General features: G+C 43.4%; 1 protein-coding gene across 1 annotated transcript; it reads left to right on the top strand.

Annotated features, from left to right (window-relative positions):
• Positions 1 to 20,559: 20,559 nt before the first annotated feature.
• Positions 20,560 to 47,842, top strand: TNFSF8 (TNF superfamily member 8). Its single transcript, XM_027614391.2, has 4 exons — positions 20,560 to 21,048; positions 30,619 to 30,661; positions 42,912 to 42,983; positions 44,459 to 47,842. Exons 1-4 carry the CDS (start codon positions 20,854 to 20,856, stop codon positions 44,851 to 44,853), a joined length of 705 nt encoding a protein of 234 aa, XP_027470192.1. The 5' UTR covers positions 20,560 to 20,853; the 3' UTR covers positions 44,854 to 47,842.
• The last annotated feature ends 24,247 nt before the right edge of the window (positions 47,843 to 72,089 follow it).

The following is a 72,089-nucleotide window of genomic DNA, read 5'->3' on the forward strand; positions in this document are numbered from 1 at the left end:
CTGAGTAATTGCAACAGACTGTCTAGACTGAAAAATATAAAATTTTTACTGTGTGATCCTTTGCAGAAAGATTTTTGTCAGCCCCTGTTTAAAAGGGGGAAAAAATTACTGATCTGATAGAATGGATAAAAAAAAAGATAAGACTAGGTATAGAAAGAAAAAAAAAACCCACAAAAATTGGGAGTAAAGAGGCCATTGCAAACTCAGAAAATACAAAGTTGTACAAGAAAAGAAATGATCCCAGGATGCTACCTGGATTCTGCAGTGAATAATATTTGCATGATCGTAAAAACATACACACAGATTCTGATTCATCTAAAAATTATGATACAAGTATTAAGGGAAAAGGAGAAGAGAAATGAGATGTACAAAAGACCTAAATTGTCATCTACTATAGCAGGAAGTCAACAGAAGTCTGATATTCATAAATCAAGAGATTAACAATATAAGCATATTTGCTGAAAATACAGAGGCATATGCCATAAGAAATAATGAAAGAATAAAAGTAGTTTGTCTGATGAACAGGACCAAATGTGGTAGGGATTGGTAAGCAGGGCACTGCTGTTTTCACCATAAATGTCCCAAAACCTTTTTTTAAAACTGTGTATGCATATTATTTGAAGAAGTAACAATTTTTCAAAAATACACTATCTCAAAAATTACAAAAGACAGTATAGGTTGAAAGTGAGCCAGCTAGCCAGCTAGCCAATTTAGGTGAAAGGACTTCCCAGACAGAAGGACTAGCATGTGCAAAGGGCCAGGGGTAATATCAAGTATGATGATTTAAAGGACTGGAACTGGATGGGACTGGCTGAAGGGGAGAGTGTGGATATGGAAGGGTTAAGAACCAAACTAGCAAAGACAGCAAGAAAGAGACCACTATGTCACCATGAAGCATCTCAAAGGCATTGCTCAATCACTGGCTGATAATATCATCAATGAATTCACAAGACTGTGACCAATATTTGGAGCACATTTCTTCCTTTCAAAAGGAAGATTTTTGCATAAGAAACAGACTCAAATCCATGACCTAACAAAAGAAGTTACTGTACAATCAGAAAGTTGAGCCAGATGGTATCTGTTTCCTTCAAGACACCATGTCAAATTCTTCTAAAAGCATTGAGGGGACCTCCCCATGTCCCTGCCGGCTTTGGAAATGACCTGCCTTTCTCAAGTACACTCTTGCTCCCACACCTGCCTACTCCATCCCCTTAATCATTGTTAGAATTCTGGATGCAGAATTCCCTTCAATATCTTCTTGAGCTCCCACTTGCCATTCTTGCACCAAATCCAAAATCTTGATCTTTGCTATCACTTGACTGACTACCTAAGTGCCCTGTTCACCACTGCCTTATCAGTCTGTCCCAGATGTCTCAAAACAGACTTGGATCTTTCAAGGAAGGACCCAAGAGATGCTCTCTCCCTACCTTCCTGAGGAAAATGGACCCCAGGGAAAGAAATGATTTTCCCCAACATCAGGCAGCAAATTGAAGGCAGAATCAGGATCACAATGAGGATTGCATCACTTTTGGTTTGTGAGGGCCTCCCTTTAAGACTTCGGGAAGACAGTATGGAGGTTCCTCAAAAAGTTAAAAATAAAGCTACCCTACGACCCAGCAATTGCACTACTGGGTATTTACCCAAAGGATACAAACATAGTGATTCGAAGGGGCACATGCACCCCAATGTTTATAGCAACAATGACCACAATAGCCAAACTATAGAAAGAGCCCAGATGTCCATTGACAGATGAATGGGTAAAGAAGATGTGGTATATATATATATATACACACACACAATGGAATACTACTCGGCCATCAAAATGAATGAAATCTTGCCATGTGCAATGACGTGGATGGAACTAGAGGGTATTATGCTAAGCAAAATAAGTCAGTCAGAGAAAGACAGATATCATAGGATTTCACTCATATGCGGAATTTAAGAAACAAAACCAATGAACATGGGGGAAGGGAGGGAAAAGTAAAATAAGTTCAGAACAGAAAGGGAGATAAACCATAAGAGACCCTTAATTCTAGGGAACAAACTGAGGGCTACTGGAGGGGAGGGGGGTAGGGGGATGGGCTAACTGGGTGATGGGCATTAAGGAGGGCACTTAATGGAATGAGCACTGGGTATTATATGCAACTGATGAATCACTAAATTCCACCACTGAAACTAATAACACACTACATGTTAATTAAATTGAATATAAGTTTTGGGGCGCCTGGGTGGCTCAGTTGGTTAAGCGACTGCCTTCGGCTCAGGTCATGATCCCGGAGTCCTGAGATCGAATCCCACATCAGGCTCCCGGCTCAGCGGGGAGTCTGCTTCTCCCTCTGACCCTCTCCCCTCTCACGCTGTTTCTCTCTCTCTTTCTCAAATAAATAAATAAAATCTTTAAAAAAAATAAAAATAAACTGAATATAAGTTTTAAATAAAAAACTTCGGGGAAAAAGAGTTCCTACACACCAGTAGGCAAGAGCCTGAGATTGGGAAATTCTCAAAGATGAATTTCCTCTTTGTCCCCCTCTATAACAGAGAATTTTTCCTCTATTACATAAATAGCAATTAATATTTGGGGAAATACGTTCTAGTTATATTTTACAATTCATGCACTTCAGTTAAGGTGTACCCAGATGTAATTATTTTTGTGAAATAGCAGTTAAGACTCTGCATATTAACTCCTTCTTCCTTTAGAAGTAGCAGGAAGCCTCCATGTTATTGTTGCTAACATTTTCTTGTAGGAATTCTTAAGAATTAATTACAAATTATCTTTATTGTGCTGGGATGAGGCAGCACTGAATTAATAATGCGTCTTAAACATTAATTTAGTCAGTGACTCTCAGTCATTTTGGTTTCAAAGCTCCTTAGCCTTTTAGAAATTGAGGACCCCAAAATTTGTGTTTGTATGTGTTTATCAATAAATATTATTCGAAATAAAAACTGAGAAACTTGACTTATTCATTCATTTAAAAATATCAATAATAAATTACATGTTGACATAAATGATATTTTTGTTTTTAAAAAACACTATACTTTTTTTTTAAGATTTTTATTTATTTCATAGAGAGAGACCACAAGAGAGGGAACACAAGCAGGGGGAGCGGGAGAGGGAGAAGCAGGCTTCCCGCAGAGCAGGGAGCCCGATGCAGGGCTCAATCCCAGGACCCTGGGATCATGACCTGAGCTGAAGGCAGATGCTTAATGACTGAGCCACCCAGGCATCCCAAAAAACACTATGCTTTCAAAAAATAGAAGCGTGGCATTGGTTTTACGTTTTTGCAAATCTCTTTCATGCCTGGCTTAGTAAGAAACAGCTAGAAAATTACATCTGCTTCTTCATTCGGTCTTTTGCAGGTATCCCACATCATGTAGCCCCTGGAAAACGCCACTTATACTCATAAGTGAATGAACTTGAAAAAGGCCAAAAACATCTTGGTATTGTTGCGAAAATAGCTTTGACCTCATTTCATGGACACCCTAAAAAGGTACCAGGGATCCTCAGGGGTCCCTGGACCACATTTTTAGAACTGCTGGTTTAGGGGTGCCTGGGTGGCTTAGTCGGTTAAGCATCTGCCTTCGGCTCAGATCATGATCCCAGGGTCCTGGGATTGAACCCCAAGTCAGGCTCCCTGCTCGGCTGGGAGCCTGCTTCTCCCTCTCCCTCTGCCTGCCGCTCTGCCTACTTGTGCTTTCTCTCTGTGTCAAATAAATAAATAAAATCTTAAAAAAAAAAACTGCTGGTTTAATTAAAATAAAAAAACAAAATGTATTTATTCAAACATTTGTGTTTTCACCCACATGACAGGTTTCACTAAATCTTCCCAACCAAATAGGGAGGAGATATGTTTCTATCCTACTACACATAAGAAGGTGTTTGTTAGTAAAGATGTTGGTGAATTTATTTTTAAACATTTGGATGCACAAGCCATGATTCAGGGTCTGTGGGACTCTGGGTGGACACCCAATGACCAAAGTGATGTCACTCAAAGGTGATGGACTTGTGGGCAATTCATTTGGATCCATTTCATTCATTCATTCAATAGCTCATCCCAATTCTGTGTCATCTGCGTGAAGTGTAGATTCCTATTTCAGAAAGCAGGGTTTCTTATTTTGGTGCCTCCTGTTCTCTTGTTTGTGCCAATTTTGAGGGGAAGGCAATGCCCTATACCTGGCATCTGCTGAGCAAAATAATAATCCTAACAACAGTCGCTGAACAAATATCAATGTGCACTTCGCTGAGTGCCAGAGTCGAGGGCGAAGAGCACTACGGCAAGAAGGGATATGTATGGTATCGGGACTGAGGTTGTGCACTGAAACGGAACTGGTTGCCAATCCCTTTCTGTCACTCACCGTGACTTGGGCAAGTCAGAGGACTCTGTGAGCCTCAGTATCTCTGTCGGTAAAATGGGGATGACAGTTCCCACGGTGACTGGGAAGTTCCTATGGGGTGACACATGGAGAGTACCTACTGCTGAGCCTGATGCCCAGCGAGGGCTCCATAAATGAGAGCTGAGGTGATGTGGATGGTGGGAAGGAGGATGCAGCAACAGCCCGATGTTGGCACAGCCGGTTGACTCAAGGACCCCCAGAGGGGCTTCAATGCAGAAGCCCCAGCCTCCCTTCCCTTCCATTTTCTAGCTGCAAGAGCCATCTTACAGATCCTCAATTATGCCAGGCTCCTACTGCCTCAAGCATTTTCCTGAACGCTATTGCCTCTGCCTGGGAGCACCCGAGGCCCTCCACCCTCAGTTCCACAGTCTGCCACGTGTGTTCCACAGCAAAGCTCTCCAGGTTTTCCAGAGAATCCGTAAGCACCCAGAAAGCTTTTTCTTGACACTCCTACCCAGTCTCCTCAAGGACACAGTCCACCCTGAATGATCTGCTTGATATCAGCTAACCCGTTTACCCAGAAAATGTGCACGAGAGCCCCTCTTCCCAGACAGCCCCCCAATGGTTCGGGTCTGGTTTCCCTACCCCCCCCCCGCCGTTTTTCTTCTGTAAATCTTGTTTGGGACCTCTGTTAATTAAAATGACTGATCTCTTGTGCCTACAAATAAAGACCGTGCTGATATTTCGCCAAGTTTCTCCTCCACATAATTCCTGGACATTACTCTGAAGGTGATGAGCCATAGTGAGTCTCCGTGATTGGGCCCAGTTCCCATGGGTCACAGAGCAAATGGTAAGCCCTCCTCCTCTCTCCCACCCAACAGCAAGCTAACAATTAGCACCCTGCAATCCACTTTTGTTCTCAAGACTTCTGTTTTAGTTCATGGAAGACTCCTGGCTTTATTCCAGCATGTTGAGAATTAGCATGGAAAGGGAACAGGTGAACAGTAGCACATTTAGACCACAGCCATCCTTTCAAAAATAAAACAGCTCCTGTTAAATTGATGAAACCACAAGAGAGAGAACTGAATCTCCACAGTGGCTCCCACAGTGACTTTCTCATCGCTGCCTCACACTTTCCCCCTCAGATTGTCCAGCCCTGTCCTGCTAGATTGCGTTTTTAAACACAGCGCTAGGGGCGCCTGGGTGGCTCAGTCAGTTAAACATCCAGCTCTTGGTTTCGGCTCAGGTCGTGATCTCAGCCTCGAGAGATTGAGCCCCGCATCAGGTTCTGCACTTGGTGGCAGTCTGCTTGAGATTCTCTCCCTCTCCCTCTGGCCCTCCCCCTGCTTGCTCATGCTCTCTCTCTCTCTAAAATAAATAAATAAATCATTAAAAAACCTGCAGCTCTAATCTTACCCTTCTTCTCAAAAATGTCTGATGTCCCATCACTGCCCAGAGCCTAAAATCTCAACTCCTTACCCTGATAATCTGCATCCTTCTTCTGGCTGCATTCCACTTCACCAAGTTTCTCTTTCTCTATGACTCCACCTCCTACCTACGAATGCCAGGTGGCCCAATGCAAGACTGTCTTGATGAAGGGAGCAATGCACTGATATACATTCAAGCACAAGTTTCTTATTTCGTTGGTACACAGCCCAGCTAGTTTGAATAACATTGCCTAGTACGGTTGTCTTTCCCTGGAATGCCTTCCACCATCAAAGGTAAGATCTATCTCTCCTTTAAAGCCCTACTCACATGCTGCCACCTCCAGGAAGTCTTCCCTATTCATCTCCACTGAAAACAGTCCGTCATTGGCACTCGCTCTTGCACTACTTACTATCATGTCTTATATTAACATTCTATATACCCATACCCTACCTCCTCCAGTAGGCTACCTGGTGGCAGGGCCATGTCTTATATGCCTCTATTTCTGTCTCCCTCTCCTCCATAATCTGTACAGGTCCTGGCGTATAGTAAGTGTCAATTAATGGCCTTAGGCAAATTAAAAAATAAAGAGATTGGATCTGATCACGACACTCTCCTGCCTACCCTCCATCAATGGCTTCCACTCAGATTAAATCCAGACTCCCTGGAAGCTGCTATAAAGCCAGGTACAATTGCCTCTGTTCACTCTTTCAGCCTCATCTGGTACCACCTCTGCTCTGCGCCTACATATATCTCTCTCCCCCATATGTCTCTTGAACACATAAAATTCTTGCTGGCCTTGGGGCCTTCACACATGCTCTTCCTTCTTTCTAAACCCTGCTTCCTCCCATTAATTTTCTAGTCCCATAATTTCTGACATTTCAGGTTTCAACCTAAAAGCCACATCCTCAAAAAGACCCTCTTGAGTGTATTTTAGTCGGGGGCATGGCAGGAAAAATATGTCACCTACCAAGGGGGCTACTATTTTAATAGAGAGCCTATCTACGAAGGTACGGCCAGGATTGAGGGGCACCAGTGAGAGATAGCCCAGTCTGTCATGGCCAGCACCAGCAGATGCCTGAAGCACGAGGGGAGGGAACATGTATTGGAACCTGGAGACAGTAGGTGCAAGAAGAAGGCCACCTGACTTCACTAGAGGGTAACAACTGAACAGTAAGATCTGTAGAAGGAAACACCCCAGCCTCCTGTTTCTCCCACTGCCCCAACGGCCAACCCCCGACTGGGAGCAGAGGAGCCCCTGAAGGCAGCGCAGCCAGGCCAGCCTCCCAGGAGGGTGGAGACGGATGACGAGAAGGATGACAGAAGCTACCCAGCACACCCTCCATTCTCAGGTAGACCCTCCTGTTATCCCACCTCCTAGCAACCTGCTCTTTTTCTTCTTAGTATTCAATAAAATGTTCACTCTTGTATCTTTTTGCTCACTGTCAATAAGCACCTTCAAATTGTAAGTACCATGGCTGTGAAGGCATGAGTCTTGTTTGATGTGCTCAGTGCAGCATCCCCAGAACCTATCCTATCGTCGATGCTGGATAAATACTTGCTAATGAACACACGAACATGTAGATCAGTCAGACACAGTAACACATGTAATTATACACGTACACATCTCGGTTTCAAAGGGAGAAACCTCCTCTACAGAATTAAGAAATGCCAGGAAATTTCACATCAAAGTCAATTCAATGAAAACAAAATGCTGCCTAGCATAGAAAATCAAACTCTAACTTCAAAAAAAGCTGACCATTTTCTAAGAAGAGAAGAAAAAAGTCTTTCCTATTAACCTGCTGTGAAAACACTCTGAACCAGACTAGATAAGCTATTGCTGTAGTATACAAAATTGTCTTCTTCTCCAATCCACACTGCAGATTTAAATTCAAGTGCAAGTGGTATTCTTCCTTGAACTCTATTCCAACAATACCTTGGCAGCTCCCACACCAGATTTACAGTTGCAAGAGAAGGAAAGTGTTAGCAAACCCTCCATCCCCTCCTCCTGGTCTTGGGTTTTAATGTGTCTCGGCAAAGCCTTGATTTCTCTGAGCTCTTGTGGTAACATTATGAGGAATACAGATACAAAACTTTTAAATCAAATTCAACATAAGTTTGTTTACATGGTAAGTGTATTTTATAGACAGTTGAATTTGATACCCAACCACAAATGTCCACATTTGCTTTTCTCCTCTGTCGCCCAACACATTCACACTTTGATGAGGAGGGTTTCTTTACAGCATGTTGCACAGTATGATTTCAAATACTTCATCTTTCTCTCACTTCCTCAAATGTGTCTTAGGCATGTTCTCCCAAACCACAGGACTTTCCTGTTTGCCGCTCCCTTTCACTGGAAGATGCATCCCTCTTTTCTCCAACTAATTCTGCAAAAATGGGCTAACATTGGGACCTAGATCACAGCGTGGTTGTGAGGAATCATTTAGATAATAATATAATTAAGGTAGTACACTTAAGACACGTAAAACAGCTCCTGGCACATAGTACCATCTTGTTTGTTTGTTTGTTTGTTTGTTTGAGTAATCTCTACACTCAACGTGGGGCTCAAACTCAGAACTCCAAGGTCAAGAGCCACGCGTTCCTCTGAATGAGCCAGCCAGGCACCCCATGATCTTAATAAATGTAATCATCATCATCATTAATGATTATTTCCAAATTAATCTTCAGATCTGCTATCAAACATTACTTGCTCAGGAAGATTTTATGTCCCCCAGCTTAGATTGGTTATCCCAATCATGCCCATTCATGTGACTGGGTACCTTTCCTTCATAGCACTAATTATAATCCATAATTAGGTGTGATTCAAATTATCATAAGAATAATATATATGTCCCTGACTAGGCCAAAACAAACAAACAAACAAACAACTGTGAGAATTTGTACAGCAAGTGAATTTATTGGTCACCACTATGTCTCTAGTTTGTAGGAAAATGTTTCATACTTAGTGGTCAAAATGCGTGAAATGAGATGAACAGACATCATCTCCTTCTCTGACTGTAACACAATAATCACCACCTCTTTCCATACATTTCCTTCATATTCATTATTTTAAGAGCTAGAAAGGTAAATATTAGAGGAAACAGATGCATCAAGAAACCACATGACCAGAGATTCTAGTTCCCAGAGTCACAGGTAGACCAGAAGCCAAGTATCCATATTTCTAGTCATATAGCATCCTGAGTACAAGTGGAAGATGGCAGAAGATTTCTGTTATGGACTGAATGTTTGTCTCCTCCCCAAATTCATATGTTGATGTCCTTAATCCCTAATGTGAAGGTATTTGGAAATAAGGCTTTGAAGGTAATTAGGTTTACATGAGGTCATGGGCTGGGCGGGGGCTGGGGGGGCATCCTCATAATGGGATTAAGGCTCTTATAAGAAGAGACCCCAGACAACTTGCTCTCCTTCTCTTGGGCCATGTGAGGTACAGCAAGGAGGCAGCCATCTGCAACACAGGAAGGGAACTCTCACCAGAACCCAACTATGGTGGCACCATGATCTTGAATTTCCTAGCCTCCAGAGCTATAAGAAATAAATGCCTGCTGTTTAAGCCCCCTTGTCTATGGCATTTTGTTATAGCAGCCTAAGCAGACTAATACAGTCTTCTATGGAGGACAGGAGTCAGGGGGATAATCTGCTGTACCCAAGAAGCCCTCAGTCTTCTTTATACAGTTTCCTATATTGTTAGAGCCAACTGTTAAGGCATAGTTCTGAAAGAGTGTGTGGAGAAAATGCTTACGTTCACTACACTATTCCTTCTTCCTGGACACATAGAAAAGCTGCATTTCCCAGCCTCCCCTGTTCTTGGATTGGGGTCATATGACTGTTCTGGCCAATAGAATTTAGGCAGCAATGGTATAAGCCACTCCCAGGCCTGATCCATTAAATATTCCATGTTCCATCTTTCACACTGTCTTCCTTCTCCATAGCCAACTTGGATGTCATAAAGGCTACCTATCACCTGCTAGACTTCATGTGAGAAAAACATTTTTATTTTATTAAGTCCCTGATATTTTAAGACTAACTTGTTACTGCTACATATCCTAGTAGTATCCTGACTAATACAAAGAGGCAGAGTGGAAAACTAAAAAGAGAAATGAAGAAACCAAGAGTTTGAGGCCCAACTCTGGCATCAGCTTAGAATATGACATTGGAAAATTGTCTTTCTGGATCTGAATTTTCATCTATGATACTCAGACATGAATAGATCACCATGGGTGGTCCTTGATTTTGCATATTACCTGGAAACCGGACTCAGTACTTCATATACCCCTCTCTCCCACACATATATACAACTCTGAAAGTGATGGCAAAACACATTGTTTTACTAAAGAATTTGTTGGGTGATAAAATGGATTCTACCCAGAGTGACCATACATGCTATGCTAAGACAGTGCCCATTTAGACCCGTTGTCCCAGTGTAATTCCGTGTAATTATTAATATAAGAGAATTCTTGCCCTCTAGGGCATCCTGGCTTAAACAATAAAATTATAAGTTAAGCTAGTTATATTACCCACAACATATAGCAACTCTTACCCAACATCTCTCTGTTGTTTCCCATCCATCCTGAGACTCCACCATCCCCCACACATCATCCCTGGAGTCCTTTACTGGATCCTCTGCACCTAGCTCATTAGCTGAGAAGGAGCTCAGAGAAATATACCAACTCATAACTCCTCATCATACCTCATTGCTTCAAGCTAGTCACATGGCTCCACCCTAACTACAAGGGAGACAGATTATTGTAGATTTCATGGTGATCTTATGTGCTCAGAAACAAAACAAATAGGTAAGTATGAGTAAAGGTTGAACAAAATGCCTTCACCTTCTCTGTGGGAAAATGACTATGGCTTAACCTCAAAGCACTATTCCCTGATAAAGGCTAATGGGGAAAATGACTCCTGATTGATAAACAGCCTCTAGACGGGGCAAACTGTACATGAACTATGAATACCAGTGGAAAGCCATAGATATGGGACTTGGAAGCTGTGAAAATAGATATTGGTTCCAATGGCACTTCGGGCTTTTAAACCAGAGTGGCCCCTATACCCAACTGTGTAGTGTCAATACGAGGACAACACCTGTGTTATGGGAGGGAAAAGGCATATAGACCTTAGACTGCCACAAAGATGCCCACTAAGGAGACTCATTTGGCACTGTGATCTTGGCCTGTTGTGTTTCCTCTGCTGTGTCTTTCCAAGTGGAGTGACCACTGCAGTCATGTGGGTTTGATTATCTCCTCTCTCTATGCAAAGTATGGCCCTTGGAGAGACAACATCAGCATTACTTGGAACTTTTTAGAAATGCAATCAGTCCCACCTCAGACCTACTGAATCAGAATCCACATTTTCACAAGACCCGCAGGCAATTCTTCTGCATGAAGTTTGAGAGGCGGTGGTATAGATGAACCCAGGACCAGAACCGCTGGTCACTCAGAATGGGCGTAACAGCAGATCACAAGCCAATCTCTGCCATTCTTACTCATTCCCAGGTCAAATCGATATTCATGTATATTTTCCTCTTGTTGTTTCTAGTCTTCACTTATAATCACAAAATTACTGATGTTCTCCAGAGGGCTCAGTAAGAGCAATTAGGTCTTTTTATTTTAATTTACAATTAATTAATTAGCCTTCAGTCCCAATGCAGCAGAGAAGCACCAGATTCCACAATGTTCTAAATGCATTAAGTTTGAAGGATTACTTCCTCTCTCCAAAAATGTTTGAGTCTCCATCACATCAAAGCAAGAGAAAGAGGAAAGAAAGGCAAAACCATGTGGTCTCCACGGGTAGAACCCATGGAGGCCAGCAGGGCTGGACAGTTTTGTTCAGCCCACTCCTTCAAGGGGCATTCACGGGGAAACCAGAGGCAGGACCTCAGAAGAGAAGCTCAGCGCCAAGAGCACTTTGCCAAGCCACACCTGAGTACCAGTCTCCTAAGGGCAGGGGACTCCTCTCCTAAGGTTTTACCAAATGGGCAGATGAGCCCCTTGGACTGATACCGTATGCTCTCTCAGTTCCCATAGAGGGTTTCCAGCTTGTCCAGCTTTTCGTCAGCTACATTCACACATTTTCTGATGTGAAGTACAGAATGGGATACCCCAGAAAGCAACTTCACAGAGGAAGGAGAAAAGGGCACACAGGTCTGTGCCAACCATTCTGTGGGCTGGTTTCAGAGGGAGAAATTTAAATTCTTATATATTCCACATTCCCTGGAAAGAGGTAGTGAAAGGTAGTACATGGTATTCAGACAAGGAAATAATAAATGTTCCTATGACCTATAGGAAACTACATATATTTAAAAAAAGAAAACAACATTAGATGTCCAGTATGATCCCAAGATACTACTTGTGGTTTCTCCTCTGGGTACAGATTCTGGGTTGTTTCTAGTACATTCTGTATAAAAAGCGATACGTATTCATTGTAAACAATTTGGGACAAATTGGACAGACAGCGTACAAACAAAAACACATATAACATGAAAAGAGAAGAGCTAAATATACTTAGTAAAATTGCAACTGGGAAGTCAGCAGGAGGGAACAGCAGAACAGAAGTGGGATAAGGCCAAATGAGCAAAGATGGCGGGAAAGACTTGGGAGGAGAGACAGAGGGAGAACGGAAAGGGGAATGATGTCTGCGGTGGTTTGATCAGGGATGATGGAGGAGGAATTTGGTTGCCTAGATCGGTGCTCAACGGTTTCTGTAGCTAGACTAGTGTCTTAACACTTCGAGTCAACAAAAGGAAGGATCCGATCCCTTTGACAAATGTAAACCAAGTGTTCACCATGCACCAGGAGGTGTTCTAAGGCATTTTAAACACAGTATCAATCTTATAACCACCCTAAAAGTGAAAATAAATGATTGCTGTCCCATTGCCAACGGCAAGTGAGACCGGTGGCCAAGCAGACCCCCTCCCAAAGGTTTCGAGCATTTACCTCACAGCGAGGGCTCAGCAGATGTTTGTTTGAGTAGAAGGAAGGGGGAGGGATGTGAAGTCAGGCCTGTGTTTCCAGAACACTGCTCTGAACCCCTCTCCACCTGTGCACACTTTTCTATGGCTTCGCTTCCCGGCCAGGTGCTCCAATACACATTCTTCCATTCGTTAACATCTTTTGTGTTCCCTCTCATGGATGTACTCTCTACAGACGCTCACATTTCGGTCTCTCCGTCTGCCAATAACCCCCTTTCTTCACACGGCTGAAAGTTTGAAAAGTTTGCCTTTCAGAGGCAAGGTTAAGTTGGGACTTTTTTGTTCTTCTTCCCAGTAAAAATAACAACCACAAAAAGTGAATTGGTGCATTCTCTTGTGGTTGACATGTTTTCTTCTTGGCTTGTTGCCTCACAACTGAAAATATGTAACATGGCACAGCTAAAGCACCCATTCAATTTGAGATCATTTACTCCGGGGATAAATTGATCTTTACTTCAAAAGTAGGACCCACTGAGCTTCAAATTTCGTAGAAAAAAAAAAAAAGCTAACCCGCTTTAAAGAGAAAAGAAAAGGTCATTTCCTGATTTTGCTAACATCAGGAAAAAACACTTGAGGATATCTTTCAATGACAACTTCCACCCCCAGCGAAGTCCATAAATCTATCACGCCCAGAGGATGGAGGCTGTACCCCACTCGAAAGAAGTCTGAGTAACTGAGAAATGAGCCATTCTTCTCCTCAAATAAAACAGACCCTAAACTTCTGAAAAGTTTCCAAATTTCTCTTTTTCCCTCCCGCCCCCCTCTTTTTCTATTTCTCCTTTTCTCCAAATAACATTTGTTCATCGAATTCTTTGCCCACCAATTATGTTCCAAGAAGACACAGATTTCCTCAACATGTCACCGTTTCTGTCTGCTTCTATTTGGAGACGTGCGTGCGCGCGCATATACTTAGGGGCAGGGACTGGAGTCGGGAGAGAGATGGGAATTTGGAGAATGGAAGGCAGCAAGAGGGGAGACCGGACAGAGGATCAGGTCTTGGATCTCTTCTCTGCAACAGGCTCATATTTAGATCTCATTTATGAAAATGGCATGGTGTCTTAAAACAAATGGTGTTGGGGCGCCTGGGTGGCTCAGTCGTTAAGCGTCTGCCTCCGGCTCGGGTCATGATCCCAGGGTCCTGGGATCGAGCCCCACATCGGGCTCCCTGCTCCGCGGGGAGCCTGCTTCTCCCTCTCCCACTCTCCCTGCTTGTGTTCCCCCTCTCGCTGTGTCTCTCTCTGCCAAATAATAAATAAAATCTTTAAAAAAAATGGTGTTTCCTCCAACATTATGTACTTCAAGTGGATTTATTAGGTAAATGTACCCTTTAAACATTTATTGGGAACCTGCTAGGTGTGCACATGTGCAAGCCATTTCTTTACTTGAGGGACATGCTGTGTTCTCAGGGTGAGTACAGTGCCGTTGGGGAGACAGAGCTGTAGGTAGCTATACCTAGAATACAGGTAATAGAATCTCATGGTGTTTAGAGCAACCTGCTCTGCAGTCAGGCAGCCCTGAGTCAGAACACCAGCTCCATTGCTCAGTACCAGAACGACCTTGGAACAGCCATTTGGCAGCTCCAAGTTTTAGTTTTCTTTATCTGCCATAGGGGAATAAGAGCACTCATAGGGTAATGGACAAATTAAGTGAAACTCTGAATGTAATGTGCTTGGCACACAATGAGCTAATGCTCGTTAAATGTAGGTATGGTGGTCGTAATCATAAAACTATTACTCTCGTCATTATTGACTAGAGGTAGAAGTGCGCTCTGAAACCCTACGGAGGGATATATTTCTTCTGAAAGTCGGGGGTGGACACTCAGAGCAGAGACAATATTTGAACAGCAACTTAAACAAACGTGTTGAATTGCTAGAGCAAGAGATGTAAGATAGGTGAGGATGCTGCCTGCAGGAAAACGGAGTCAGGGGAGGGATTAGCCGGCTAGGGGATCAGAATAAACAGGGCACCCGGAATAGAGCTAGGTTTTTAGTGGGATCAGAGGCTGAAAACGAAGCTTAGGGGAGGGCCAGGGAGGCCGTAGAAGGACGTGTGACCTGGACTCCACAGGCAAGGACAGATGCTGGAGGATTTTAAATTGGAAGAGGAAGGGAGTGAAGGGTCCTAGTAGAATTTGGTGAGTTTTTACTTATTAAACCAGTGTACACATCAAAGGTGTCACCACAAGGAAGCCCCCAGGAGAATGATAGATGAGATTGGGTTTTCTCACCTTGCACATATAATGCCCTGAATCATCTGCTATGAATATCCATTACATTATATTGTAATTACATATTTAATTGTCCATCTGGCTTCCCTGACTGTAAGCTTCAGGAAGTCAGGGATGATGTCTGTGGGGTGTTCATTGCTATTGTGACAGCGCCTAGCCGCACATAGTAGCGCCCTCAGACGTCCAATGGGTGGCGTATCATAGAATGTGTCATCCTGTCTCTTCTCCTCTTTTATTGATATGGAAGGTTGTTTCCCTAGCTTTGCAAAAAAAAAAAAAAAAATTGCAGATCCTCCTCTCTTCTTTGAATGACAACGGAGTTCTTAAGGACCATTTAGCTTAAGAGTTTTCTAGTCCTTCAGCTCTCTTGGAAGCTCCTAGACACCAGGAAAGTGATGCTCTTTTTTTTTTTTTTTGTCTTGAATCTTCCACTGCCCTAGTGTCTGTTTATCTTCAGTTCTGCATCACTGAAAATCATCAGACTATACATTCTTTTTAAATATTCCAGTATTTTCACTTGTTCAGATTGGCTCTTAACCTGATTCATTGTGATGCCAAGCTTTAAATTCATAGATTACCATCAGCCATTTCATAATATGCTATGTATTTCAAAGCACCTGTACAAGCAGCAAAGGGTCCATTTCTCCTTTTGAACTCATCTGCTTTTTACGATCAAAGAGAGTTATGCAACCCAATATGTTTTCTTCTTTGCCCTGGTTACCAAGAAGCTTAGAAGTATACATGCTGTACACTCAACCGCTGAACACTGTCATCTGCCAGGGTGTGTTCATCTCTTAATCCTTAATCTCTCCCTTTACATCATGGCTCCTACCTTGTGCCTTGTTTTAAGGGCTTCAGTTCCTATATATGTGGGCATTTATTTTAAGTGGCCTCAAAACCTTTTTAAAGTAGGCAGGAATAACGTGTGTGTGTGTGCACGTGCATGTGATGCATAGGTTCATATACATGTATATTGCATATTATTTATGAACACACGCACACACATATATTCCCAATGCTGAGAGTCTATCTATCTACATATTTCCCAGATCTCTTCTGCCGGCCTCTCTCTCAGCTCCTGGGGCCTCTCCAGTAGTCTATTTGGTCATGCACAAATGAGGGTACCTAGCCCCTTTACAATTAGTGGATCCCAAGAAGGGAACTTCTCATATGCAAACATGAGTTAGCGATGAAAATATAAGTGCAGATTTTATGGAGGAGTCTGAGGAAACACATTTCTGTTCTTTTCTCCAAATCCCTTCTTTTGTGATCCTGCCTTGAGCTGAGTTTATTTTAATACTCTAAATCAGGGGTTAGATAAATTTTTCAGTAAAGGGCTAACTAGTAATATTTTAGATTTTGTGGGCTGTGAGTTCAGTCTAGGTTGCAACTATTCATCTCTGCACTGTAATGCAAACACAGCCATAGTGATGCATAAACAAGGGAGTATGACCTTGTTTCAACAAAACTTGATAAAGTAGGTGGTGGGCTGATTTGGCCCATGACCATCGTTCGCTGTGACCCTAAACTGTCCACATTCACTGTATCTGTGGTCACTAGGTCCTCAGTGCAGTGTCACTCTGGCCAACTCCAATGTCCCCCCTCCTCAAGTCAGACTGTGCAAAACAGAGGGTTCTCCAGTTAATGGGACAAGATCCGTCCTGCCTGTTATATTGCTTGAAAATACCCTGGAGGAGTTTGCCCTTCTTTCACATATATCAAAGGTTTTTAAAAAAATATTTGTTTTCACCACACACAGTGTTCTCCACAAGAGAACCTTAGGTAAATATTATAAATATATCTCCATCTGCAATAGTATTTTTACAGCCTACAGCCATATTTGAGTTTAGAAAGTGGGCCCAAACAAGAGACAGAAAAACGAGGCTTCATGCCTACAATCTCCAGCTACATGACCCTGATCGTAACTTTTTTATGCCTCAATTTTCTCATCTACACAATGGGGATAGGACTTCACCTGCCCAAAGGCCAGAGCCTGGACCAGATGATCCCTTATAGACTCTTTCTGGAATTTAGACAGATTATTTTCCTAAACCAATGATTTCCAAATAGTTTCAGGAATTGCAAGGCCCTGGGGTACTTATTAAAACACAGGTGGCTAGACCCCAGCCTGAGTTTCTAGGGAGGAGCCAAAAAACTTGCAGTGCCACCAAATTCTGCTAGTGCTAGCCGAGGGACCACGCTTTGGGTCTGTATGATAGAGATCTTACAGTTCTTTATACAGGGAAACAATGGCAGGGCAGTTTGGGGGGCAGTCCTACAGCTGGTTCCTCTTCATTTTTCCAAAACGCCGTTCCTTCCCGAAGGGATGAGAGATTAGATTTTTTTGCTCACTGAGTCTCAGATGATGCAGCCACAGCTCAGCAACTAACTACAGGCTGAAAGGAGGCTGGTGGTGACTTTTGTGGGGGCCATGCTGGAACGTAAAGGCCCACGGGCAGCCAGGTAAGCCCTAGAGAAGGACGGGGAAACCAGGGACCCACTGAGAAATGAGAGACAAATACACCATCACACAATTCCTTTGTATAAACCAACCTTCTAGAACCTTCTCTTCCCATAAACACAAAGTCAACGCAAGCATTGATGGAGGGTTGATCATACATAGGTCCAGCCCCCAGTAGTGCAGGGTGGGAGTCAAGGAAGACTGCCCTCAGGAACTCTCAGTCTTATGGGGAAGGCAAGAGTCACACGTGTTCACACACTTGACAGACGTCAAGACAAGTAGTGAATTGGATACAATATTGTGTGGCCATGACCATGGAGTGCTCTGGAGAGAGATACTGGTGGGCTTGAGAGCCCTGGGCAGGCTTCCCTGGGAGATGGAAGCAGGCGGCAGGGCAGGAGGGCTCTGAAGCAGTGGAAGGGTGAGGACGGCCTGGCAGGAAGAGGCTGTGCCTGGAATATTAGCAGAGAGGGGATAAGAATGAGCATGGGGGACTCCTAAGCACGACTTTACCCCCTTGACTCATCTCCATTTCTCTGCCTCGGTTTCCTGATTTGAGGAATAAGGGTTTCGACCTAACTCGCAAGTTTGCCAGTTCTGTTCCAGCCTGGAGAGACCCCAGGCCACTGGGCCCAGCCTTCCTCTTCGTCATCCTGCCTCTGCTTCAGCCAGAAAAGCGCCGCGTTCTTACGTTTCTACACTCACTGCAGAGTTTCGCTTCCAGAAGGGATTTGAAAGTCACTCAACGAGAAACTCTGTAAAAGCTCTTTCGATTTGTATCTCGGATGACCGAATGGAAAAGAGAAAGCAGCCAGGTAGCACAAAGGACGGGACCACCACGTCGGCCAGCCTGCATCCCGGAGCAGCTGGGCAGTGAGAGGGTTCAGACCGGTGGGGGTGGGGCGCAGGGAAGCTTGCGCGTGGAGGAGAGGCGCACGGGGACAGCCGTGAGATCAGGCCCACGGGCTGCTGGAGAAGCAAACGGATCTGAAAATCTCAACTGCTCAGAAGGTTCCGAGTAAAAACAAAGGGTGATTTTTTCCCCCTTGTCAGCCTTCCCTCTCAGGACATTGTACTATATGCAAAATGTGTAACTGTAAGACAAACATTTTTTTCCACTGCCCTTCTCAGCCCCACGGGCCTTCAGGAAGACCTGCACTTCAAGCAAAGCCTTTTTGTTTTCAACACCCACAGCTTCCATTCCACAATCAGAAGTTTTCCACTTTCATCAAAGAGACTGAAGACAGAGGCCAAGGCAGGACTGTGTTCTCAGCAGCGCTGGGCAGGTTACAGCGCCCCCCCCCTACCCACTCACTGTCCGTGTTCAGCACCGGACACAGCCTTCTCACCAGATCAGCTAGGTACACACCGTGAGGACACTGGCTTGCTTCATTCCCACCTCAGTTCCCAGACCAAATGAACACGTGCACCCACTCCTTCCAAAACTGAGCCCGACTTGGGGTCCAGGGGGTGTTTGCTTCCTTGACTGTGACACAGGTATACTTTATACCACTCTAGGTAGCCCAAGAAAACAATTTACCTCTTGCTGGCTCTTCCATCTCCAGGATCTGTGATTTTATGGATTCACTGGGAAGGAATATTCAGACCAATCCCTAGAGTCTGACCCAGCTCAAGTGATGCTCGGTCGTCTGGGTTCACTGCAATTGCAGCAGGAGGAATCATCCAAGCTTGGCCTTGGACACAGGGTATTTCCTTAGGAGGAGCTGGGATTTCTGCTGGCTCTCTGAGATACAGTGCAACCAGAAATGAGCAGAAAGGCAGGGGAGGGCTGGCACTTACCGAGAACTGGGTACTTCCGAATGAGGTTTTCAAAGAGCTACATCTGGAGGCACCAGCTCTGCAGTCATTCATATTTTAAATGGGGTGTTGAAATGGAGATTGTTGGTAACTGTGGATGTGACAACTCTGTCCCCTAGAGAATCTATTATAGCTGTCCAAATTCTAAGACTCAGCCCTGAGCACCACTGGGAATAGTTAACAGGGATGGGCCAACACCTTTGCCCAGTCTATCCCTATTCACGGAGCACCCTCCCTTGACTCTTTTGTGTGAAATGCACAGTGGCTGTCCATGCATGGGGGCGAAGGGAGGGACGTAAGGACCCGCACAAGGTCCCAAAGCCAACAGTGGACAGGGCTGAGAGCAGACCTCAGGTTTTCAGCCTTCAAGCGCTGTGATGATTGAACGATTTAACATGGGCCGACAGGTATGGCTATGCACCCGGGTGATGTCATTGATTGACAATTACCACTTTGATCGAAACAGTTTTCATGCTCTCTGATCCTCAATTTTGCCAACCGTGGAAAGGAAATGTTAGCTGCATCAGAGGGCAGAGGTGAGATCGGAGTGAGGCAAGGTGCAAAGCTCCCTAACGCCAGCACTGCGCCTGAGATGGTTGAGCTTCAGCTGCAACAGTCACACTCACACACACACACACACATACCTCACACCACACATAAGACACACACAACATGCACCCCACATCGTGGACGTGCAGCATACATGCGCCACACGTGCATACCACACACCCACTGCCCCCCACACTGCACCTGCTCCCCACACAGAACACGCCTCGCATGTTCTGCACCACCCACTTCCCCACCCCTACCCCCACCCCCACCGCCAGGCCCTTCCCCTTTCTGGGAGTGTGCCGGCGAACCCAGGTTTGTCTGCAGGTTTGGCACCTCCCAATGCAGGCAGCAGGAATTTTTGTTGAGAAGATCAGTGTTTCCAGATCCCTGCTCTCTTTGAAACTGCCCCCACATTTCATCCTGCCCGTGGGCTTGCCCTCTCCGGATAAAACTCCACGTTTGTGGGCTCTTCCTTCCCAGGTAGCTGGTAACATGTCCAGTTTTCAGCAGAAGCTGATACTATCAGACTGAACCCTTTTGAGTCCTTATAGCCCAGTCCCAGGACCCCAGCTTCTCTGAGGCTCCGCAAAGAGACATTTTCTGCCGAGGTCTTCTGAGCTGCAGGCCTCACTAGAGAGAATTTGCGGCTTCTCAAGCAGGAAGGCGTTTTGTGGCTGAGTCTAAATGAAACAGAAGTCGCTTTGTGCACACACACACACACACACACACACACACACACACACCAGAGTAGGGAAACCGTCATTTTCTTACTTGCCCTCTGACATTAATCACCTTCTCTGGAGCTACAGTTGCTCTGTACTCAGATTCATCCCTGGCTGGCAATGAAAAATGAGCCTCTCCCCCACCCTTGCTGCCGCCTTTCACCTCACGCCCCCAGAGAAGAGTTTCTTCGTGTGGCAGCCGGTGAAGGTTTTTTTCCACGTCACATGATCCAGGATGCAGGGGGAGAATCCTTCTTGGAACAGAGATGGGCCCAGAAGTGAATCAGATGAGGACAGATAAAGTGTGCTGTGGGAAGACTATATAAGAATGGACCCAGGGCTGCAGCAAGCACTCACCCGAGTGGCCCCTTCTCAAGACACAGCCATGCATGTACCAGCAGGCTCCGTTGCCAGCCACTTGGGAACCACAAGCCGTGGCTATTTCTACTTCACCACCACCGCGCTGGCTCTGTGTCTCGTCTTTGCTGTGGCAACCATTATGATGTTGGTAGTTCAGAAGACGGTAAGTGGACTTTTCATCGCCTTTCCTTTCTGATTTCTATTCAGTTTTCCCCAGAGAGAGAGAGCCTTGAGAATAAACTAATAAAGTAGTTGAGAAGGAGAGGAGAAAAGGTACATATATCATGTAGGAAGAGGGAGAAAAGAAACAGGAGCTCAACTCTCTGCAATAATTTGGCTTTTAAGAGAAAAATGGGTTCAGCCATCATCTCAAAACTTTCCAGACTTGCATGGGCCAGAAGAAAAGAGAGGAGCGATTAGTATTAAGAAATTATGATTTAAATGTTGCTGGGCCGGAGATGCATATCAAAGAAGGAAGTGATAAGGAAATCTGATAACAGATTCGAGTGACTCATGACTGTGTCTTCAAGGTCTTCTGACCAGATTCCAAGGTTCTCTATTCTCAGTCCAAACATTGCTGAGATCTCTGGGGCCTCCTCGGTTGCCAAGAGCTTTCTCAACAAGAAGTTAAGTTTCAGTGGCCAAGGTGGATAAGGGAAGGAAGCAAGACAGGAGCCCAGGCTTAGCTCCTTAGAGCTATTTAAGCCTACAGGGCAAGTTGAAAACTTCCCCCTGAGCCACTGCTTGGAAGAGCTTAGGATGTCAGGAGAAATCTAGAGCACGGGGGCAGAAATGTTTTTAACACCTGTTCCCTCTGAGACTGCCCCGAATACTAAAACGACAAGCAATCACGGGCACCCACCGTGGAGGCAAACTGTCTCAGGAAATTTACTTTGTTTGGAGGAAATGGCACGATTTGTTGCAAAAACAGAAGAGATGAAGGAGGACACTTCATATTTTAGGAAACTGGTGTTTACAGAGAATCCGGCCAATCCGGGCAGTGTGCATTTTGTAGAAAATACCGTATTGATGGTATATGTTGCTCACGGAATTTTTAATGAAGTAAAGTTTTGGTAACTTTGGTAATTTGAGAACTCACTCTCTCCACACGCCCTGCGAAAGTGAGAATATTTCTGTTTATTCCTTCAGAGCTCCCATTTTTCATTACAATCCTGCAGAATGTGTCCCGGTTTCCCTTCAGTTGTCAGGCTGAACGTTCTATACCGTATGGGTTGCTGAAAAGAACTAGGCCTTAAAAGATTTTGCTGTCTGTTTCTCAAGTGTCATCAGCTTTGAAATTTAAATGAAGCTTTGAGGATCATATCTCCATCAAAGTGAAAGAAAAAAGAATTACTAATATTTGATTTAGTTGAAATGCATCCTTGAATTGGCTCATCTATGTCTACTGAGAATAAGACTCTTGAAAATATTCCAGGGCATTTTTTTTGGTAGATGTTAGATAATTTCTATAATTCTAATGTGATAAATCAGAAGTATATCATTTTGTAGTAATGGCCAAAGAAAAGAAATTGAAGTGTGGTCTTTAAGAAGTTTCTTAGTTAGATATTGTTAGCTAGAACTGCTAAGAAGGAGGGAGGGAAGGTGGGAAGGGAGAAAGAAAGGAAAGGTATTGGGGGTGATGATGAAATATAAAGCTGGAGAGAGCTCTAGAAGGGCTCTTATTCAAATCCATTCTTTCCAGGAAGGAACTAGAGGGGATCCTCCTGCCCCATTTTTGTATGTATGGAAAATCAGGAACAGAAAGGAGAAGGGGCTTGAACTAAGACATCCTGAGAAAGTGATAGACTCAAGACTGTGCTTGATTGTTTAATAAGAACAGCACTCCCTTTGCCAATACAGCCAGCCACAGAAGCACTTAGAAACTTTGTTCCTGCTCCCTCTCGGGAGGTTTATCTTCTTGCACATCCATTTCCTTCACTTACTCCTCATGTTAGGATACGAAAAAATTTACTTCACAATCTGATTGTATGGTCTGGTGGGCTGTGGTTTCTTTAGTCTGGCAGATATCAGTTACTTGTTTAAAAGCTAAGGCTTGTAATACTAATTGTGATATTAAGTGTTCAGTGTTTTGCACATATATCATTTCCAATAAATTATTCGGATGTTAACAATTGCAAGAGCTAAGAAGAGTTATCCCCTTGAGTTATGAAGGAAGGCTTCCTGCAGGAAGAGGGAATGCAGGCTGATTCCAGGAAAGATAGAACTTAGATAAACAGAGAGACTCTAAAAGGACCTCTGGCAAAGAAATCAATGGGAGAGGCCCAAGAAACTTAAATTCACATCCCAATTATCAAAAAATGGAATGGTCGATGGCTACATAGCACTCTGTGTGAGGTTGGAAGGGGGCAGGAATGGAGTACCATGAGAATGGTTTTACTGGCCTAAGAAGTCACAGTTCTAGGTAAGAAGCACATGAACAGACAAAATTTAAAACAAGATCAATCGTGATAGATAATGGTTGGAAGGTAGAGCCACATAGGGTTTCCACGACACCACAAGTTAAGGAGACAGAGTGTTTTCCCAGGTTTAAGAAACACTTCACTGGAGATTGGAGTTCCAGACTGGCTTGAGAAATTTAAAGCAGGTGGGACAGGGGAATCAGAGAGGAACTCCTGGCCAATGAACCAAGCGTGAACAAAGTGACGGAGAGCAGAAGAGATAGGATATGTCGGAAAACCAACAAAGATTACCTTGAGATTTGGCCGGAAGATCAAAAAACTCCCAGGTCAAACTCCTTGGGAGAGTCAAAGAAGGAGCTTAGCTTTCAATCTCAAATATTTATGGGGCAATTTCTGTGTGTGGGACATCGTTCTAAGCAACAGGGATATAGCTTGAACAAAGCCAACAGGATTCCTGCTTTTGTGTTACTTATAGAACTGATTGTCTAGTAATGCCTTCAGAGTCCCTGTGGTAGTTTTTCTTAATCTACATTTAAGCCAGTGTATTTATTATAACATATCATATCCATATGGCTTAAGAAAAGTAAACAGTAAACATGGGAAAAGAAAGTAAAACTCACTCACATCCTGCGCACCCAGCCACCAGTCCCTCTTCCCTGACATAACCACCATGGACAGACTCTTTCATGTCCTTCCAAAAACATGTGCATCTGCAAATATATAGTATAACATGTCGTTATAGTAGACTCATAATTTTGCACCTTGCTTTATTGAGTTGACAGTATATCTTGAAGACCCTTCCATGGCAATGCATGAAAGTCTGTCTCATTCTTTGGAAGAGTCACTAGTATTCTGTTGTATCACTGCTTCATAATTTATTTTCCCTGTGCCGAGTGAAGGGCACTTCTATTTTTCTCTAGAAGTTTTTACCCACTGTCCACGTCTGCAAGTATATCTGTGGGATAAATTCCTAGTGATGGGAATAGAATGTGTATTTTTCACTTCAGTAAATATCATTCAGCCTCGAAAGAGATTGTACCAATATATTCTCAAGTCAGTAAAAGTCCTACCAACAAAGAGACACCTCTTCACATCCATATGGAAAGACAGAAAGCTGATTTAGTATTAAGTAAGCACAACAAAGTGCATGCATATGTGTCAGGATGAAACCTCGCACAATTTGTACAGCAAAGCAAATGAAAAACAGTTAAATGTATCTTATCTCTTCCAGAAACGAAGGGTTATATAAGGAGATAGGCTACAAGGTTGACTATAGAAGTGTCATTTCAAAAGGCTCTAAAGTCTTCAATCTAAGGGCCAATTCTATAAACCTAGGGCCTGGGCTTATCCAGTCCCTGAAGAGATTTATTTATATTCCAAAGGGTTAGAGCAAGGGCTCAGGATCATTAGGTTTTCAAGAAGACCCCTTCTAGAAAGAGAAAGAAGCTGCCTCCTTTCCCTTTGTAAGTAAAGAAAATGCCTTAAAAAAATAAAAAGCATCCTTCCAGTACCACTCTGCCTCCTCACCAAGAATGGACTGAGCATGGGGTTAGGTGTAGAGATTGTTGGTGGTGGTAGGTGATAGGTAGGTGTGGATTTTTGGTTTGCTTTTAAGTCCAGATACAATATAGGGGTGAGTTGAAATGCTCCGCGGTGCTTCTCTCTACCCACACTACTCTCTCCAATGCATTCAATTTATCAATTAAAGAAAAGAAAAAGAAAACACAGAAAGTCTTCTGAGGGGCAAGCCCTGTGCTAGGGCAGGACCCACGTGAACAGGGCAGGACCCCTGTTTTCTGAGGATTCTCAAAGTAAGGCCCAAACACCCAAGAGCTTGAGTCCACGGCAGAATGCCATCGATGGGAGGGGAGGAAGAATTTCTGCTTGGGAGGAGGGCAGGGCTTGCAGAAGAGCTAGAACAGAAGCTGAACCCCCTCCAAGAATCAGAAGGATGTCTTACACCTAAAGTTTTATTTTGAAGATTTTGAAACCTACAGGAAAGTAGGATGGTAAACACCCATATAACCTTTCACTTAAATCGGCTGTGTTAACATTTTGCCCTATTTGTGCTCTTTTTATGTGAATGACAGTAAGGTGCAGACGGCATGGTCTTTTACCTGCACCTGTCCCAGCACCCATCTCCTCCTCACTGCAAGGCCATTATCACGGCCAAGATAATCAATGTCAGTTCAGTGATACCATCTAATAATAGTGCACAGTCCATATATCAATGCCCGCCCCTTGTCCAAAAATATCTTCTACAGCTGTCGTGCCTTGTTTTGACAGGGGATCCTGAATCCACACTCAGGTCACACACCACATTTGGTTGTGTCTGTTTCAATCTAGAATGTTGCCATTTGAAAGGTGGTCCTGGGAGCTTGCTGGAAATGCAGAAACCCAGGCCCCGTTCTAGACAAACTGAATAAAAATTTGTTTTTTAATAAGCTCCCTGGGTGACTCTCATGCACGCTGAAGTTTGAGAAGCAATCATCTAGCAATTTCCTCTGCCCTTTGTTGTTTGTTTCTCAGGACATTGACTTTTTCAAAGGGTCCAGGCCAGTACGCTTATAGATTTGGCTAAGTTTTGGATTTGGCTTCGTGTTTGTTGTGATTATATTCAGATGAAACTTTCTTGGCAAGAATAGTACATAAGTAATGTTACATCTTATGGCAGCACACGTAGAGGCATACGTCAGGTTGTCCCATTATCGGTGATGATGTTTGGTTACTTGATTGAGGTGGTGACCCCTGGTGAACACTTTTTTCTTTCTTACTAATAAGTAATCTATGGGGTAATACTTCAAAGACATATAAATATCTTTCATTCAGCAGTTTGAGCACTCCTCAATGATCCTTGTCTGTTGGGGCATGCACTGAGGGTTGAAGAATGATGATCGCCTAATCCTATCATTCTTTCTGCATTTATTAACTGTATTCTTCAGTGGAGAAGAGCTCTCCATTGGAAGGATGGTAGCCGGTGGAGCTGGGGCAGGGCTTTCCAGGTGAGGCAGAAGAATGAGCAGAGGCACAGCCCAGAAGCAGGCAAGCCCAGGTGTCAGGAGAGGAGTGGCAGGGCCAGAACAGAAGTCCGCCCAGGGGAACAGCAGGAAGCACAGGTAGCTGGCAAGAAGCACTGATAGAGGTGGATAAGAGAGTAGGATGCTACATCCATCAGCAGAGTAGGAAGAAGATTTCCTAAACCCATGTATGAGCCCAGCCTCCTGTAGCTATTCCCCACCCCCATTCCTTGGGGAAGGAAGACCTCAGGTGTTCTGACTGCCTAATGAGCAATGTCTTTAAGCCCTTGCTACTCAAAGTGTAGTCCGTGGCTCGGCAGCACTGGCATCATCTAAAAGCTTATTAGAAATGAAAAACCTAAGGGTCCATCCCAGACCTACTGAACCAGAGTCAGCATTTTAACAAGATCCCCAGTGGGAAAAGCACTGCTTTAAGCCACTCTGGTCCAGTTCCCACTTACACTAACCATACCAAAACAAAGGCTGCCAAAAAAAAAAAAAAAATTGTCTTTCTCCTGAGGATTTTCTGTGACCTCCATCCACTTTCTCATTGACTCGCGGGAGCATTTTCTGCCCCAGCTTCATCCTGCCCTACTCTAGAAAGGCAGCGTAGCATGGCATTGAAGAGCATTGTCTTCCAGGTCGACACACTTGATGTGAAACTTTTCCCTGCTAGTCACCATTTGTAGGACCTTCTGAAATCTCTAGGGCTTCATCAATCACTAACTCTTGGGGTAAAGACCAAATGAAATAATGCATGGAAAGCATTTAGCCTTGGAGGACTAAGCACCCTCATGAAGTGCTTCTCCATGCTAGCTTGAAAGTAAGGGAAACATTGCTGGCCCAAAATCTCCATGGCCAACCTTACAAGACAATTTGAGGTCAGCAAAGAAGGGGATATGTAATCTCCCTGGCATATTCTAAACATTAGTTGCCTTTGGCCATTTTCAATCAGAAAGGACATTTTGATCAAAAGCACATTTGTTATCTGATTGCTTCTGCACAGAATTGCTCTGTGAAAGAATTGAGGCTTTCAAGGTATTGGGGCAAATTAAGCACATCATCAGGATCCAGAGAGTAACCAAAATAGTTATCATTTCTAGCACTTTTCAGTACTTTATATACAATATCTTACTGTGTCGGCAACAAGCCAGTGGAGGGAAGGATGATTAACCCTCTAATCACAGTGACAAAAAGAAGCAGGAAAACAGAGTCCTGGGCAGGGAACATGATTGTGATTGAGTCATTCCACCCCGGAACAAGTAGGTTAAATGTGACGGTTCCTCCCTCCATCCACAGAAACATTGTTGGAAATACCTATCAGACACCTGTAGTCTGAAACAAAAGAAGTACAATGAAGGAAGTGTAGCAGGTTGTTAACCATGGAGATACAGTTTCCTGAGCTACTCAATGGAGCTGAGAATGACAGCCTGGGAGCGTCCATTAGCTCGGGTCTGTGTCCAGCCTATGTGCAACTGACCACAAAGCCAAGTCACTGAGCAAGATAGTCCACATTTCCCCAGCCAAGACCCAGATACCCAGGCAAGATCTGGGGGAAAATGCAAGGACTCGGAGGCACTTGCCAAAGAGGAGCTGATGGACAGCACTAGATAGTGCCTAGGGCATAAACAACTCCCAGCAGATTGTAAAAGTCACCATCTCTTTACACCCTGGCTTTCAACCTCCAAATGCAAGGATTGATTGCTAAAGGGAGAGGAGAATGAGCATCCCCAACCTTGGCTTCCGAAGCTAGCATCTCTCTTGGGGCAGTGGAAAGAACACCAGAGAATTTCAATCCAGGATCTGCCACTGACTCATGAGTGTCTCGATTTCCTCTTCTATTAAACTAGCCTGATGGACTGAAAGATGCCGAGGTTCCTCTCTGGCTCTGCTTCTCCGAGCTTCTCTACCATGGGCAGCAGGGGAGTTATGGCTACCTCGTCCCAGGAGCTCTCCAAAATAGGAATAATCACACTTCCATCTTGGATGTCCTGGGCTCTGGGTGAAGGTTTAAGCAACCGGAATCTTTCCTGTACTAGAGTTAGGAAACTTGAAAGCCCTCAAATAACAGAGGCCTCCTCTGACCCCCATGTAAATGAGGTCCTCCTCCCAGGGATTATCTCTTACAACCTTGCCACGTATGCAAAGTGTGTTCTGTGGGCCAGGAGCCTCAGCGACACCTGGGGGCTTGTCAGAAATACAGACTCTCAGGCTCCAGCCAAACCAGCTGAATCAGAATTTGCATTTTAACCAGTTCCCCAGGTGATTCGCATACGCGTTAAAGTTTGAGAAGTTTTTATCTTGAAGGGCCCTTCATAGTCCTTGCCTCAACTTGCAATTCAATTATATATTTATTTGTCTATTTTAAATGACAGCTTTAATGACTAAGCCATAAAATCCACAGGATATCTTCCGGTGAGTAATGTAGTCCCTGGCACACAACAGACCGGGTGCTCATTGAACAGGTGCTGAATGTATGACTTTGTTATTTCCCGGATGGTTTGTGGAGGCTGGGACAGCCCTGGTGGTTCTACTGTACCAACCTTCTCTCGCTCTCCCTAGACACTTTCCTGGGCGGCCAACAAATTCAACCATCTTAGCACCATGTTTAAACATAGATGTTTTTCTTTATGCTTTTCCACATCACACTAATTGATGATCATACTTGGGAGCAAATTAGCCATTCATTAGATTTCAAAATGCCCTTTGCAGTCCAGCAGAGGCAACACGGAGGGGAATTTGGTGATGTCAGGTTTTCCTATGAACTGCATGCATAATTGAGCGACCACAAATGCACAGCATTGTTACTTAGGTTAAGAGCTTTCAACTAAAGCGATACAATCATAGACTATTAGAGCCGAGAGGGAAGGAGCTTCCAAGCCAAGTTCACTGCCTCTGCCCTGAAAAGCTGAAGGCCAAAAGTTTATACTGACTTCTGCCATCTCCAGAGCAGAGCTATATGCCAGGGCTTTGCCTTCGGGAGACTTCCGCCATTCCTTACAGCACACTTGGGCTGGAGAAGAGATCCGTTTATCGGAAAATGAGCCATCAGTGGAAGGCCAAGGACAGAGCCCCCAGAGAAATGGCAGGATAAAAGGGAAACTCCAGAGGGTCCTAGGTGTTCAGACAGAACACTAAGGAAGTAGATGTGCACAGATGCTAACTTCTTGCTCTGGAAGAGGTCGGGGAGTTATTTTCAACCACATCAGAGACACACCCTCTCTAGGACTTTATTAATATCTCAATCCAGTGCACTACAGGAGACCCCAACCTAGACAAGTCACAAGAGAAATAAGATACTTGATTCCTTATTGGCAAGACACCTGACGTGTGGCTGCATGGCCGAGGCGGGGAGAAAGGGAGGGAGGTGAGGCGTGAGGACGTCAGTCTCTGAGGGATTTGTGAGGGGTAAAGAACGGTGCCCAGCTGCTTCGGTTGCCTCCGTGCTCAGAGTACCCCCAACAAGGCCTCCCCATCAGTCCCTCCCGTCCCCCAACACAGGAGACCCCCCCTTCAGAAGACAATCCACTTCCACCAACCTCTTATTTATCTGTATAAATATATATATATTCATGTTCATGACGGAACAGGTAATATGAAGTACAATGTGAATTTATAAATACATAATATCCCTTTGTGTTTATTTAGGTTATATAGTTGTAAGTATTTGGATATTATAATCATATATAAATTTGTAATAAAGTCATGAGGGCGGGGACCCGATTTCATTATTTACCGTATCGTCACAGCGCTTGGCATACAAACATTCAATTAATTCAGAATTTCCAACCACAGGAAAGAGAGAGATGTACCTTCCCAGGTATGTTTACAGCGTACTTTCACTGTTTGATGAATCAAATACGGAAAAAAACCCACATGTATTTATATATTACACTTGCTTGGTCTTTTGTTGACCAGAGGGGGGAAAATATCAAATGCAGAAGTGAAAACAAAAGCCCTGGACAGGGCGATGAGTTGCAGATTCTGGTCCCCGAAGCTGCCATAAACTTTTCCTTTTACCCTGCTCAGCCCCCACTTCCTCACCTGTGAAATGGGGATAGTAACCCTCAAATTGCATTCCTGATATAGGCAAGTTATTGAGCAAATGGATGAGAAAGCCCAATGTAAACTGGGTCAGTGAATTAATTTTTTTTTAACTTTAAGAGTCAAATGGAACACAAATTCTAAATTGCACAGCACTTGGAGGGCAACCAAAATGGAAAAGAAAAAAGATGAGTTCTTTCCATTAGGTGATGATCTCACACTGCCTCCTTTTTTTTCTTTCTTCTCTTCCAGGACTCCATTCCCAACCCACCGGGAAAATTCCCCCTTAAAGGAGGTAAGACCTTGGAATTGGGAGGAAATGTATATTAAATCATCCCTATGACACCATAGTGGATTAACCGCCGGAAGCATCCTAGCAGTGCCCAACAGAAAAGAGGGTGGAGGCAAAGGTGGCGGCTGCTCAGAGCTGAGCTGGTACATATGCATTCATCTGAGCAGGCTCCGTTCGGCACCCTGGTGCCCACAGCTCTGCCATTAATGAAAATCCCACCTATGACATAGGCCATCACATACATGGACACGGACAGCAATGCAAAGCAGCATAGTGTTAAGAGCTTGAAATCTGGAGTCAGGCAAATGTGGGTATGAATCTTGGCTCTACATCCCACCCGGGAGCCTCAGTTTGTTTTAATCTATAAAATGGGAATAATACTACCTACCTCATGAAGGAATCGGAGAAGCCAATCAGATCTCATCCATAAATTGCTTGGCGCGACCACTGGCATATAGTAATCACGAAATAACTGGTAGTAGCCGAAATGCATAATGAAGGTAGGATTGTAAAAACAGACATCCTCCTCACCCCCTACATTTCCTATCATTGCCGTCACTAGTTAACGTAACGCATCAACTCTACGAGCCCCAGAGGGGATATGCAGACTTAGCTTAACACTGAGGATGAAAAACTTTGAGATCATCTGGTGAATGTTTTCCTTGCACAGAAGTGGAAAAGTAAGAGCCAGTGAAGCGTCATGTCCAAGGTCACATGGAGCCAAACCCAGAATCCAGATGTCTTCATCTCCTATCCAATGTTTTTTTTTTTTTTTCCACCCCAGAACATGAACCCATCTCTGTCCTATAAACTTTAGAACCTAGATAGCATCACAGCTGGATAACCAGACAGCTCAGAGAAAAAAAAGTCAAAAAGAAAGGGTGAGGTATTGGGCACCCAGCTAGAGACACCAGAGCATCTGTGGGACACGATGTCTACCACAGTGTCTGAACACAGCCCTGCCTACCAATAGCATCCCACTGGGAGTTTCCTTCAGGCTATCTAGCACACGGACGTTTAGCCAGTAGAAGCAAAAGCCCCAAACAGACAAGTATTCTGGATCTTTCAGGGAAGACTACTAACTACAGCTTTGTAACAATATGTTAACCTTGGCTGGAATTACTTCACAAGGGACCTCAATTCCCACAATGCCTCTGTAGGGCAGGAGCAGCTCTAGACTCCGAAAACCAGCAGGCACAGCTGTGGGTCCATACAACTTTCTTTCTAGAATGAGGTGAGAGGCTGGCTGTGACACACAGAGCAGAGTCCAAGAGCCCCCATTATGGAAAAGGCACAGGCTCTCAGGAGTCAGAACATGTAACACACATCCTCGCAGAGACTTGCAAAGCACCCAGGCACACTGAGTCACTCTCATTTCTCCTTCTTCTCTCCCACCATTCCACCACCACCACCACCACCCCATCCCCTCCCCACCGCCGGGTCTTCCAAGTCAAGACCAGAACTTCTCATTTCTTGAGGGAGAGAGAGGCAGTCTTGAACAGAAACGCGAGTCAACAACAAGGGTAGTTTGCATGAGGCAATGTGACCCCAGCCATCCTGGATCACAGTTCCTGTACCTGCAGAGTCCGTCCTTCACAGGTCGCTCTCACTGCAGGGTCTGGCCCTCTGCTGGTGTTCACCAGCCCAGTGTGAAATGGGGAAGAGAAGGACGAGGTAGCCCCTTCTTCCCATAGCCAACTATTTTTAATGTAAGGGGCACTCCTTTCCTCCGAGAGTACATCCTCCCGAAAGCATAAAACTGTCCTTTCTTTTACAACGTGAAGCTGATATGGGTGCAAGTTAAGTTCACTTGCGTTTTGTCTGAGTTACTCTGTTTTGTTTTAATGGACACAAGAGACAAAATCAAAGGCTGCCCTCTCTATGTTGGCCACTGAATTTTCATTTGGGGGTAAATTTCTTTGGTCCATGAAACCCAAAATGGTGGGAGCCATGGACTGGGTCCCTTATGAAGTCCCTTCTTATCTTGACTATCCCTGTATCGGCACGTGCACGAATCCCAAACCACCCTCAGCTGGCAATTCAACGTTTCTGCAACCAGATTTTAGAAATGCTAATAGTAATCCCCACCAAGGCTCTGCAATTTTGTTTAAGGATCTCCCCATGCCTCTCCTGGGTTGATCTTTGCCTCAAACCTGTGAGCGAGCATCGTGGGGGTTAATGTTTCCCTATTGCTGATGAGAAGCTGAGGTCCAAGCCCTCAAGGTGACTTGCCTGAGGTCACCCAAGGAGCTGATGGCAGAGCAGGGAACAGAATCCAGGCCTCCTTTCTGTTCCCTGTGTGACGTGCCTGAGCCATGAAATGTTAATGGCCAGCCGTGATGTGCTCCCTGGCTGTCTCCTCTTTGTAATGTACACCTATCTGTCTCCTACCTTGGCCAACTGTAGACACAGTTCTAGGGCGAGGTGGAAAGAATATTACCAAGGAGCAAGACCTGGGCTCCAGAACGGATTTTCATGTGAGCAGGCTGTGTCTCTCTGGGCAAGTCTTCCTCCTCTCTGGGCCTCTCTATAATGTAATAACAATGTACTAAAATGAAATGACACTATGACACTCTGATTCTTTTGCTCAATATGTAAACAGAGAAGAAAAAAAAGTCTAACAATGATCTTGAGGCAATCTCCAGCCACAGCCTCCTTCCCCAGTAAGCCCCTCTTAAACAGATACAAGCAGCACATTGCCCCTTTTAAAAAGCCATTTCAAGACACCTGGCCGAGGGGAGCCGTCTCCCAGAAAGCCCTGGGAAGAGGTTCCAGAGGTAGCATGTGGTTTGTCCCTGGGTGAACAAGAGCTACTATCTATCACACGGACGTTTAGCCAGTAGAAGCAAAAGCCTCAAACAGACAAGCATTCTGGATCTTTCCAGGAGGCACTTTCTAGGGAGCCCTCCACCACTAGTGAATGCAAATCACACACCATCAGCAGGAGCCAGCAGCGGCCCAGAGCCCTGGGAAGCAGGCCCATGTACACACACTAAGGTACCTTAACACAGGATGACACGTCACTGCAGGATAACCACAGAAAAACAAGCCTGCTTTGTCATGAAAGGATTTCTTAGTCCCAACACAAGCTTCCCATACCAGCCAGGAGATCGGTCACTAGCAGACTGCCACCTCACACTCATTCTGCGGTGCTTAGGACACGGTGGGCCATTGTGGGGGTTCAGCAGGGACCGTGGGCCAGGAAGACCACAGGGAGGAGAACCTTGCCCCACGTCCTTCTTCTCTCATCTGGAAAATGGGGTTGATAAGGGTGACAAGGGACAGCAAACACGACTCTTGTCTGCCACCCGGCTGAGCCTACATCCCTTGGACACAGAGTCCAGCTGTCCTTTCATCCCCAAATAAAATGACTCCATCCCATCCCACACAGGGTGAGCAACCAAGGTCGGGCTCCAGGGAGAGCCCTGGGCTCCTGGGCTTCTTCTCCTCACTTCTTATTCCAATTCTCCACTTCTGCCACATTTTGAATGTCACACGTGCTCACGTTGTGTGGCATATTTGCCCAAACCACAGAACATAGGCCCCTTTGCCCTGATTCCCCCAGAGCTCCAACAGCACCCCACCTTTGTGTAAAGCCAAACGCTGTAGGATTTAGGGCATGTAGGGCAGTTGGTAGGGCAGTACATTTCATCCCAGGGACGATGCAAATTGAGCACTAGAACCCTCTGTTCTTTTTTTTTTTTAATTTTTTTATTGTTAGGTTAATCACCATACATTACATCATTATAGAACCCTCTGTTCTTATAAGACCTCTGCCCCTCCAGCTACTGGGAATTTCTCCAAGGACAGCTTTCCCCACTGGGGCTCAGCCCTCCGCCCTGCATACTAACCCATTCTCCTTCTACCTCTTTTTTTCTTCCCCATTTTCACTCCCCACCCCACCCCCTTCCTCACAAACTCGACCTTTATTTTATAGAACAATTTTGGCCACCTTGGTGTCAGCCTCCGGCCTTCCCAACATCCCAACAACTAAATGACAGCCCTTCCCGCACCAGACGAATTCTGTAGACAAATTTTCAACCAGTTTTTCTTTTATTCCCTCACTACATGTGTATGAGGCTCTGGCGGAGTGAAAATGGTGGACACTGATGGGCACCCACCTTGTGCCAGGCACCGGCCGAGGGCTTCGAGACTCAGCCGGCAGTCCTCACGTGTCCCAGGGATATTACTATCCCTGTTGTATAGGGGCAGAATTTGGAGCACAGAGAGGTTTACTGACTTGCCTGAGTGCACAGCTAGTAGGGAATGGGGCAAGACCTCAAAATGCAGGCTGGGTCGCCTTGGTTTTGCTTATCCAGGATTATATTGCCAGACGCCACTGCGCTTCCTTCCAGACCCCCTACGAGTTGGTTCTCCAGGGCTGGGCACCCTTCCAACACTATGGCTTCCTCAGCACCTGCTCCCACAGCTGTTTGTTTTCTTGTTGTGGAGTTCCGCAGCAGTGGGGGGAATAAACAGCCCATGGCAGGGAATTTGGAAGCCAAATTTAAGCCCTAGCTTTGCGGCTGAGGTGTCATGAGGCTGGAAGATTCCTTCCCTCTGCACAGCCTCCTGTTGGAAGAGGTTGGCCTTTCCTGTGTCATGACCCCGCACCTCCCCCCCACCTGCTCCACAGGTTCCTGGAGACCCTGAGGAAGGGGAAACAGTGGGTAGGCCATGTATGGGTCCTGAAAGCCCCTTTATAACACAATCCCTGCCCTCCTCTGAATACCTTCTCCTGAATCCAGTACCCAGCTGGAGACAGGGCCAAAGACAGAGAACTGGGTTGGATTTTGGAATACCTACATTCCGGTCCTGGGACTTGAAGCAGTGCATTTTCCCTCTCAGGGGCTGGAAAGTCCTGTTGTCTAAAAATATCAAGAGTGAGGGGAGCGAGCCAGATGACCTGGCCCTGGCATGGATTTTGCTTTGAGTGTAACATTCCCGGAATTAGACAAGTGGACTATTTTACCGTTCTAACAATTGACAATTTTTACGTGGCTTGGCAGACTACCCTCCTCCCCACTCCCTCTGCTAAAAAGAAAATGTGGGCATTAAAAAACATCAAGTAAGTTTGGCTCTTCATTATACCTAGTGAACCCACCTGCAAACAGACAATAAAAACCGCCCGTTGAAGGCAATGAAACTAAACCGTGGAGGCGAGCCACTCAGGGATCCCCAGCTATCCCTGCTGTCATATGGCTATCTACAATCCAGGTGGTCACAGCCCCACCAGGACACCTCACGGGCAGCAGAAGAAGCAGAAGCAGGTAGAGAAGAAGCAGCCTCCCCCACCCCCTGGAAATACAGAAAACAGCAGAGACCTCACTTCTATCAGATAGATTGATCTGGTTCCCGATTGCCCAATTCACCCGTTGTGGTGGGCCTTTTTTTTTTTTTTTTTTTTTTGTAACTTTTCACAGCAAGAGGGGGTACTTCTGCTCAGGGGGCAAATTGCTTTTCAGATAGTCACAGGGCTTAAAGAGCCTATTTGCTTCTCCATTTACTTTAAACACACGCAAAGCCCACTCTTATGCTGACTTTTTCTTAAGGCAGAGCTAACAGGAGTCGGGAACCTCTCCACAAGAAATAAACTAAAAAATAGGCTGCTCAGAATAAAGTGGAGTGGAGTCCTGCAGAGGCCATCCAGAGTGCTAAAGGAACCTATATATAATCCCCACCCCCCGCTGCCAAGGAAAGGCGGGGGAGAGAGGAGAGGGGTCCAGATGGGAGGAGAGGAGAGGAAAAAATATTCAGATCACTGGGAAACATATTAAAATTTATACTTGAATTTAGCACATACAAATTACAAGTCTCTAAATCTAGACGAAATCCCCATCGTTCCAATACTTCGGGGAAGGAAAAAAGAAAAAGGGGTAGGGGAAAGAAGGAGGGATGGAGAGAGGGAAAGCAGGACGTCGATGATGTATTTCACTCAAGCTCTCTGGTCGCCACCTGTGTTGGCCTGAGTCTCTACCAGCCCAGCAGCACAAGCCCTGGACCAGGGAAGAGGAGCCAACCATCAGCTAGCATCCTTTGGGTGGTGGGCACCAGGCTCATTGCTATGCATGATCTCATCTGACCTTCCAGCAATTCTTCCAGGGAGATTGTTACTATCCTCCCTTTGAGAGAGGATTCAAAGAGGCTGAGTGACTTATGCAAAGCCATACAACTTAGTAAAGTGGCAGAGGTGGAATGTGAACCTAAGTTTGTTTGATCCTAAGCCTAACTTCCCAAGTATGCTGTTACACCTCTGCATCTAGAATAGCTAGGAGGTGTTTTTTAAAAATTATTTAAATGTTACCAGATTTCACCATGCGACTTCAGTTTCACTTTGCCTTTTGAATTATACACTTTGTATGCTTCTTAACTACCCCCAATAATATTAATTCCACCTGCATTTAGATTAAGTCAGATAGGTTGATCTTACATACCATAACAGCTCAGGATCAAAAGGACTCGAAAATTCTAAAAAACTGTCAAGAAATTCAAATGAATTCCAGCTTGACCACAATTTGTATCTACTGGTCACTTTCTATGTGCTTAACACTGAGCATGTGGGATGAGTATTCCTCAAGTGCTGTTTGTAAATCCAGAGTCACCTCCTTGTCTTTTGCTTAACAAATAACCCATCTTGGAGTCCTTCCACCACTAGTTGGCTTTGTGGCGTCAAGGAAATGGTCAAGTTGAAGCCAATGGAAATGACCCTTAGGTTAAGGGTTCACTTTGATTCCAGATTCTACTGATAATGGAGAGACTCTCCCCTAGATGTTACTGTTGGGACTCTCCTGGATATTCCGCCAGAGGAAGGGAGGGCCAGGACCTTGGTAGATGCCATCATTAAGATAATTCCTCTCCTTCTTAGAAGGCTTAAAACATTGGCAACAGATGGAAGGAGCATTCTACACATTCTTCTGGAAGCCATCAGATGGCCTCAAACATTTATGCACATAGTTGAGAAACTTCAATCCATCAGATAATGCCATGAGCTTTGCTTTAAGGAGCATTTCGTCAGCCAGCTCACTCTGTTGAGTGGCATGGCTAAGCTGTTTACTGTAACAAGGACAAGAGGAATAGGGGAGGAGGGGACTACCGTTTTCTGAATGTCTCCTCTAAGCCACAGGCTACACTGGCCACTTTACATCCATTGGGTCTTTCCAACAACCGTTCATTTGGGTTTATTATTACCAACCGACCTTACAGATGCAGTAACTGAGGGTCCGTAAGGGGAAGTGACAGCTAAAAGCCTTGACCAGAGTCCAGATGCACTGTGTCTCTCTTGTCCGAATATCAGCCTAGAAGGTGCCTGGCACTCTGACCACATACCATCTGGCCAGAATGGTTGGCATGGTTTGTTTTGCCACCTTGGGCATTGCTGCATCTTGATGGAAGCCCAATCAAGGCTTATGACTTAGGACTTGGCAGGTTCAGCACATGGTCTTGAAGTCACCTGCTGGCATTCTTCTGTGAGAGGGAGTCCAGAAGGCTCATTAGTGCCCTTTTCCCAGCACCTCCAGCTGTCTCATCAGTTTTCCACCCAGTGTGCATGGTGGCTGCAAACCCACTTCTTCCTACATTTAATACTTCCTCCTCCACGGAAAGACTAACAGAGGACAGAGCCCTGGATTAGGAGTCAGGAGACGTGTTCTCTGGACCCAGCTCTGCCACTAATCTACAGTGACATCTTGGGCCAGACCCTCAGTTCCTCTGGGCTCGATGTCCTTCCCCACTCATAGAACAGGGTCTTCGTTAAGTGGGCATCAAATGGCCCTTTCAAGTCTAACATTTTGAGATCCCAAGACAGGGTCCAGTCCTCAGGTTGCCATTATGCTGGTTCTAGAATATGGTCTTTTCTTTTTTAAGATTTTATTTATTTGAGAGAGAGAGAGCACGAGCAGGGGGTGGGGGTTGCAGAGGGAGAAGCAGGCTCCCCACTGAGCAGGGAGCCCGATGCAGGGCTCCATCTCAGGACCCTGGGATTATGACCTGAGGTGAAGGCAGCCACTTAACAGACTGAGCCACACAGGCACCCCTAGAACATGGTCTTTTCAAACACCTTGAGCAACATCTCTCTCTCCCTAGCTCTCTCTTCTGTGAAACTGGCCAAGAAGGTTTCATTGGCACATACGTCTCTCCAGGCTTCCAAACAATGCCCAGAAAAGTTCCATGATCCTAGAGGAGGCCAAGTTTGGGCTTATAAATCTTGCCCATCTAAAGGCCTTGGTCTTCAGAAAAATTCACAGAGTGCTTACGTTGTTTGAAAGGTGGAATGCCCCATAGAAGGGGTAAGGTGTCCAGGCTCTGGTCCTACCTCTGTCACTACTTCATGGGGTGACCTAGGACAAGTCTGCCATGGGGGTAACATTGTGGAGCGTATGTGTTATATATTTGCCAAAGCCTGGACCAGGTAACCTCTCCAGGAACTTCCATTTCTATAAACCATGCAAATCCTTACAGAATCAGGCTGTTCATAACTTAGATGACCCCATACCTAAAATGTTCTATTCTACCACTGCAGGTGTCTGGAAATCTAAATGTGGGAAGAGAGTCTCCTAGACGGGGTAGAGCAACATGCCCACAAAGACAGACAGTTGGAACTGGGACTGACTTTCCCCCTGCTGCAGCAAGCCTGGCTATATATAGCTGAGTCTACACAGCCTGCTGGAATAAACTAGAAGGGCCACACTGCTCTTCATCTAGCTAAGGACACTAGGGCCCAGAGAGGGGGAAGTTCCTAGATTCTAACTCCCGGGCCATCAACTCAGCCATGACTTGCAAACAGTTCTCATTTCCCCCACCCGAATGGTCAGTTCTTCAAACTGAACCCCTCCAGACATCACATTCAGCTGGGAAATTAATGAAACAGGGGTGTTTTGCTCCCCATGCTCCCAGCATCCAAAATTCTAGGGACATCACAGCCTTCCAGCTACAGGTCACACCACCTATTTGTAAATCACTCCTTCCTGTCTTCATAACCAAAAAACAAAGTCGTATCATGGACTCACAGGGTGACACATGGCTGGCAAAATGCCCAACGGGCTCTTGGCAGGAGCCTCATGACCCTCAAAACAGCCCAACACATCTTTGAATAGCACTAACTGGTCAAATATTTGAGCTGCCAGCCCTATGATTACAGTGTGATGTGTGTCCTCAGAGAAGGTCTTCCCATCACCTCATCTGAGAAGTAGGGACAAGGGAAATGTTAGTTATGAGTTGAGTGTGTCATCTCTTCAAACCTCCATGTAAAGCCTTGGTGTCTGGGCCCCACGGAGCAGGCTGCTCCACCTTCCTGCTGACAGCCTGTCAGATGTGAAAGGCCAACAATCGTGTCCTCCTCTGGGCTCCTCTCCACGTTCAACTGCCCCCTTCCACCAACAGCTTCTCCAGTGTCCCGTTCCCAGCCCCCTTCCCTCAGGCAGCTCCAGCAACGCCATTCTAGGAGACGGTTGCCCGTGTTTTTCCTTTTGCTTGAAACCATCTCAAAGGTTCTTAAAGAAAAACTAAAATACACCTTGCCATTTGACTTCAGGAAATGCAAATGCTTCAGAATGAGGGTTGGTTTTTTTTTTTGTTTTTTTTTTTCCATCCTTGGGTTTCTCAGAATTACAGCTGAGGTCAACCAAGCAAACATACAAAGACCAAAGGGGAAAGGAAAAACAAAACCTGCATGTGTGAGAGGCAAGCCCAGGCTTGTACTTGTCCAGCCACCTACCTGTTTACGGAAGCTCACCTGACAGATGCCACCACAAGTGACACGCTGTGAGGGGGCCTCCAGCCAATGAGCAGAACCTGTTCTTGGCATGATGTGTTGGCCTCAGCCCAGGGCATGAGTCCTCTCCTCCCATTTAATCTACGCTAACCTGAAGAACTATGTGGGAATGAGGCTAGGTGTTCTTCCAGCCTCAAGGGGAAAGACAAGCCAAGCACCCCCATTCGCCTCACCCATGCCAGAACTCAGCTGACGTCCACGGAGGGAAGTAAGAGGGAGAGACGAGATGATTCAATTCAACAAACATTTACAGAGCATCTTCTGGGCTGAGCAGTGGGGATATATAAATAGTTGTCTCTGCCCTGAGGGTTCACAGTCTAATGGAGGAGGCAAATAGGCAAATAGAGGGAAGGTCAGAGATGACTTCCAGGCCATGCTTTAAATAAGGAATAACTTTCCCGGTGAAGGGGGTTTCCAGGTGGAGAGGCAAATTAACATGCGTGTTTGGGGGCTGACCGGTATCGTGGTCAGCAATCGACCCAAGGCATTCGAGTCAGACAGCCTGGGTTTGAACCTCACTCTCCCACTGATGAGCTGTGCAAATGTGAACAAGTCATTAACCTTTTAAAGCCTCAGTTTCCTTATGTACAAGACCTAAATCACTGTAGTAGCCTTCTCATGGGGTGGTTGTAAGAATTAAGTGAAAGACCGAATGTAGCATGCTCAGAGGACCCGGAAAATCGCCATCACTATATTAGCTATTATTATCGTCTGCCCTATTGCTACTACTCTCGGGATTGAGAGTACAAGGGAAGGAGGGAAGGTGGGGGTGAGACTAGAGAATGCAGGAGGGACAGATCACTAGGGACCATGAACGCCTGTGGAGGATCGGGGCCCTGATGCAGCAGGCACAGCAAAGTCCGAAAGGGACTCCCAGCAGAGAACAGACATGGCCAGATATACCTCGCTGCAATGTTCTCTGACTCAATGTTCCACACTCCCAAAGAGGGGAGGCTGGCCAGGGGGACTCTCTTAACAGCACTCACAGTGCATTAGAAAATGAGCGGCCCTCGTGTTGTAACTCTTGATTCTAAAACCTCAGGAGTGTGGGCTGTGGCTGAAGCAGGCAGGACAAGAATGCCAGGTAAAGAGAGGGGATAAAAAAAAAAAAAAATGGCATCTGGTCTACCAGCCCTCATCACCAAGGAGACCTTTGGGCCAGAGCATCTATGGGTTGAGGGCAGACAAAAATCAAAACTGCCCCCTGCTTCTGCAGGGGTGGCTGCTAGCAGTGAGCTTGTTCAGACAGCAGAGGGAACTGTTTGCTTAACTTCCAACCTCTCCAAGCCTCCATGGGGAAGTGAGGAAGGCCTGGAGAGATTTCCTCAGGCCTGGGGCAAAGAGGCAAATGGGAAATATTGTGAGCCCAACAGACACCACTCCGAGATCCAGGGAGCAAACTCATCAAGGTGTGGCTGCTTCAACCAAACAGGCCCATGGCTGCCTCATCTCTGACAGACGGAATGAATGGTCACCCTGATGACATCATCAAAAAGATGTCAATGTCAGGTCTTAGATCTCCCAATTTTATAGATAGGAAACCAACGTCCAAAGAGAAGAAGGAATTTACCCACAGTAAGTTGAAATCATGAGTCACCGCAGGAAATGTATAACTTGGCTCTTTGCATATAAAATAGTTTCTATAATAAGAAGCTGCTAAGCCAGCATCACCGGTGAATATATTAAAAATATTTTTGTTCCTTAAATACCATAATGACATAAACACTGTCTTTTTCCCCTGCCAAGGAAGTTCCCGGTAGCAGGCTTCCTGCTTAGATCTCTTTAATCTTATATCCTCTTAAAATTGAGCACAAGAATGTGTTTATCTCCGCTGTCCAGCAAATGGCTTGGAGGAGGAAAACTGGCCTCTAGAATTGGATAGACATGGGGGTGAATCTCAACATTACCACCAACTTGCTTGACCTCGTGTCATTGACTCTGTCTAGGCAGCAGGACATCCACTTTGCAGAGTTATTTGGAGAATTCAATCAGCAGAAATATGTAAAAGTGCACAGATTAGTATCTGGTGTGCTCTCAAAGGAAAGATAGCAGTAATTACTATCAGAACTACGGTTCTGACCATCACTGCCAGGCGGAGTGACGTGGGAGAGTATACGTAATCGTAAAAAAGCCCAGGCTTTTTCCCATCTGTAAAAGGGACTTAATAATACCACTCTCATTGAGTTGCTGCAAGGGTGAAGTGAAGTAGGTAAAGGGACAGGAATGGCACCTGGTACCTAGGGGAGCTCAGGTCCTCTTTGCCTTCCTTCCCCCTGCTTCCAGTCTTTGTGGAATCAACCAATTCCAAAGAATCCTAAAATCCTTTACCTGATGGCAAAATGAGAAATAAACAGGTTTCCTTTTAGGGCCCCAAATGGAAACAGAATACTAATTGTCTCCATCCAAGGGTCATGGAAAAGGATCTGGTGTCTCCAGTCCCCAGAGCAGAGAAAGACATTTAATATATGATCTCCTTATTTTTAGGAAATTGCTCAGAGGACATCTCATGTATACTGGAAAAGGCTCCGTTCAAGAAGTCATGGGCCTACCTGCAAGGTCAGTAACTGAATCCAGGAACCCTGGCTACCTGAGGGCCACTTCCTGTGGCCTTTCTGAAACCTCTAAACCAGAGAGGTCACAAGGAGAAGCCCATGGCCAAATATGACCTGCAGATGTGGTATCTAGCCTGCATGCTATTTTTTATAATTTGAGTTTAAAGAACTTAGGGGCGAAGGGGAGAGACCCACAAGACTCCTCCTTCCTCAGCCCCCTTCGCTTTTCTGTGTTGCCAACCTGGCCTCCGAAGGCATTTGTGTCTGACCCTCAGGGCCCCTCTCTATTCTGATTGGGGGCGGCCAAGTCTGGGGCCGGCCAAGTCTGGGGCCAAGTGCACAGCACTTTTCTTCACGAAACAGAAGCAGGCTCCTAGTCTCTGCCTCTGTCGGGTTACTCACAAGGGAACCACAAACTTGCCTTGTCCCCTGATCGACAGCTTAATGAACTTGCTGGCGCCCAGCCTATTTGCATACTGCAGTGTGCGCCAGCTCAGAGGCCCCTTCTAAAGGACAGTGCGAGGCACTTAGGCTGGGAAAGCCGAGATATGGAGGGGATGGCCAAGATCCGCGGAATGGCCATTCTGCCCATTTTAAAAATTCCATTTTGCAGTCAGATTAGTTCCCACTCTTCATTTGAATTGCAACGAGGTTGAAAGGGAAGGCATGGAGGCAATTAAAACGAAGGCCTGCCTTCCAATTCTGAAAGGCACCCTGACTAATCAGTGCTGATTTTCACTTGTTAGGACTCAGAGAGACTTGGCTTTCCACACGAACATGTTGGCTCACAGGGTCTGCCAATCCTTTGCTTCTCTAAAAATCCCAGCTGGGAAGAGCCCCTGACTGTACACTGGCGGAGTCTACATGATTATATTTGGCTGCCCTTTCAAAGAGAGGAAGACATTAAAAAAATTGAGACAATGAATTGTTAAAGGATGCAGTCAACAGACTGATATTCTCCTGGACATCTTGATGCTTAAATTGGTTACTAACTGAACAAAACTGCATCTCCTATCTCAGATACTTGATGCAATGCCTACCAAATAGTAGTCCTTAGTGATGGAGCATCGATTGATTGATTGATTGAATGAACATGATAGTCCAGAACTTGTGGGGAATATAGTCCAGGAACTCACGGTCTGAAAAGGGAAAGTTAATAATTATAATAATAACAGAATAATATAATAAATAAGTGGAGAGTGATTCTATAGGAGGTAGTAGTCCATTACCATGTGTCTTCTGACCCTCCAGCTTGAAGCATTAGAGAAAAGGAAGAGGGGTGGTTTTGCACCTGTGCTTTGAATATTAAGCAGCACCTGGAATGAGTAACATGAAAGATATTCCAGATGGTTGGAACAGCAGACAATGTTATAGAAAACGCGGGTCTCGAATGGGAAATCTTGAATAAAAACTTCACATTTTCCAATCTGCATCTGAAATATGCTCGGTAATTCTTTTTTTTTGTCCTTCTCTTTCCAGTGTCAAAGCATATAAACAAATCCAAGTTGTCTTGGAACAAAGATGGCATTGTCCATGGAGTCAGATATCAGGATGGGAATCTGGTAATCCAGTTCCCAGGTTGGTATGTCATCATTTGCCAACTGCAATTTCTTGTGAAATGCCCAGCACATTCTGTTGACCTGAAGTTGGAGCTTCTCATCAACAAAGACGTCAAAAAGCAGACACTGGTGACAGTGTGTGAGTCTGGAGCACAAACCAAAAACATATACCAAAATCTCTCTCAATTCTTGCTGGAGCACCTCCAGGTCAACACCACCATATCAGTCAAGGTGGATAAATTCCAGTATGTGGATACAAACACCTTTCCTCTTGAGAATGTGTTGTCTATCTTCTTATATAGTAGTTCAGACTGAACCATTTCTTCTGGTCTTCAGGAAGAAAGCCACTCTCTACCATACAGTACTTCATCCATCCAAACACTTGGGCAAAAAGAAAACTCTAGACCAAGACTAAAACCATAAAGTATACTAAATAATATGCTTCTCCTTCTGTCTCTTGGGAAGATACAGCTCCAGGGCTTAAAAAAAAAAAAAAAACCAGTTTTGAGTGAAGTATCTTTCAAATTGAAGGCAAGGAAGCAAGACAGTATGGTGGGAAAAGCCCCACATGGGTATCAGAAGGGATGAATTTATGCCCTGGCCCAACCACTAACTCACTCACTGTATGATCTGGAGCTATTCCTTTCCCCTCCCTGGAACTCTGGATCCATGTCTGAAAAATGAAGGGGCTGGATTTGAATCTCTCCAAAATCTCTTCCATCTCAAAAGTCCAGGATGTCTCATCCCAGACCTGTGAACTAAGATTCCAGGCAGTGTTCTAGAAGCCCCCAACCAAAGGGAAGTCCTTCACCTCACACCAGTATAAATCTGATGGTACGTACATAGGATCTGGCCGCATGTCCCTCAACAGAGTCAGAATTTGGGGGTGAGGTTCAGGGTCCCTTGACAAATGATGTGAACTGTGGGATCTGAAATGTGTAAAAGAAAGAACTGCCCAGCTGACCATCCCAAATCTAAAAGGCCTCCTGGTATTTGGAAAGCCATCTGACTGGCCTTGACTCTGTTCGGGTTAAGGTTGACAACACATCAACAACAGACAGCTTTCGTTTCCTGTAGGGAAGGGCTGTGTGTTCAGCAGGCACTCCATGAGCATGCAGTGGTCATGGTGATGCAGCTATTTGGTCAGGGACCAGCTGCTGCCATTTCTCACATGATCTCTCTCTGTTCCCTGCTTAAAATGCCTCTCAGGAAGCCATTTCTGTGGAGGGCCATTAAGGCGCCCAAATATTGATAATGATGATGACCCTGCACATGGTGAGGACTTCTGAACAATGGCAACCTCCTCTCCCGATTGGGGTAACTGTGAGATTTCTCTAGCTACACCAACCTACCTTTACATCTGTCCATCATTTCCGAAGGAGCAGCTTATCTGGTGAAAAGGACCACTGAGCTTGAAGTATAAAGACCCAGATTTTATGCTTCAGAAGCAAAAGGGACCCTTCACTGCCATGCAAAAGAATGGAGCAAAATTTGCATTTTCTCAAAAAAGGTGGAAGGAAAAGAAAAATGTAGGAAATCAGGAAAGTTTGTCAGAGAAAGATTAGAAAAAATTTAAAAGAAGAAAAGAAAAAAAAAAAAAAGCCAGCAGTGTTGGTATGGATGAGAAGGACTTGGGAACACAAAATAGCTAGGGGAAAAATTGAAATCATTTGCTGAGCAGCGTGCTATGTCAACCTCCTCCTAGGCCTCCTCTATGAAATATTCAGTAAAGTCTACATTTCTCCTAACGCTTTCTATGACTAGATTCTTTGGGAAGAGCGGGCATTGGAAGAGGCGTTGAATTCAGCAAGCCAAGTATATAATAAACACAGACAGGTTTGAGGACCCAAAACTAGCAAGTAAGAGAGCACCTGGCATTTGAGTTATACCCAAACTCTGAAGGACAAATGAACCTTGCTTAAGCCAACTCATGCATTCTTGAGAAGGTATCTGCAATCTAAGCTTGTGTACACTAAGCAAATTTTCTACTGTCTCATACTCAAAGTTGAGAAAGATTCCATCTCCCTGAGCAGAGACACCTGACTTTTACACTTGAGTGGTTCCTACTCTCAATCTCTGTCAAGCAATACTCTGAGAGCCAACAGCTGAAGACACAGGGAGCTCAGCATTTGAAGGAGTCCTGTAGCAACACAAAAAATTAAAAGAGAATAATCGTTAGAAACTCAACTGAAAATAATAGGTTGTAGAGAAGCTGGAAAGTTTAAAACCAGATTCTGTTACTCCCTGAGGGTTAACCAGCGCCCCCCTCCCCGGGAATGTGGTAGCATCTATGTAAGTAAAATAAATAATTTTTCTAACTGGAAACTCAGGCTACTTGAAACATATGCCCCCTGAGGAAAAACCTGGAGCTCACACGCACACACACACACACACACACACACACACACCACAGTAATACTTGTAGAAAGTGTAGAGAAGGGCAATGTGTAAGTTGATAAGAAACGAGTCAGTGTAGACTAAATGTGTTCCTGCCCTTGGGGAATTCATAAGACATTGTTTCTCCACATTTAGTAACTTTTTCTCCACCACGTCTGTCTATCACCCACTGCTGCCTCCTTAACCTACCCTCTTCCCCCTCAGAATTCCCCAGTCACACAAAGGTTGGCTCAGAGGAGGTCCCTGCACCCCCAGGAGGGTGGATAGAAACAGGCTCTAAAGGGAGGAAAGGCTGAAGGAAGTTGGGCAGAATCTACCAAACAGGAGAGCCTTCTGGAATCCCTGGCATACCACTGATTATTTTGGCACTTACATTAAGAGGCTTGAGAAGTCAGTCAGTGTCATCTCTGGAAAGATGCTGATTGATGAGCTAAGCCAGTGGTTGATTGTATGCCCAACAGCGGGCAGAGCCTTGGGAAGTCCTCACATGTGGTTAGTAGCAGGGCTGGGATTTGAGCTAGCAGTGGGGCCCAGCCTCCTGACTCCCCTCTCCACTATTTCCCACCAGGCTCTACTGGTCTCATCCTGTAGCCTTTCTGGAATTCCTCGGGTCATATCTTTCCAGCCCTGCCCTGGGGTGGTCCCCAGCATTCAGGGACTTCCTCTGTTCTTCTTTGCCCTGAATCAGATCCTCCAGGATTATCATTCGAATGTGAGGCACAGATAGTGTCTAGATTCAGTACACAGTCAAATCACAGAAAAAGCCAGCGTCCCATATATAAAAGTTCAATCTCTCAGAAACTGAAGAAATAATTTAAAAATTAAAAGCTTATTGTTTTAATCTGAATTTATACATATATGTGTGTATATGTATGTATATCTGTGTATATATTTATCTGTATGTACATGCATGTGTATTATATATACACATATGTGTAGTGTGTGTGTGTGTGTGTGTGTGTGTGTGTGTGTGTGCGTGTGTCCCCGCTTTCCCCTAGTAATTGTTTTCAGGTCATCTGCTTAACCTGCAGTCAGGGGAGGAAGGTTTATTCTTGCTCGGGGCATTGCAAAATGTATGTACAATTGTATTTATTTTTAATTATGAGAACAACAGAAAATAATATTTCTCCCATGCTTCACTGCTTATTTAATAACTATTAATATTTTGCCATGTTTGCTTCTGCTTCTTTTTAAAAATAAAACACTGCAGATAGAACAAAGCTTCACTCCTCCATGCATTTCCCCCCACCCTCCCCAGAGATAGCCACTGCCTCGAAGTGTGCCCAGCCCCTTCACTTACATAATTTTATACTTGTTTTCCCATAAGAATATATAGTACAATTTTGTGTGGCTTTAACAAGTTCAATAAATGAATTTTTTTCAATAAATGACATCGTACTTCATATCACATTTTGTGACTTGAAATTTTTCGGGTAAGTAAATTTTTTGAGATTTATGCAGACTGACACCTGTATATCTAGCTCACTCGTTTAACTGTGATGTCCTATTCCATTGTTAGAATATACTGGATTGGCCAGGCTTCTACGGGTGAATATTTAGCTTGTCTCCTGGTTTTGCTGCAATGAGCATATCTTCCCATACAGCTCCCACTCCTTGTTGCCATTTTTCTATATAGCAGAAATACTCTTTGAAAATTATAACTAGTCCTCTTAACTCTACTGAGTCATCCTCTGCAGGTGAGGCTAGACCCCTCTGTGGTCACAGCTCATGAGCTGGAGCTTTGGAATCTAAAAAGCTCTTTCCATTTTTCCTAGAACTTCTGCGCTCTGTACATCCACTCCACACACAAGTCCTGAGGGCCAGTGTGGTGCCAGGCCCCCATGCCATGTGCTGGTTTTTCCAAAGCATTCTGGGGCTTCCCTGGATCCAGTTCTCTCCCTGGAGAGCAAATGGAAAATACCAGAGTGCAGGAAGGACGAGTACAACCCCAGACGGAAAATTCTCCCCAAAGATCAAATGTCTGTATTTGATCTAACAAATGTCTGTATTTCTTGGTGTCTATCCCCCACCTTTCTCTTCACAATCCATGCTGTCTCCCTGGATGGCTTACTCAACTTCCCCTTGGCTTCAATGGCATCTTCTTGCCAATAACTACATAATCTATATCTCCAGCTTTGATTGCTTCTGAAATTCAACCCCATATTTTCAGTAGCCACTGGGCTCTACACATGAGTTCTTTCTGAGATCTTGCAGTGGAAGATTGGCACTCCACACCTAAGATAGTGACTTTCAAGTTTGTTTTGTTTTTGTTTTTGTTTTTGTTTTTGTTTTTACCGTGGCTCAGAGGAAGAAATGCTTTACTTTGCGACCGAAGACATGTATACACAGACACACACACAAAACCATAAGACAAAGGTTACATTAAGTAATACTTACTACTCATGACTAAGAAAAAAATCTTGTCATGACCACCTGAATTGATTTTTATGATGCTGTCATGAGTCACAACCCACAGTCTGCAAAGTACTGTTCTAGCTTGACTTTCCCTGCTCCAGAAGTTGGAAGCCTCAAAATATACTTTCCTAATTCTCTGGCAGCTTGGGTTCTAGAAGCGTGTAGTCCAAGATGGACAAGATTTTACCCAAGCCCAGCTATGAAGGTGTTCGATTTTTCTGCAGGTGCATCTGCAGAAGCTTCAGTGTTCAGATACTAGGTTGGTAGGTGCTGTGAGTCTGGTTAGGGACAGGAACATCCATTCTGCTGACAGGATCTGTTGCAGATTCACAGTGGTTCTAGACCTGGCAGCAGTATCGGCTTCCTGATTATGGCGGTTTCCTGTTTGAAACAGTGGTGTCATGGCTCTAAAGGAGCAGTTTCCTGATTGCAAGATCATTCAAGAGAGAGCAGCTACTCTTGTACCCCCACTGTGAGGGGTAGCATTAGAGGTTGCTCCTGAAAGCTCAACCTAGATTCTGTTTCCTCAGCCCTCTCGGCAAGTTCATAAGCCACCTAATATACTGTGATAAGTGCCTTCCTGCTAACAAGCTGGAGTGACATCTCTTCTCTGCAAATGATCCCTGATGAATACAATCTTAACATGTAAAACTGACTTCACAGGACTCATCCCAAACTTGTCACTATTCCTATGTCCTAAATCTCAAGGACAATTTGAGTCTTCATGACCCTTATTTCCTAATTCCCATCCAATCAACGTCTGTCCAGTTCATCCAATTCTCTTGTGCCCACCAGCACCATGTCACCTGCATTACCCTTGTCACCTCCTAACTCACATCCTGGCTCCTGTCTTAACCCTTACAAATCCCATCCCTAGATGGCACCATCATTCTGGGTTCTGATAACAATAATGGCCACTTATCAAGCTCTTACATGTTCTGTACTTCTCATGTACTTACTCACTCGGTCATTTAAACTTAAACAGCCCTGGGAGGCAAGTATTGTACTCCCCACATTGCAGACCGTGACATTGTGACTCTTAGACGTTGAGTAGCACGGCCAACATCACACAGCCAGTGGGTAGTAGAGCTGGAATTCAAACCCTGGTATGTGAACATCCTCACTCCAACACTCCATTCTCCAACCACTACTGACCCAGCCTTCCTAAAATCTAAGCTCTCTCCCTCCCCATCAAGATCTTTCCTTCTTCTCTTGCTTCATGCCACTTCCCGCCTTGTGCTTGATACTCAAATGACATTGAACTCCTCCCAGTTCTTCAAACCTTCTGTGCTCAGCCTTGCCACCTGGTGTTTGCAGGTGTTCTTCCTTCTGCCTGGAATATTCATTTCACTCTCTTTGCCTGGCTAACTCCTGTCATTGCTTTGATTTCCTTAAAGAAGACTTCCTGACTCTTCTGGCCTCACTAATTCCCTGCTGTCTTCTTCCCCATTTGTCCCATCCTTTAGTGCATGATGCTCTTCACTCTGGCTCTCTCTATACTTCCTCACCAGCATTCAAACTCCTGGAAGGCAGGAATCTTATCAATCTTATTCAGCACTGGGTCCTCACAGCCCAACACAGCTCCTGGGACATAATAGCTGCTCAATAACTATTTCTTAAATGAATAATAAAAAAATCTTTTTAAACACAGGCCACATTCTAGAGCAAAGATACTAAATAAGCCACCCAAAAGAGAAAAGGAAGGACTATGAAATCTTTAAAAAGTATGGAAATGTGAATTGATAGCCACCTTTTCTCTTAGAAGTGTTTTTCCTCACTCAGGAGAATAAGACAGCTATTAAAGAAAGGCGAAATTTCCAGATGCCAGAACCCATCTGTGCCATCTGAGAATTTGGAAGGGAAAAAAAAAAAACAAACCTTCCCTTGGTTTATTGAACCCCCTCTATGAGCTTGGTGTAGTATATTTACTATATAATCCATCTCCCTCTTGTCCCTATGAGACAGCTCTATGCAGTTCTAATCATTTTGTAGGTGGGTATATTCTCCCCAGAGTTTAAATTCAATTTTGATGCACCTTAGAATCAACTGAAAGACTTTCTAATGCCTGGTCCTCGGCGCACCACTCAGACCAATTAAATTAGAATCTCTGGGGTTAGAGCCCAGGCATCAGGATTATTTTAAGCTCCCCACCTTTAAGTTCAAGAGTCAGTGGTTTATGTATGTCCTCATTATCTGTACTGTGTCCTGAACCCAGCAGCCCTGGCATCACCAGAGAGCTTGCTAAAAATGCAGAATCTCACATCTACCCAGACCTACTGAAACAAAATCAGCATTTTGATAAGATCAACAAGATGGAGATTCATGGACACCTAACAGTTTGAGGGCTGCTGGTCCAGATGATTTTCCCTGGTGAGTGTAGATTTCTCTGAATCCATTATGCTTCCCTGTTTCCTCCCAGCTGGCTTTGGGAAATGGATTCTCCCTCCCTTTCTGCTTTTTATGCAAATATAAGAGTCTAGACACTACTAAAAGCATCATTAAATCACCATGATGGTATTCTTTTGTAATTATCGCTGCATTTTTAAAAATTGCTTTTGGTCCAGTTCTTTCCCTTGGGTATCTTGGGCAAGAGCTGGAACAAGACTGTAACCAGTATGTTGAAAGCTTGGGACGTAGTCCAGAGTAGGGGATGTACTTTCCCCATGGCCAAGGAAAGAGAGAACCAAGTCTGGGGGCGGCAGATGGAAACGGATGGTTTGGAAACCTGAGTTTGAATCCTAGCTCAGGCACTGATTAACGTGAGGATCTTGATGAGTCACAGACAGTCTCTAAATTTCCTCAACTGTAAAATAAGAAGCATAATCCTTTCCAAAGTTGTGGGAAGTACATACAATAAGCTTGAAAAGTATACAAATGTGAAGGCTTTCATTCCATTCCGCCTCTGCAAAGGCATTTCGCTGCAGGAGAGGAGCAGGGAAAAGCTCAAGGGCAAATACGAGAAGAATGATGTTTCCTCAAACTCACAGAAGCCAGCACCATCTGTATCTGGAAAAACCAGCCATTGGACGAACAAAGGTGTTCATGAGACAAATGCCCAATGAATGCTTTCATACTTTAGGGAAGACTAGCCTGGATAAGCCTACTAAATATTTGGGAGAAATGGAGTACTGGGGGTCTCCTCCCTGCGTCTCCTTCACAGCAACACTATTGACGCATTGGAGTGTTGGTGGTTGGGTGTCTTTTTTTCCACTTAGAGTGGAGTGCCTGGAAGCAAGAATCCTGTCTGAGCCCCAGCACCCAGATCAGAGTCTGGCACAGAGTCAGCATTCAGGAAATGTGTAGATTCCCTTGCAGCGAGGCAGTGAATTACCAGCTGAGGGTATCTGTTAAACTAGTTAAGAACATGCTGAATTGGAGTCTGATCCACCTTCGTCAACAAAAAGCTCCAAGGGAAAAACCAGCTGAAGTATTTCATCATTCCATTCCCAGTGCTGGGGGCACAGAGAACATAACTGCCGTGATCTTTCTGAGTTTGCCTTCCACTCTCACAACTAGTTTCATTTTAACAGCTAGCCTGGTGCACCCAGCATCAGTCACAGAAGTAGTCAAGGGAAGAAAGGCCACGACTCGTCATGGGATGGACACATCAAAATGAGGAAAAAGCAAGAAAACACTTAAGGAAGCTTAATTCCTACTGCCAAAATTACTTTCACACACTCAAATACACAGCCCTCAACTGAAACTGACCTTTTCATTATTGCCCCTTCATCAATTCTGGTGTGTTTACTTAAATAGCTTTATATTACATAAATATATATCATCGCTAACTCTGACTGAGGGCTTCCTTACCTTCAGGGTTCCAGGCATCATACTGGAGCCTTCAATACTGTTGTTTATTTCATCCTCAACACTGTTTTCTGTGATCAAGATTGCCATTCCCATGTTAGATGAGGAAACAGAGGCTCAGAGAAATGCATAAGCATGTCTAAGTAGCTCAGAGGCGAGGATGTAAATGCCCACGGTCTGACTTCAGAGTCACATCCCTAACAACATTGCACTGCTCCCTCCGAAGCCACTTGACTTTGCACATGCTGATCCCTCTGTCTGCCTGGTCCTTGCCCTCCCTTCTCTGCTTGGTTAACCTGACCCCATTCATAAAATCTCAACTCAGACCTTATTTCCCAAGAATCATTCCCAGACTAAGTTAGGCATCCAATTTCTGCCTTGACATCCTCTCCTCTATCTAAACACTTAACCGCCCTGTACCAAAATTGTTTGATTGTCAGAACAATGTTTACACGTAGTTCATTTTCTGCCAGTATCTACAAAATAGAGTGATTCTTGCTTCCAAATTATTTTGGTTTGATCCTGCACCATTCATACCCTACTCTGGAACTGGACAAGATCTTGCTTTTTGGAGGCCAGCAACTCTCCAACTCTGAGTTTTCACACTGGCTGCTCCAGAAATACTGGTTGCTTTTCCTCTTGGTCACTGGCCCCACTAGTTAGAAAATCATGAACTTGATGATACCAATCACTAGAGGCCTAACTCCACATAGCTAAGAAACATCTCACTCCCCAGTGAGATTCATTTAAGCCTTTCTGTGACTTAGAATCTTGGCCCAACTCTTCTTGGCCCCAGAGAGAGAGAAAGAAGTATGAGCACCCCCAACCCAAAGTGCCAACTCATTTCCTGCCCTGAATTAACCACTTCCCAAAATGAGTGACTGTGTGAACATCAATTCCTTTCAGGGGAAGCCCCCACTCCCACCAGGTTGTCATCTTACCCTATGACCCCAACCTGACAATCACGCAATAGCCTGATACTGGTACCCTTCCCAAAATTTATGTGACTCATTCTTACCTACTTGTTGTTCTAGGACAGTTCTTGACACACAGTGGGCATTTGATATATATTTGTTGAATAAATGAATGATTGAATGAATACCATCTTAGATGTCCACATAGTATTTGAGAGTTTACAAAACAATTATTTCAAGTGACATGAGAGAACTAAGCTATGCACTCAGCTGGTAAGGGGCAAAGCTGGGATCCCCTGGCATTAGGACTTCTTGTCCAGACTATACTACGTTTTGGGGTCAGCAAACTATAACCTCTGGGGCGTCTGCACGTTTGTGTAAATAAGGTTTTATTGGAACACAACTGTGAAAGCAGGACAGCCCCATAGCCTGCAAAGCCTAAAATGTTTACTATTTGGTCCTTTACAGAAAATGTTTGTGGACTCTGCTATATATTACTGATGGCTCCATATATGTTCAGATATACACACTGACATACCATACATCTTAAACTCACCCACAAAGAGAACCATTTGGCCACTGCCTTTACCTGAACCTCTCAAGAGGGGAGAGGGGAATATGAAGTGTTTGGGAATCATGTAGAGACCATGTCTGTAAGTACCAAGTAAGAGGTTCTATGGACAAATGCATGGGCTTTGACCATGGTAGTATTCATCCTAACAATATGAAGAAGTGACACGCTAAAAGAAGGTCTTAGAGTCAAGTCCACCAAAAGCAATGAGAAGGGATCACTTCCAATAAGAAGGGACAGAAGAACCATGAAAAACAGAATAATTTTAAAATCATAACTTGGACCCCTTAGCTCCAGGAAATTCCTGCGCACCATTATAATGACCCAATGCAGTCTAGTTGTACATAATACAGTAGCTGACACTGAAACAGGGTTCTTGTATTATTATTATATTATTATTATTATATCTTGATGATTAAAGCTGCCAGGAGCTTTCTAATATTAGACGCTTAAATTAACCTTTGAGAACAAACGGGTTTTTGTTTTGTTTTGAGGGGAAAAAAAAAAAAAACCATGAGAGACTCTTGACCCTGGGAAACAAACTGAGGGTTGCAGAAGGGTAGGTGGATAGGGAGATGAGGTAATGGGGTGATGGGCATTAAGGAGGGCATGTGATGTGATGAGCACTGGGTGTGATACACAACTGATGAATCATTGAACACGACATTAGAAACTAATGATGTACAATATGTTGGCTAATTGAATATAAATTAAAAGAAAACATTAATTGACCTTTCAGTTACACAAAACAAAGATCATGTTTTAAATAAAAGTGGTTTGAGATATGAGGAGCTGAGCTTCTTTATAATAATGAAAATATTTTTAATGAAGATGTATCTTTCTAAGTTATGGATTCAGAATGTACTGCTCCAGGACAATTGTCTGCTCTTAGATTTGTCTGTTTTTCTTCCATCAGCCCCCCAGGGGAACTTGGAAGCATAGGCAAGATGATAACTGAAGGGTCTTCCATTTACATTAGTAAAGGGGACTTAAGTGAACTCTCCTTGAATTATGGAATCCTCTTTATGGCTATTTTCTAGCCTGAATAATCTAGACTTCCAGAAATATACTATCAGGCATGGGATCCTACGCAAACATGAGTGAAACCCAATACCATGGATGGCCGAACATTGTTAAGTTCCCCAAAAGACAAGGTACCATTATTCTTCTTCTTTGAATCACAAAGTAGGTACTTATGAAAAATTTGTTGATTTGAATAGAAGCTAAAATCACCTTTTAAAAAACTTGCTATATTGAATTTTTCCCTTTCAGTTCAATATCTTTCCAACTGAAGATGTTCTATCCAAATACTCATTAAATGAGCTCTATGTGCATATATTTTTAAAATAATTAACTCCAGGCTCCTTTTAAATAAAAGATTAACAAGAATAGCATTCTGTTTGAGAAGACATGGTATAGGGAAAAATTGCAAAAGACTGAAATTTAGAGAGTACTGACTCTTTAGAGAGAGTTCATGAATTCAGATTATTTTAAGTTTTCATTGTCTCTGAGATATTTTACCACCCTAAAATTGTAGAAAATTTATAGTAATACAAATAATTCTCATCCATAAAGATGCAAATTGTGTCCCATGCACTCTAACTGATTATCATTCTGCGGATATTGACCACTTTTGCAAGTCTTTCATCTATTTGTAACCCTCTCCCCCACCCAGGAGCATCTATTAGCATCTCCAGAGAAACTTATTTGATAAACATTGGTCTATACCCCTTTCTGCAATTAATTCAACAATGCCAGATACACACACACACACACAATTACAGTACAGATTATAGTATTCTAGTGATTCAGCTACTTTTAAGTAATATTTTTGTTGAAGAAAAATGATTATTTTGGCATTTTAATCTGAATATTGAAATATGGAAGAAAGCTCAATGTTGCACTAAAAAGGAGTATTACTAGGCCCATCTTACTGATATAGAGAAATTGAGACTCAAGAGATGAAAATCACCTAGCTGATAAATAAATGGAAAAACCAGGACTCCAATCCAGATTTTCAGCAGAAAAATTAGTTTTTATTCCATTTCTTGAAAGCTTTCTTCATCTCTTTCTCTGAATACCTAAAGAAAGTAAAATCTCTGCATATTAGAGACACAACCATGATACCCAAAATAGCACCACTTCAACAAAGATCAGGCCAATTTCAGAACATTTCAGAAAAACAGCTAGAAAAAAAATCCCAATACTATGATTTTGCTGTGCTATTGCAGACAGTAAATTTGATTAGCACAAAGGAAATTCGAGAAAAGTACAAGACTCAGATCTGCTTTTATAGAGCTTAAAACTAATTTGGAAAATACGCTGTATGTACCGAAAACATCCTGATTAAAGTATAAAATGATATATTGAGAAGCCCAACAAATGCAATAAAACCAGCTAACAATAATAAAAGTTAACATATAATAAGAGCTTACTTTGAACCAGGCATTAGTGTTAGTGTTTCACGTTCAAATAACCCTTCTAGTCTTCACACCTATCCAGTGAGGGTGGTCTTATTACTAGCTCCTACTTACAGATATGGAAATGAAGCCCTGAGAGGTTCATTTACTTAAGTCCTGTCTTGGAATGTCCAACTGAGGGATGGAACACCTGTGATAACTGTGAGATTTGGCTTTGCAGAGCCTCACCCGTGGGCAATAAGAGGACAAGTTAGTGGTGCATACTCAGTGGTGAAATAGAAACATTTGTCCACTGGTTGTTAACAAGGCAAAGAGGCCCATTATTGCCACTTCTACTGCAATACTGAACTGGAGTCCTAGGGAAGAATAAAATAAGGGAAGAAAAAATATTTTTTAATGTCTTTAAATGTTATTATTAAAATGTTTTGATAGTATATGAAAGACACAATCATAAAAGAATGATAAATTGGCATTCATACCACCAAACATATTGGTCTGCAATTTACTTTTTTTGCTTAAGAATATAGCAAAGACATCCCTTCACAGGAGTGCTTGCAGATCTGTCCTTGCTGTGATTGTTCTTTATTCTTTTAAATGACCATATATATATATATATATATATATATATATATATATGACAAAGGATTCACATCCACAATATATAAAAACTTCCATAAGTCAACTGAAAAAAACAAATCAATCTACTTTTTAAATGGGCAAAAGAATGGAACAGGACTTCAGAAAAGAGAATATCTGTATGGCCAATAAAGATATGAAAGGTGTTTGATATCATTAATAGAGAAATGGAAATTAAAACCACCATGAGATACCACTACACATGCACCAGAATTGCTAAAGTTGGGATGATGGACAATATCAAGTGTTGGTGATGACGTGAAGCAACTGGAAATCTGATTCTAGAGGAGGAGTGAAAGTGGTAAAATCACTTTGGAAAATTATATCTATGAATTCTATCTATGAAATCTATGAATATCTATGAAAGCTAAACATATGTTTGTCCTATGATCCAACCATTCTATTCCTAGGCATAGTCAGTCCTAAGAGAACTAAGGTCATATAGTATGTCCAGAAAAAGACAGGGATATGAATGCATCAGCTTTATTTGTAATAGTCCCAAAGCAAAAATAACTCAAATTTCCTTCAACAGAATGATGGATAATTAAAGAGTGGTGTACTTAAACAATGTGATCCTAGGCATCAACGAAGGAAAGAAAAGCTACTGTCACACAAATAATATGAATGAACCTCAAAGACATTACATTAAGCCAAAAGAAGCCAGACACAAAAGAGTTCATTTCATTTGCTTGCATTTGACAAATGGAATGCATTCATGTATGATTGCATTTATGTAATGTTCACATTTGGTGAACTAATCTGTGTGGATAGAAGACAAAATAGAGTTTGTGGGGAAGAGGGGTGAGTATTGATTGATTGGGTATGAAAGAAAGTTCTGGGGACATGAAAATATTCTAAATCTGTTCTGAGTGATGGTTACACAAGTCATATATATCTATGAAAACTCATCAAAGTGTTCAATTAAAATTTAGGCATTTTTACCGCAAGGGAAAATTTTAATTAAATTTAGAAATATTTGTAAAAAGAGGAAAAGAAAAAACCCCACCTGCTGTTATTTCAACCCCACCCCAAAGATAACTCTAGTAATTATTTGGTGTGTATTCTTCTTCCTATGCGTATACATTCTTATCTTTCTTTCTTTCTCTCTACTCATCTATTTACCTGCCATAGTTCATCACACTCAAATCTCTTGACTTCAGAGACATGAAAAATATGAAAATTTAAGTCTTCGAATTGGTGATATACATGTAAACATATATATCCCCATATATACAGAAACATATTTATATACATATAACACATATACATTTTCTTTGACAAGAATGCAATCATGCCAAACATATTGGTCTGCAATTTACTTTTTTTGCTTAAGAATATAGCAAAGACATCCCTTCACAGGAGTGCTTGCAGATCTGTCCTTGCTGTGATTGTTCTTTATTCTTTTAAATGACCATCTAGTATTTCTTTGTAAAAAGGTAGTTTTCCAAACCATTTCTCCATTGATGAATACCTTGTTCATGGCTTTTGCTATTTCAACAGGCCTGCCATCAACATCCCTGAAAAATACATCACTATGTACTTAAAATACAGTGAGAATTTTTTAAAGATTTTATTTAGTTAGTTAGCTAGTTGAGAGAGAGCATGAGTGGGGGAAAGGGCAGAGGGAAAAGCAGACTCCCCACTGAGCAGGGAGCCAGACATGGGGCTTGACCCGGGACTCCAGGATCATAACCTGAGCCAAAGGCAGACGCTTAACCAACTGAGCCACCCAGGTGCCCCATATAGATTAGATTCCTGAAAGTGGAATTTAATGTCAATGGATATTGGCATTTAAGATTTTAAGATGTCATAAATTATCATTCACAAATTTTAAACCAATTCACCTCCACCCAATAGTATAGAGTGGTGTCTACCTCCCTCACTTACACCAAGCCATGAGTACAACCAATCTGTATTGTTTTTGCTAATCTAAGGGGGATTCTATGACCTTTCACTGACATTTTATTTGGCATTTAAAAATAGCTTAGTGATATATCTATGTTAATATGAACTAGACTCTAGAAATATTACCATATTAATGAAACATGCTTAAGCATAAGCTACTGACTATGCTATAGAGAAGGCTTCTGTTTTGGAAAAGCGGTTGGGTTTGGATAAGGTTTTCTATGGGAATTCATTGCCCTAAGAGTATCTGTCCTGTCATTAGCCTTTGCTGAGGAACATAGTTCTTAGTAGATTCTTAAGCACGGGAAGCCACATGCTGTACCCAAGTCATTGCCATTTGGCTTTAGGGGATTTGACTAGGGACAGGTTACCCCTTATTGAGCCTACAGAATGGTTGGTTACCCATGGTTTGCAAGTTTGGCTGGGTATACATCTCTATGCTGCTGTGTACATCTCTTAATCTCACTCAATCCCTCCCCAACAAACCCTCCCACTACAACCCTCTAAAAATCCTACTCTTGGGTCAGCAAATATCCGTAAATCTCAACTTTTCTTGGCAAGTTCTTTTTGCCTTTTTGCCTTAGCTGAAATCAGGCTGTTCTCTGAGACACCATTTCTCCTATAGCCTCTTGAATGGAAAGTGCTTTGTTCTCTGCTACCCCACACCATCAGAGTCTTAAGATGGGGTAGGTGTCCTCCTTGTTCCCCATTTCTTCTTCCACACCTTTCCTCCCCCTCACTCTTATAAAACACTCAAGCTCTGATGAACTCACACCTCCCTGTTGTTATTTACTGACCTCCTAATCACTCCCTTAACCCTTAAAGACCTGAGCCCCTGACTGTTTTCCTCTTCACACCAATTCCTGTATCATTTTCACTAGTCTCGACATCCATACATGAACCTATCCAGCACTTCGGTCTCCTACACTCCTTCACCTTTTCCTCCCCTCTATCTAGGCTACCCAGTGCCATGGTCACGTCCGGGATTTTCCCACCAACAGAAACTATATCATATGTGAAATACCAGTGGATACACCCCACACCCTGACCACCCCCTCCCATCATTCCAAATCCCATGCTCCAGCAGCCCCCCTCCCCCCACCACAATTCTTTGACCTTTTCCTTCAATCCCTACCATTTTCTAACCACCCTTTAGTCTCTCCTGACTGCCCTTCTCGCCCATCCTAGATTGCATGAGCATTTGTTTTAATTACTTCATGGCAAATCTTCTCAACTTCCTTCCCCATAGCCCCCTCCACTATTCTGGTCTGCACACACCAGCCATCCCTCTCTCTATGGTGTCCCCAGGTAGCTGTATGTTGCCAGAGAAAACAATCACAAAACTGAGCTGACAGGGTTCACATTAATGTAACAGTCCCAGGTATCAGTGGGCTTTCACAATGGCCCAGAGGGCTGACCATCTTTCTCTCACAAGTTAACTTTCCCACTCACTGAGGTGAATAATTTCTCTCTCTTCATGCCTCCCACACCTCCTCCTCCATCCACAGTTTCCTCTGATGACCTTGCCTCATACTTAGTTGAGAAAAATACAAATTACCAGAAGCAAACTCCCTCAACTTCTCACCACCCATGCTCAAGCCTACAGTATTCATGATCATTTTCTCCTTTTAGCCTACCATGATGGAGGAGGTGTTCTCAAGCCTACTAAAGGACAGCCCTCCTCTTGGGCTCTGAATTCCATCCTATGGCTTCTCTCTCAGCTCCCATAATACCACCAATCACCTAGGTTTTTTTCCTCCCACTTCACTGGAGCATTTTATTCAGTCACCTGGTTGGATTCTCCTCACCTTCCTGAACTTATCATTCTTCAGAAGATCTTTCTCATCTCCTTCTATAGTCCCTCCGTTATGTCTTCTATGACCGTGGCTAGAAGTGCCATCTATATGCTATGACTACTAAATTTATATCTCCGCTCCAGGTAACTCCTCTGAGATCCACTCTTACAAATTCAACTGACTAGTTAACAGATTCTCCCTGATATTTCAAGTATAAAATGTACCAAACTCCTTCACATCTTCTATTCCTCACCCCACCTCCCATTCTCTAGACTTCTTCAGAGTTATCCCATCAACTCAATTGCTCAAATAAAAAATCACCCTTTCACTAATATCCAACATCCAAGCAACCAATAAGTGGCTTGTGCTACCCACTAATCCCCCTGATGAGTTCTTACATTTTTCTTCATCTCTACTGTCAGCACTGTAATACAAGCCATCATTCTCACCTGGATTACTAGAATAGGCTCCTGCCAGTTCTCACCTCTGCCTTGCTGCCTCCTTCCCACCTCTGATGCATCTTCCACCCATGAAAAAGGATCTTTGTAAGATAAAAATTGGATCTGGGGTGCCTGAGTGGCTCAGTCAGTTAAGCACCCAACTCTTGATTTTGGCTCAGGTCATGATCTCACTTGTGAGAGGAAGGCCTTCCTCTGGCTCCATGCTAGGCATGGAGCCTGCTTAAGGTTCTCTCTCTCCCTCTCACTTTGCCTCTCCCCACCTCCCTCTCTAAAAAAATAATAATAAAAGTAAAATAAAATAAAAATTGGATCAGGTTGGCTTATTGGTCTCTCTCTCTCTCTCTCTCACACACACACACACACACACACACTTTAGGACCCAGCACTAGCTCATTAAATTTGGAAACTCCAGAACCTAGCTCAATACTGGCACTTAACAGGAGCACCATAAATATTGGTTAGATGAATCAACGAAGTGGAGCTATCAAGGAATTCTGTGATCATCTGAAATCCAAGCACAGTGAGCTGAGAAATTTATAACAGAACCAGAAACCTAAGTGCACATGTAAAGGAAGGTAAAATCGCAGCCAAGAAATAGTAAACAATATGAAAAATGGAATTAGAAAGTGTTTGGCATAGTGCCTGACCCTTAACAGGCATGATTATGATTAAAGAAAAATTTGTACATGGTAGCTGAAACAGCAGCTGTGGTCAAGTGCTGTTCTGGGAAGGTCCTGACCTTTCCAGTACTTTCGTGATGAGCCAATCTTTTAGGAGTCAGCTGTGTAACTGAGATCCTATTCTTCCTGATTCCTATGCATGTCGCTACGGCAGGCTGAGGGATCTCCTGAGTTTCCTGAATTTGGGTTATCTATCCAAGTAGTGCTCTAATATTGAGTATCTCCTGAGTTGACCTGGGAATGTCTCTGCTCTTACAAATGGAAAAATAACACACTGATAGAGTCTCCCTTCCAGAGTGACTGTTCTGTCTTGTTCTTAACTCTGTCCCTGGGGCCGACACACAGCAGGAGCCTGGAAAGCACACGTTGAAATGAATTCAACTGACCAGAAAGCTCCAAGGAATTGATTAATTCTGGATTTTTGTATGATTTTTCCCCTTTCTCTTAAAATAAAAGAGGGAATAAATTCTGGCCAAGTTTATATTGTAGTTAATAAAGCTTTAACTGCAATGTATCCAAATGTGAAGTCACTAGTAGAGTCTTCCTTGGATGGACAACCCAAACTCCAGGAAACTCTTAATGGGACGCATGTCAGGACTACCCCCTACATGCGACTGCATGCTGTACCATGACAAGAGGACTCTTCTAGCAGGAACCCGTGCTACCCATCACATACTAGAAAAGCTGACCTGCCCAAAGTGCCTCTCATTGCTACCTTCTGAAAGAGGCCTTAAACAATCACCTACTGTTGTTGTCTTCTAAAGGAGGACTCTGAAGTTCCTAAAACTCAATCAAGATATGCCAACCAAATCAAGGCAAATGTAATGATTTGGGCTTTTCAATTCTCTTACCTCCAGATGTCTATCCTATAACCTGTGGACTTTCAATCATGTAGCTGCACGTTTTATGGGACCAGTGTGATGACCTGGAAGCGGCATGGGCATTAGAACCAGAATTCCAATCACTCATTTACTATTTTGCTTTGAGGCCTTAGACAAAGCCACTTAACCCGGCTGAGTTCGTTTGGTCATCTGAGAAGTGGTTATAATTATGCCAACCTTGTAGTGTGTTTGAAAGGGTTACAGGTGATATAGGGGAGGTCCTGCTGCTGGGCCCACAGTAAGTGCTCAATACTAAGAGTGATTAAATACTCACTGTGCAGTAGTTAGTGTGTTTCTCCAGCTTGACTGTAGACCTTGAGGACAGCATAGTTTTTTATTTTTCTCGTTTCTTTATTTTCTACAACGTAAGTGCTCAATAGCCAGATATGAATCATAGCTACTATATTGGACAGCCCAGGTCAATACTCTTTTTCTTTGAAGAAATTAGTAGGGTATTCTTAGGTTTAAAATATGGTGAGCTTTTGTTCCATAGATGCTTTCATGAAGATTTGTTCTTTGTTTGTAGGGTTCAGTACACTTGTACTAAAAATAGCCTGTAAATTATGTTCAGTCTCTTTATCTTTACCTTTGTATCTGCTGGATCTGCCCAAATTCCAAAGAGGTGTAACAATTTTCCCACTACAAATATTATTCTGTCAGTTTCCCTCCTTCCTCCCTCCCTCCCTCCCTCCCTCCCTCCCTCCCTTCCTCCCTTCTTTCCTCCCTCCCTTCCTCCCTTCCTTCCTTCCTCCCTCCCTCCCTCCCTTCCTCCCTCCCTTCCTTCCTCCCTTCCTTCTTCTTCAACTTCTTCTGCCTCTCCTTCTCCATCTCCCACTCTTTCTCATTCTCCTTTCCCCCTTCTTCTCCTTTCCTCCTCCTCCTTCTTCCTCTTCTTCTTCCTTGTATTTTCTAAAGATTTTTCTTCCTACATTTTAGTATTATGTTCTTTGGTACATAACTATTCATTACAGTGGTCCTATGGACCACATACTCCATCATTATGAAGGGTTCTTTTTTGACCTATTCAACATCTTTTGCCTTGAATTACACTTTCCTGATATTAATACTGAGATCCTTCTGTATTCTTTTGGATTGCCTGGGCCTGTATACCTCTGCTCAGTCTTAAAATTTCAATTCTCTGTGTTTCCTTATTTTAAATTTGTTCTCTGAACCACTTTAAAGTAAGCTCAGTAGTGAATCTGTGGGCCTAGAGATTCTGATTAAAGAATCTTCTCTTCTATAGCCACATTGTCTATTGAGCTTTGAAGAACCATGAAGTTAATTAGCATATTCTTCTTAATAACATTACTTCCCTACATATTCATAGCACACTGCAACCTGAAAATCACTTTTTATTTATTATCCCCTTATACTTCACAATGACCTTTGAAATAGTAAAAGAAGATATTGTCACCCAGGGTGACTCTAAGCATAAGGTAGTGCAAGCTGCTCAAGTATAATACTAATGGGTATAAATTAGCCCGGGCATTACTGGGACAAACAGACCAATTCAGTGGAGGAAAGCAGGTCAGGCAGACTTGCAGATCAGTGGAACAGGGTGACTCCTCAAGAGCTGTACCTTTGCTCTTTTCCTGTTAAGTATAAAGGTTTGGCCTTTTATTCATTCAAAAAACATTTACTGACTACACTGTATACTAGGAACTATGTCAAGCAGTCAGAATACAAAGTTGGATAAGACATAATCCCTGTTCCATGGCATTCACAGTGTAGTTTAGTGGTTCTCAAATTTGGTGAATTATCACAATTGACTAGCAAAAATTTTATTACAGATTCCCTTGGTCCCCTCCAGGCACACTCACCCAGAAATCTGTGTCTTTTAAAGCTCCACAGTCCCAGATGGAGCTGAGAATACTGGACATTCAAGTAAAATAATAAACTGTTGGCACACTTTGCACGTCCTACAACACTTTTGCTTATACCATTTCATGTAATTTTCATAGCAACACAGTGAGTCAGGACTTGGTTATACTCACTTTATAAATGTGAAAATTGAAAAGAAAAGTGGTTTTCCAAATCCACAGCCAGTGAATGACAAAGCTCAGCCTGGAACTAAAATTCATTTCTCCAAGTTCTGTCATCTTTGTTCTCCACCCACACACACATCATGAAACCAAAGGAAGGAATGGTAGTACCAAATAAACTCACCTGTCTTTGCTTTAGGCTTTGCTTTCAGCGGGAGCCCAAACTCAAATAGTAGATTCTTGGCAAGTAGCCCTTGATCATATACAAAGATATCAACCTATGCAAATGTACATCATTAACTTCCTAAATGTAAAGAAAGGACTCACATTTGTTTCTGTCTGAGACCTTCAGACAGATCCTTGTGGCTCACTGGAGATCTATAGACCACACTTCCAGAGTCACAGCCTGGGTGACAATCCCACGAAAAAGAAAACTTGCTTGAGTTCTCTCATATTCCAATAGGTGGATGAGTCACGCCACATACCACAAAGGAGACATCTAGGATTTTATGTGCAGGTGCCTTGGGTCAGAAGCAGTGATTCACAAAAACAACTCATCTTTGGCTTTTCTGAACCAGAACGTCTGAGAGTGAGGTCCGGGCCTGTGTATTTTTAACAAAATGCCCTTAGGTACTTCTGTGCATCCAGTCTAACCTGCCCATTCATAGATGCAGATCCTGAGTGAGGCTGATGGGGCAAGAGACCTCTTCAAGGACCCATGGTGAATAAGAAGCTGAAGAACTAAGATTAGATCCCAAGTCTGGACTTCCAGACCTGACACCTGGCAGCTGTGTTACAGCTGTGTTTTAGCTGTAGACTCCTCACCACCACTGCTCCTCTCCAAAGGACTGTGCTGGGCAGGCGAGAAGTGGAGGGAAAAGAATGGAAAGCCTTGAATGTTGCCTTGTTCTAGGAAGCTGCCTCTAAGAACCCAAATGTCCTTTAACTCATGCCAATGGTTTAAACAGGAAGTTGCTACTCGGGAAATGATGGTCATAAAGTACAGTGCTGGGGGGCGGGGTAACACGTCATCCAGAAACCTGCTCCCCTGCACAAATCTTGGATTCTACCTCTGTCTTTGTTTGACAGAATAAAATACTGGTTGTTTGTCACCTGCTTTCACTCTTACCATCAGGTATGTTATTTTTCTTTAAAAATTGACTCCTTAAAAAACATTTCCTTTCTTCTTTCCCTTCGGTGAACCAAGCCTAAATAATAACAAAATAGAAAGGCAATAAAGATGCATTAACAAAATGAAGCTAGAACAGTACCAAGGGATACACCGAGGAAAGGAGAAAATACACATGGGGACCAAAATTATAAGGGGAAAATAATGATATCTAATTTTTATTGAAACCTCAAGGAAATTATTTTATCTACTTGCCAGAACAGCTTCATGAAAGGTATTATTATTATTTTTATCCCCATCTCATGAATGAAGAAGATGGATTCCATGAGAATAATTCACAAGCCCAAGACAATACGACCCAACAGAGTGTTGAATCAAGAAGGCCAAGATTCAGACCCTTTCTTTATTCAGAGTATCAAACAAGGTTTCCTGAATGCTAAGAGTGTTTTCTAGGTCGCTGATCAGATCCTGTTCGATTTGGTCCACATAACAAACATAGTTCTTTCTAGATGCGGTGGAACCTCTATAAACTAGGTGTCCTTTGTCTAGGAAGGTGCCAAAACAATGGCATGATAGAGTCTTATATTTTTGCAAGGTTCCAGCTAGAAGAGCTCAACAAACTAAAGCACATCTTTCTTTGAACAGATGGGGAAGCTGAGGCCCAGAGAGGGCAAGGAGCTTGCCCAAAATCACACAGCAAGCCAGTGCCAGAGGCAGCTCAAAGTTCACATCTCCTGGTACCCAGTCCGGCCTACATGAGGAAAGACAGAGAGTATGTAAGCAGTAGACCCAAGTGGCCTCTGAAACGTTTTCTGGCTCTGCAACTTCCCAAAACTTGGAGTCCATAATTTCACAAATGGAAAAACACAAACACTTTCCCCAGTAAAAACAGAATGGATTTTCCTGTGGGATGAAACAGCACATGCTTTGCATTTACTCAGAAAGTTCTCAGTAACAATGAGAATTCTAGTGTAATTTTTGTTTCTTTGCTTCCTCCCATAGGTTCCAGCTGAGTGGAACCAAGAGGATTATTTCCCACGTGGTCCCAGTGGGCTGCTCTTAACATTTTCTGTGACCTGAACAGATAGTGAGAGCCCAGAGTAACCATAAATATTCTTTTCTTTTTCTCCAAAGCGAGTTATATCACTCCCCACCTATACCACCATCAGCAATCACACCCTTAGTTTGCAATGCCATATTCTTAGCATCTTAGAACACTGTTAAAGGAGCTAGATGTGATTTTCTTAGGTGATTCCGGGGCTATGGAGAATATGGTACAATTGAAGGAACAATTATGGACCGAAATCACTCATAATTTCATTCTGATTATTACTAGTTATCTTCATTTCTATCATTTTTTAAATTAAATTAGGTCACTGTGAGTAAGCCTGAGAAGTGGGTTTTTGTTGTCGTCGTTGTTTTGTTGTTTGTTTATTTGTTTGAGTTTCCCATTATGCAGCTTAGGATTGAAACCGTCAGTAATGGGTTGAGTTATAATTCCCGAACTTACCTATAATAAAAAAAGAAAAGAAAATCACTGACATGACTTAGACATACAGAACCTCATGCCCCTCCCCAGATCAGTATACCTTGGATGGAGCCCTGGAATCTGCATCCTTAACAAGTATTTCCAGATAATTCTTGTTATTTGGGAAAGTTTAGGATCTGGCAAGTTTGGGAAACACGGAATGATGGCATGGACTTTTAATCACACCCAAGAGAGACACTCACTGACCAATAGTTTAGAAGACATAGGAGCTTTCCATCAGTACAGAAAAAAACCCAGTCTTGGAACAGGAGTTCCCCGCCATAAGCATCTTTCTCCATGGAGGCAGGCCCTTGCCCTTCCCTACATCCTGTGCAGTGAGCAATGAATGACCTAACTCTACAAGCCTGCTCATCTCTTCCCCCACTCAACCTGCCCCCTTCCACTCCACTTGCTGTCTTAAGTGCCTGTATTTCTGGGTTTAACTCAAGTCCCAGAATCCCTTATCTACCAGCTTACTATACAATTGATCCCTTCTCTGAGCTCCTACTCATGAGAATGGCTAACGGTGACATCTTAATTCCATTCACTCTGATTTGCTTAGAGATTCCATACAGCTGTCTTGCCTCCCTGGATTATAAGCTCCTTGGGGACTGTGCAAAGACCAAAGTAGACCCTGAATATAGCTGCTGAAGGAAATCTGCAGGAATGAATGCCAAGGTTAGGCTCTGGGAGGGCAAGACTCTCTTGCTTCCCATTTTACCCCCAGTGTTTCATCCAGCACCTGGCACACAACAACTCTTCATTAAATGCCCTTTGAATATATGAGTAAGTAAATGAATATTTCAAGCTATAAATACTTCAGCACATACAGAGCTGAAATTAAGATCTCAGAACCTAACCTAGATACAACTCATGACTCGGGTTTGTTCTAGTCTCTCTAAACCAGCGTTCCTCACACTCTTTGGTCTCAGAACCTCTTTTTAAGAGTTTCATTTTTAAGAATGAAAATTATGGAGGATCTTAAAGAGCTTTTGTTTATGTGGGTTATGCCTGTTGGTATGGACTGTATTAAAAATTAAAACTGATCATTTAAGAATATTTATTTCTTTTAAAATAACAGTAATAAACCCATTACATGTTAATTAACACAAATAATGTATTTTTATGAAAAGATAGCTATTTTTCCAAAACAAAAATAATTTAATGAGAAGAGTGGCACTGTTTTACATTTTGCAAATCTCCTTAATGTTCCACGTAATGGAAGTCAACTGGATTTTCAGGTCTGTTTCTGCATTCAACTTGTTGCCTCTGGAAAACTTCACTGTGCACTCGTGAGAATATGAGAGTGACAAAGGAAAATGACATCTTAACATCGTTATGGAAATAGTCTGGGCCTCGTGGACTCTCTGATAGGGTCTTAGGGACCCTCAGGCATCCCCAGACCATACTTTGAGAACCAGTGCTCCACACATTTTGTAATACAAGTTCTACACACAGGCGGGAAAAGTAATCAAAGGATCTGTTTATCCCACTAGGATAAATCCTTATACACGAGCATGTCATAGCATAGAGATTCAAATGCATATTCTCATTAAATGATTAAAAATACCATAGATGATGAAATTCACAAAAAGCTTATCTTCATGAACCAGAATATTCATAGCAGCAGCACGAAACCACAGATTCTATAATGGCCCTTCTAATTTATACCTTATCATTTTTCTGCATCTTTTCCTGGGGCTCCCAAATCAACAGGTGTTCTAGCAAGGAAACCAAGTATGGCATAAAACGGTAAATGAATATAATTTTTAATTCCCATAACTATAGATGGAGCCCAAAGTTTTCACCATCTAGCTCTTCTCCTTTTTGTCCTCCTGCCCCTTGCAGCCTAAGATTGTTGAAAAAGTAATTTATATTGGATGGCCTCGAACTGACTACTTGTCTCCTTGGTAGTCAGTAAAAACATAGCTTAGAGCCCACCACAGAATGCAAGTTCAGAAATCTAACTGCCTGGATTTAAATCCTGGTTTCTCCACTTACTAGCTGTGTGAATTAAAGCAAATTCTTTAAGCTATCTTGCCTCAGTTTCCCCCATCTAAGATGAAAATGATCATGGTACCCATCTCTCAGAAGTGTTAGGAGGATTAAATAAATTAATACATGTAGAGTGCTCAGAATAGTGCACGACAAATAGCAAATTGTCAGTAACTATTGGCTATTAGCTATCTTTTAAATTTTCTCAAAAAGAACAAGAAAAGTAAATTTCTGTGGTTAACCTCCTTCCCCATAATTTAGCGTAACTTTTAAAGATCTGTTTGTAGTAGTAATTTTAAGGCTGAATTCACACTTAAAATAGCCTTACCCTAAAAAAATCAATTAATTGAGGCACCATTACGGAGTCATATGCTAACAGATGAAAAAGGGGGGCTAGAAAATCCATACTATTACAAACAACTTGTGGAAAAATACTGCCTTTCCCAAAAGCATCTGTGCTCACAGTAGCGATCAGCCTTGCTCTAGCAAATGCTAAATGGCAATTAAATTTAAGTTAACCTTTGGGTTAATTGTACACCGAGAGGAATTGTTAATGTCAAGCATTTACTGAGCACTAACAGATTCAACAAGCGCACATTGAACATCCACATAAACCCCACTGAACTCCACATAAACCCCAGAAGGTGATGAGGACACCTTAGAGTAGCTTGGAACAGACAAGAGTCTTGCCCTCAGGGACTGGTGGAGAGCTCCATGTGTATGGAATGGTGATACAAGCAAGATGTCCTAAATACTCAAGCACAGACAACAGAAATGCTTATGAAAGAGGAAAGAGAAGGTCATTCTGACTTGAGGAATCTGGGAAGACTTTCCCAAGGTGGTAGCTTTTGAGGTGGGTGCAATTTCACCAAAAGCGTGTGAGAGAAAGGGAAACCATGCTAACAGAAAGCAAGAGTAGGCATGCCAGACTGATCTAATAAGAGCATAAGGCCAGAGTGAAACTGAATGGAGCAGGTCTTACATGCTAGGCTATGAAGTATAGACTTCACTCAACAGGCAAAAAGACAACCTGAGCAACAATGGGTATAAAGCTATGTCATCCACACCTTGGTGTGTTATCACTGATTACTGCAGGATGGGTGAAAAGGAAGGCACTACGGGAGCGGAAACCAATTATGAAGCCATGACAACGGTCCAAAGGGAGAAGCGGTTGGAGCATTTGTGATGGGAAGAAGAAAAGAGGATGTGACATGTATTTTAAAAGAAGAATCCAGACGACCGAGGACTAAGTAGATGTGGGTGGGAAGCTACCCTATGCTAGACCAGGGCTGTGTTATAAAAGAAAGATTTTTTGAGATATCTCCAAAAAGGCAAATTTGGAAAGTATATTGGACTGAGGAAAAGAAAGAACTCAGGATTACCTGATTCAGAGCAAAGGAATAGGGAAGGAAATAATCCCACTAGAAAAATAATAAGCAAAAAACTTTTACCAATCCATAAGAAAAAGGAATATATAATAGAAAAATGTGCCATGGATATGAACAGGTAATTCATAAAAGAAGAAATAAAAAAATGGTCAAGAAATATGGAAGAAAATGCCTAGCTGAATTGAGAAGAAAACAAAAATATAAGCTATCACTTTTTGCCTCTAATATTTGCAAAAAATAGAAAGAATGGTAAGGCAGACTACACAACAGCATCTTTCCTTGCCAACAAAACTCTAGATGTTTTTCATTTATCCAGACTCTTCCGGTTAGCTCTATTTTTCTAGGGCCTAACCCAGCCCCCCTCCCCCAGTAGGGAAGAACCTTGATTAGTCTGAGTCAAAATTGATGATTCCATTCTCTGTTGGTGACTGGCTTGAGAGGGGACATATATTTTAATTCTAGGTAATGGTGTGTGACAGAAACATATTGAGATGGATGAGAAAGTTCTTAGAAATAGTTTCTTAGATCTTAAAAAGAGAGCTGAAGTCTTTTCAATCCCCACTCTATTTACCCCTAGCTGCCTGAGGATGCAATGGCTGGAGTTGCTGCAACTATGCTGAGAAAATGAGGAGACCAAACGAACATG

Source organism: Zalophus californianus, chromosome 13 (genome assembly GCF_009762305.2).
Source record: "Zalophus californianus isolate mZalCal1 chromosome 13, mZalCal1.pri.v2, whole genome shotgun sequence".
NCBI lineage: Eukaryota > Metazoa > Chordata > Mammalia > Carnivora > Otariidae > Zalophus > Zalophus californianus.

Excerpts from the sequence above, each read along its gene's own strand:
- TNFSF8 (XM_027614391.2), top strand. The coding sequence starts at position 20,854 with ATGGACCCAGGGCTGCAGCAAGCACTCACCCGAGTGGCCCCTTCTCAA. Across the intron at positions 30,662-42,911 it reads AAAATTCCCCCTTAAAGGAG|GAAATTGCTCAGAGGACATC; the intron begins GTAAGACCTTGG and ends CCTTATTTTTAG. Across the intron at positions 42,984-44,458 it reads GTCATGGGCCTACCTGCAAG|TGTCAAAGCATATAAACAAA; the intron begins GTCAGTAACTGA and ends TTCTCTTTCCAG.